This window comes from Falco peregrinus, chromosome 7 (genome assembly GCF_023634155.1).
Source record: "Falco peregrinus isolate bFalPer1 chromosome 7, bFalPer1.pri, whole genome shotgun sequence".
In the NCBI taxonomy this organism is placed as follows: Eukaryota; Metazoa; Chordata; class Aves; order Falconiformes; family Falconidae; genus Falco; species Falco peregrinus.
This window is the reverse complement of record NC_073727.1, coordinates 730,339-782,491: the sequence shown is the minus strand read 5'-3', so window position 1 is coordinate 782,491 and position 52,153 is coordinate 730,339. Positions and strand designations below refer to the sequence as shown.

The 52,153-nt window shown below is 43.8% G+C and overlaps 1 protein-coding gene across 1 annotated transcript; it reads right to left on the bottom strand.

Annotated features, from left to right (window-relative positions):
* Nucleotides 1–9,150: 9,150 nt before the first annotated feature.
* Nucleotides 9,151–36,539, bottom strand: HNRNPLL (heterogeneous nuclear ribonucleoprotein L like). The gene is made up of 13 exons (XM_055810148.1): nt 36,198–36,539; nt 27,971–28,089; nt 26,564–26,801; nt 22,100–22,185; nt 19,703–19,799; nt 19,542–19,614; nt 15,561–15,632; nt 13,692–13,909; nt 13,397–13,518; nt 12,774–12,975; nt 11,787–11,844; nt 11,572–11,670; nt 9,151–9,925 (listed from the first exon to the last, which is right to left on the bottom strand). The coding sequence occupies exons 1-13, from the start codon at nt 36,393–36,395 to the stop codon at nt 9,870–9,872; spliced, it is 1,638 nt and encodes a 545-aa protein (XP_055666123.1). The 5' UTR covers nt 36,396–36,539; the 3' UTR covers nt 9,151–9,869.
* Nucleotides 36,540–52,153: the final 15,614 nt, after the last annotated feature.

Genomic DNA, 52,153 nt, shown 5'->3' with positions numbered 1-52,153 from the left:
TCTCCTGCTCGCATGCCCCACATGGCAGCCGACGGAGGTGTCCCCAATCTTGGATGTGCAGAGGAACCCTGTGGACTCCGGCTGCCACAGACCGGGGCCGTTTCCTCCCACAGGCTGTTCTGTGCATCTGCCACCCACAGCCTGAGAGAGGCTTGAGCACAAGCCAAGAGACATCCCGGGGGGGACAATCTAGGTGCAACCCATGCAGTGAAAAGCCCCAAGGGCAAGCAGGAGAGGGCCCAGCATGCTGCAGCACCAGCCAAGGCGAGATGGGCACAAGAGTAGCAGAAGCCAAAAGAGGCATTTTATCTGCAATTCCTTGAGCAGCAGAGGCTGAGAAGACGCAGCACGTGCACAGCTAGGAAAGGACAGGGAGCAGGTAACACAGGACACACGTGGCCACTACAAGAGCAGTTTGAGCAAGGGACAGACAGCAACTTCAAAATTTCTGATCTGTTTCCAAGGGGTCCAAGGCAGGACTTGCTTGTATTTGCTCTGCAGGTTTTTCTAGGACAAAATGTCGCTTTTTACAACACCAGTAGGATATTCAGGGACAAGCAAAGTTTAACTCAATTTGGTGTTTCAAGGGGATGTGCCACTGGGCATCGCACCCCACTCATGTGCCTTTTCAGAGCTCACGTGGCCTGCATACAACTTAGCTTCCTTCAGTCTGGAATTACGCCCACAAAGGGGCTTGATTCATTTTCGCCAGCCCACTTTATAGCAGTGCTTTTACGTAGTTCGCATTAACCTCATGCTGTCCCCTGTGCAGAAGAGGTCCTGGTTAGCGCTGGTGTGAGCTGCAGCTACGCCAGCCTCCGTCGGGTGCGGTGCAGCAGGGAAGCACGCCGCCGGCAGCCAGGGAAGGCAAATGCACCCAATTCATTTGCCAAGCTTCCGAGGACAATCGGAGAGGGGAAATAATTCTGAGATGGTGTCCCAGTACCACCCAGGTGGATCCTCACAAAAGGACAGCTCCTCGCAGGCTGAAGCCGTTGCCCACTCTTTGCCTGATGATCTCCAGGTCGGGTTGTCTTCTTTTCAGTGATTTCCATCCCAAGAGCAGTCATTGCTGAAGCTCAAGCCCAGCTGAGCACATCCAAATGCGATGCTCTCTGTGCTCCAGCTGGCCTTCAGCGCCACATGCGCACTCAGCCACCTGCCCTGCAGCAGCAGCGGCCCACCTTTGCTGCCAGGCAGGCCCACAGGGCGCTTCCCCCCTGCCTGCTCAGCCCACCACGGGGAGAGGGAAGGCGAGAGCTGCAGGCACAGAGGAAATAAGAATTAGGAGGAAAAAAAAGAATAAAATCTATGCTTGCTACTTTGATAGTAGCTGCTTCAACTGACAATGCCCAAGTTGAGGAGCGCGTGCCAGGAAGCGTTTCAGACGATCAGGTGTCTGGTCCAGAGGGACAAATCAGTTAAAGTGCTGCAGAAGCAGCGCTGCGGGGCTTTTGTCCTGAACAGGACCCACTCAGGACCCCAACTGTACCTTCTTGGCAGCCTTTTGTATTTCAGATAAACAGGGCAACCCAGGATTCCATCAGCTGGGCTGTGCCTGGCACAAAGGGAGTTTGGGACTACACACCATCTGAAGCCATTTTTGCATCCTCTTTATTAAATACCGTATCATTCATTTACAGGCAGAACCACAGGCTCTGAAAGAAACCAGAAGAGGGAGAAATCTGTTGTGAAAAGTCTGTAGAGAAGTGGCTGACAAATGCCTTTGAAGCAATAGCTGCCCTATTCTTCACTGCCCTCACCTCCCCTCACCAGATTCCCGGCAGAAACCAGCACCTCCTGCCCCACGCAGCCCAGCAGGCAAAACCCATGCATGGGCAGGTTGTTTACGCAGCCTCGGCCCCACACAACGCAACCACCAGTCCAGTAACATTCCCCTGCAAAGTGCAGACTTGGGTGAGGACAAGGGCAGGCGTGCTGGCTGTGCCCCTGAGGACCAATGCAGTCCACAGGGTCCAGCAAGCAGCACGAGCACGCTCAGGGCGAGCGTGCCGTCTCACCACTGGTGAACCACGAAGAACCGGCAAGAAAACGACGAGGAAGTCAAAGATCTCGGACCTCATGCATTCATCAGGTGCACGCCAGGTGCGCAGCGCTACCTTGCACTGAGACCACAGCTATAAATAGCATAAAAAAATTCCATTTTACAGCAATCCGTCTACCAGACGCCCATCTGTAAACACTCAGCCAGCCCTACTCTGACAGCTCCCCTGCTCTACAGCCCAGCAGCACAGGCACCGGTGGCCACCGTACCGCTGGCACGACCAGGCGCCAGAGGCATGCTGGTGCTTCTCCTGCTCCTTTGGTCAGCTCTCTGCTGACAGTAAGAGCACCCCCCGGTGAGCACAGCACCCTCCCCTCCCCCCACCTTCTCCTCAGACCCCAGCAGGACACTTGGTCTGCAGGTGGAAGGGACACAGAGCGCCGGGCAGCAGCTGCCGGCCAGGCCTGTGCTGCAGCCCCAGCTACAAAGCTGATGCGGGGTTACTGGCAGCGAGCTTTGCAGCAGGTAGGCAGACTCCTCACCGAGCTGCAAGGGTAAGTGTGGGCAAGTTCCCGAGCTGCCGGTGAAACCAGGAGCTCTGGGCAGCTTGTTCCCGGAGCTTTGCTGTGCCGGGGAGGGCAGACCCCCACCGCCGTGGCTCAGGAGCCGAGCCCAGCTGGCAGACCTGAGCTCAGCCTGCACACACAACTCAAGACAGGCACAGAAGAGGATGACGCTGCTGGGAACGCTGATCTTCATGGTCTTTAACAGAGACCAGACCAATACAGGGCACAGGCAGTCCCGCAGTGACTGGGGAAACGGAACATCAGCACCTCAAGAGAAGTGCAAGATAGAAGCAGCGTAAGTGCTCGCACGATGGCTTCGGAGCAGCTTCACGCGGAAAGCTACTGCTGCTAAAGCAGCGTAAAGACTTGCCCCTCTCACACATCCATCAGCTACGAGCAGCTTATTGGAGGCAGGTCTCCTGCCAAGGCCGCTGGGATGGCAGCGCACTATCGAAGTGGCAGCCGCCCCTCAGCACGTGAAGCCCGACCCCACACACCCGCTGTGGCTGAACTCACGCCGTCAGGGTTCCCGAACCGCTCTGCCCTCGGTACGAAAGGAGGCTTATCCTTAGCTGGGCATTCTCTGCAAAGCAGAGCTGCCGGAAAACTGCTCTCAGCAGCAAGGAAAGGGAGGCTGCGCTGGCAGCCTCAGCGCTCTGTTGCCCCTGCATCCCCAAATACCCCGCTCTACTTCTTAGGAAGTTTCAAAAATGCAGAAACTTGCTCTGGAAGCTTTGTGAAATGAAAAGGAAGAGCTCCATTTCTGTTTTTGCAGTGACAAGATCATCGAAGATGCAGATACTGAAGGTGACAGCCGGGGCAGGTTGCAGCAACACTCAAACCAATGGTGTGTTACAGGACAAACCAAGAGCAGCAGGGTGACACTTGGCTGTGAACTTGGGGCCTGAAAGACATGGGGAAGTATTACCACCTCATTTCTCTTCATGGAGAGAAACTTGTTCTTTAGACTATTAGGGGAGGGGTGGTGGTGTTATTAGACAAAAGCTATAGCTGAAAAAAAGCCAGCCTAGAAAGCATGTTACTCTGAAATGCTCTGAAGTGAATAGCACAGTCCTAATCTGGAATCCTGCGGTTAGTTCTCATCACTTCACATTAGAAGGACACAAAAAGGAAGAGTTAGAGGCACAAAAAGGATCCTTAAAAAGGCACAGACAAGTCTTTGTCTATATAGCATCAAAAAGATGAAAAATCTCCACAGAATTACTGGGCAAGAGGAACATATTCAAGTATAACTAAAATATTCCAGTTTGAGGTCCATCCTTAGAATTTAGGCGTTTGGTTTCGGCTTAAAGCTCCCCTCCCCCCGCCCCAAAGACAAGTAATTGAGAATTAAAAGCTCAGTGAGTGGGACTCCCACCTTAAAATAGTGAAGTTTTAGGTTGCCATGTTTCAGACAGAAGCCGTGCAGTAACTTCAAAAAAGATTACCCAGGTCACTGTCTGACCAGGCTATTTCTTAGACACTCTTCCGAAGCTTTTCAACAGGATGCTTATCTAAAGCCCTCCGATTTAATCTGATTTAGGAGTTCCACTGCTGTGGTTAACAGAAGAGAAAATAGAAGCATAATCTATATTACATGAAAATCCCTGCATCTGTGCCATTAAGTTTAAAACGGCCAGAAGTTTACACTTAGACGACAGAGAAAGCATCAACTCATACAAACTGTGCTTCCTGAAATATCCGAAGTCTGCTGCACTAACAGCCTAAGTGACAGAAAGTTCAGGAGAGGAGAGTTTTAGTAAGCAAGTATTCCAACTAATAACTTCTGTGGGCTTATTTGACTACTACCCACTTAAAATTAAGTGAAGCACAAGCATCTCCAATTTAATTTTCTTATTGGCTTGAAGAAGGATGAGACCACAAATTGAAGGAAGAAGAGATGACAAGAGAAAAATAACCAAACAGGTAATGGCTGATACGAAGCTGAATAGTTACATCCTGTATTCTGCAGCAACTGCCGGCCTCAGCCATCCTCCATGCCATGAGCCCATTTCAGTGTTTTGTTCTGAATACTGCTATACTACTCCTGCCAGGACTAATTTGTATTCCTGGATCCTGGATGCTTTGGAAAAGAGGGTTAATTATCTTGCCTTTTTAATAGCTGCTGGCTCCCTCACCATTCCTCCCAGAGCACTCATTCCCTTGCATGAAGGCCCACTCAGTCTGCAGCTGCTCCATAAACCACCAGAGAAGGAAAAAATTAAATAAACCATGCCAGAAATTAAGACCTCGCATCAGCAGCTGCAACAGTCCAGAGGAAGAACAGGGAACCTGTCTGAATTAAATGTGTGCCTCTACCCAGGGAGCTGGCTGGGAAAGGCCAGAGCAGGAAGGCTTGGCACTGGCCAGATACCAAGGCTTTCTGAACACAAGAAAAGGGACCGAGGTTATTTCCTTTACAGGGATGTGGCCAAAGCACAGCACAAGCAATCTGGCCACATTAGGTTCCTCTGCATCCTGTGGGAAGTACAATCCTCAGAGAAAGAAGTCTTCTATTTTTAACGGGGAAAGAGTACTACGCAGTAGGAGGCTTAACAGAACACAAATATTTTATTCTTTTAACCTGATGATACGACTGTCTAGAAATGGAAGCTCTTCAGCCTTTATCAAAGGAGATGCTTTAGCAGTAGAATTTGGGGGTCTCACCATCCCAAACCCTGAACAGCTACTCCTTTCGGCTTATCGTCACCTCAGCCCGCGCCCCCGCCAGCCCCTCTAAAGACCCCAAGTGGCATGCTAGAAGCATCGCATTATTGCGTGAGCACACCTGATCGCCCCTCTCCGCTAGTGCCAGCCGTAATGGTGCAACTGAGAAGGTGGCGTCTTACCACTCCTCAGCGTGCAGGAGGTTTAACAGGTGAGGGGGAAAAAACTGGCATCCCGTGTTTTACGGAGAAAGAATGACACCAGGAGTTTCTCAGCTTAGACTTCCCTGGTGAATACCATTAACACTTTTCACATTCCAGTCCACTCCCAGAGCATTCCTTACGGGAGCAAGGGTATGCTGGGGAGAGCCTCGATTAATTGAAAACGTGTGGTCTTAACAGTTAAGAACAAAAATAGCACAAGCTGGAAGAGAGGACGTGAGCAACTCCTCTCTTCTAGGACAGGTGAGCTCCCATCTATCAGACCACTTTGCCCAGCTACAGTTCCGTGCACCTCTCGCGCGGCCGGCCCACAGCTGAGCGCCCCTGGCACGGGCCCTGCGCACCCCTCGCCCCTCGCTTAGACAGGAGTCTCCACTCACTCTTGAACGTCACAACAAGCCAGGTGTGACGAGGCACGGCCGACACGCCGGTGCCTTTCCTGGCGCCCCCGAGCAGGGCAGCCCGCGATGCGGGACACCGCCACAGCAGCACAGCACCGACACGCGGGGAACGCCGTGCAGCGCCAGCCTGCCTCTCTCTTACACGCCTCCCTTTCCTCGGGACCATCGCTACCCACATCAGCAAGGTCTGTCTCCTGAAGCTGACACATTTTTGCCACGTATTCAGAGGGCACCATCAGCCCCTCTGTGCCAGCGTGCCAAGGCACTGCTTGGCTCCAGCACCAAACGTGCGAACTGGCAGGTGCCACTGCTGCAAGGCAAGTTTTACGGCAGGAGCCTGAAGTTACCTTTTATACCCCAGGCATGTGAAGGTGGGTGGCTCTCAGCTGCAGCACAGCTGCATCTAATTTAAGGTCAAAATCAGAACAACGGTATTTTGTGCTTTAAGAGCTCTTCACTTGAAGCTGGGCCTGTAACAAGTGGGGTTTTTCCCACGCCTTCTTGCACACTATTTCTGGCCAAAGCCATGCCCATGCAAACAAGATTATTCCCACCTCTGTAACTGCCAGAAGGGAATAAAGCAATACACTGGGCAGACATAGAAACCTGAATGCATAAAAATAAAACCAACGCAACACTAGTAGCTACAGATGTGAGAATACAAGGTATTTTCAAAAGAGGACACAAAAAATACCGAAGATGTTTAAACGCATCCTAGAAGTGGGAAAAAGAAAAAAAAAAATTGAGCAAGCGTGTTCGTGTTGCCAGACTTCAATGTTATTATTTAACAGAAGAGACCGAATGTCTCCTGCTAAGCAATCATAACATTCAAACCAGTTCAAGCACTGTTCACAAGAAAACACACAGCAGGAAAAAGGAGCAAGTTGCATTTAATTACAACAAAGAGGGTTTCAGCCAGTTACAAGCCAGCTTACCCCAACATGATCCCTCACTAAACGACAGACTTAGTGACACCGCATTAAGTTGTATCATTCCTTTCATAAAGCAGGACACCCAAACACTTCCTGAATGGTTTCTTCCAAATCTTTCATCATCCTAGCGATACACTTTCTTGCTGTGGTGGTATAGAAAGTCAAAAAGCAGCTATTCCCACTTCTTAGATATAAGGAAAAATAAATATAAACAAGGATTAGAGTATCATGAGAAAAGACAAAAAGATCTCCACCTCAATATATATTATTTACCTCCAATGAAAAGTGATCAATTAGAAAAAATAAACTTTTTTTTTTTTAAAAAAAAACCAACAAACAAACAAACACTGGACATGAAGATACTACAGTGTGAATGCCAGCTGCTTACAAGCAGGGAATGTGCATAGCGATGTTCACTATTTTGCTTGTATGGCTTATGCAAGAGACAGAAAAAAAAATGGATTGAAAGTCCTTAATGGTTTCACTTCAATCTAGTAAGTATTGCTACCAAATTATAGACAAACTCCATTCCCCTCGGAGCAACTAACTCTTCACCTGCCCCACTGTTTTGGCTCTATTCTAAAGAGCAAGATTATAGGTGAACACAGACCTTGCGTGGAAGGAGAAGACCAACCTCATTCCTCCTTGACGACAAGCATCCGTCCTGGTAGGCCCAAGAGAAGAAATTCTTTTCTTTTTACAGCAAAACACCAAGAAGGAATCTTTCCTGTTGTCAACTTCTATGTGAAAATGATGATTATTTTAAGGAGAAAGAAGTGTGCACAATTTTCCGGTCTCCTCTCTTTTCTTCCCCATGTGTCACAGGCTACTCGTTTTGCATTTGGGACATCTAGCTGGTATCAAGCCTGTCCTCTGAGCTGGGCAGCCGCAGGAAAGACTCCTTTCACCTGAACATCTTAGGCACTGAACACTGTGATCCACTGAGGACACTGAAACATTAAAGTGCTGCTTTTTTAAAAAAAAAAACAAAAAAACCCTGAATGCTTTTAAGGGTCACTCATCCTACATCCCAAACTGGACCAACAGACAACATAATGTTTTTAATACTCAACCGCAAACAACGTAACTTCTGAAATTACATTAATACAAACAGCAATGCAAGTTACGGCAGAAGGAACAGGTTTCCACAGAACATTCAAGTTGATGGAAGAGAAATGAACGATTGGGAGAGACCTTTTACAGTAAACCGCTAGGCAGCACAGAACATTTCACTAGTACCCAGCATTTCCATTGGCAAGTAGCAAGACATGGCACATAACCTTCTACACCGGAGTCCTCTGGAAGCAACTTCTGGGGGAAAAGCACTGAGGCTTGGAAGAGTATTAGCAGTGCCCCTAAAATACAAGTCAGTCCGCCACCCACCAGACAGCAGGCCCGTTATTATTCCAAACCCTGTGCAGAAAGGGCTGCCAGAGAGCCTGTCCCTCAGTTGCCAGTTCAGACATCTCAGAAGCCCGATTTGAATACCTGAAATACTAATTACCTGAAGCATGAACAAAATAGAGGTAGACAGGGCAAAACTGAACCATTGTTGATGAGAAAACCTGAAGAACAGCTGACACATTTTCCCTCGTATGATAAGGTGTACTTGACTTGAAATTAAGAATGGGGAAAAGCCGGTCTGTATTCACAGACATGCGCAATGCCCGCAGTCAGTAAATGTACTGTCACATAACCTCTCAAGCACTAATAATCTTGCATAAAGGATGGATGTGGATAAAATCCATAAAGACAGAACAAAGAACTTGTATGATAAAACATAAAACACCTGATAAAATAACCTCTCTGATCACTAAAAGCAGAACTGAAAAAAGCCCTAAACACTTTGCTGCAAGTTCAGGAAGGGGAACAAACAGAGCGCCTAAGACCACAGCTCCCAGACCTCCCTGCTGGGACTCCCATTTCCAGGGGTCTAGCCCAAGTAAGATGCAACTCCAGTTCTAGAAGAGAGAACAGACATTTCCTGTTATTAATTCCACATCATGTAACTAGTTACATTATCTGAATCCCACCTAGATTACCTCAGTTTAAGCGAGAGGCTAGCCAGGTCTACCTATGAATTCTTTCATGGTCATAACAGATGTATAAAATAAGTCAGGCAAAAAAACCCCATCAAATTAACTGTCCAGGTACGACAGAGTATAGCGGGGCTTGCTTTTTGTTTTAACTATTTTTACCACCTTGGTTCCTATGGCGGTCGACCTTCTCATATATCCAACTGTTATCATTTAGTATGTCATAACCACTATTTAAAAAAAAAAAAAAAAAAGTCAAGAGGATATGTTAAATACTAAAGGTTTAAGTTCAAATTATGGAAAATGAGGATGAACACATTGATACAGGCTTGCAATTTTAATTTTTAAAAGGCCCCTACGGTGGGACTAGCTATAGATGGCATCATGCTAATGCAAATGGAAGAGAATTTTTTTTTTTAAAAAAAACAAAACCAAAACCACTTTAAGTAAGTATGAATTCACACCATACACGTGTACATACTTAATTTTCTAAGTTAGCTTTGTTTGAACTATAAATCAAGTCCATACTACTAAAAATTTGGTATGTGCAACATTAACCTGATTAAAGCATTTATAAATACAAGCTTTTTAGTATTGCAACATACTTCACTACTTAACATACTGAAAAACAAGTTCTACATTTAAAATTCTTATGTAATAGTTCTATCTGCCAATTAAGACTACAAATGGAAAAATACTTGCTAATCTTTAACATTATTGAAAATGCAAATATATTTCATTTTTGGAAGAAAACAATCTTGTTTATACTACTGGTGCTTCTTTAGACATTTGGAGATACTACACTAACAAAATACAAACTTTGTAGTAAGCTTACAACATGTACTTCTCAGAGGCAAAAAGAAAAAATCTGTTTTGTATTTATGAAGGAACAACCATTTATTATAAAACAAGATAAAAGATATTAGAATTAAGTTGAAACAAGGCAACATTAGAACAACCACTTTAGAGCTTTGTGAACGAAGTGTAGTTTTAAACTTGCAAATCAACGTGAATGTAGCTCTTAACATGCTGTCCTCTTCTCTATAAATGGGATGAAGTAGAGAAGCAAAGCTTCAAGGTGTAAGGGTTGGAGCCATCTGTCAGGAGACAACACAGAACATACTCAGGGCTTTCACTGAGCACAGCTCTCCTGTTATCAAGATCACTTTTCATAATCCGACAAGTTTACCAGTTGTGTTGATGTAAGGCTCTGCCCCCCGCGCCCACTGCCACCAGTTGCCCACAGACACCGCCCAGCCTCCCAGTGGGCCTTACCGAGAGCCTGCCAGCATCTCCCAGACACAAAAACAGAGTGTTTTCTGGTTGCAAAGGAATGTAGATTTGGAATTGCAAATGCTGTGCTATAAAGATTTTACCATTATTGCTGCCCCTCTTCCTAGCTGAACTATTTATAATAGTAGTATTTAACAGGCAACTTCGAGATATTTACAGAAGTCAGGACTGAGAATGTGGCATTTCTGCCAGGGACCATGCGGCACTGGGCAGGTTTGACACGTGTCTGGCAGAGCGGCAGGATGCCCAGCTTGCCCTTCAGGGCTCGCCCGAAGGCAGAGCACCCCCGGGCTGTAAGGGCGGCCAGGAGCCAGGGCGGGCAGCACACAGCGCTCCCGGCAATGGGGGACCTGTCCTGGCCAGCCAGCCTCCCACAGGCTGATTGCAGCAACTCAACCAGCAGTCCTCGGTCTAAAATGCTGCCTTTTCCTCTGAGCGCCAGATTGATTATGCATTAGGGTCTGCCTTTTCCATGCTGAAAGGCATCTGCTGTTACCACCTCTCCAAACTGAGATGAATCTGAAATCATGAACAGTCTGTTATCAACACCACCCTAAAAAATAGTCAGGCCCTGAAGTGATCTCAGCCCATCACTGAGAAGGGGTGGGGTGGGGGGGGGGTGGGGGGTGGCTGTGGGGGTGTGGGCATGTGTCTGTGTGCAGGAAAGATTTAAACTGTTAACACTTGACAGGGAGACAAATTCGTAAAAGTTTGGAGACATTAGTTTAAAATAATATTAGACACTGGACTGGACTCAAAGTTATGTCTGTGAACACCTGGAAAAATTCCATTGAATCCAGTAAACAATCTTAATAGTCCAGTGCAGATCTGGCCTATTGCGTACTTGTTTAGCAAGGGAACTCCCCCTCCGTTCTTACTGGTCTGGAGCTAAATTCAGCTTGGTCTCATCCTTTCTGATTTGAAAGGGAATCCACTACAGTTAATTTAGAGAAGTAAGCTGGGTACCTTAGAGAATCTTCTGCCCAAAGATACTGTATATTTCTCTGCATTTATTGTGAAAGATTTAAAAATCTTCTGTAAGACATTACCCATTAGGTTTGCTTTTGATGACAGTGTATTTTAATGCTTTTCCTGCCTTGCCTTCTTTTCCTCCCAAATCAATTTTTGGTTTTTTCCATCCTTCCGTAACTTCCAAGTTGCAGAGCATATTTTGAGTTCTATAGGTTGACTCAAAAACTAGAGTGCCATTTAGATAGAAACTAACAGAACGTAAACTAGAGGTTAAATACTGTAATATATAGTATTTGTATCTTGTAATATACTTAGTACAGTATGTGTGTGTATATACACTGGGTTTTTTATATCTATATCTATAAAATAAGAACAATGCAGTTTTTAGCTGCAAAGCCTCACCTTTTACAAAGGCAGTATCAACATGTAAGAAAACGAGAAAAAAATTATAGCCGTAAGATCAGTAAAACTGACTTACTTGGGACTCTTATCTGGTAGTGATTAAGTACAGTGAGAGCTTCCACTGCATCTGTCTTACATTCCCATTCCAACAGACCAGACAGTGTTTTGGCAGAAGCTGTCAAAATGAGAAAAAAAAAGGGAAGGAGGAGATTAGTAATGTCTCCTGACAGTGTATGCTCTTACCAAAACTGGAATACAAGTAAATCCCCAAACAGGTCAAAGTTTACTTACGTTTTGGATCAAACACTTTGTACTTAATAAAGCTGAGAACTTCGTGATCCTCACATAACTGTCACAAAAATAAAGAGGTAAAACTCCAGTAAAAATGCGTGTAAAAACATTTGCAAAAGTTCCAAGTTTATGGAAGAGACACAAAAAGGAAAATACTGACTCTTTAATAGAGCTTCCAAGAATTTATGGCCAATTATTATTTTTAAAATATGTTTAGATTGGTAACTCTTTAGAATACCATTCTATAGTACGCAAAACAAGGCTCCTGTGTATCTGTGCTGTCCCATGATAAATACGATTTTATAGGCAAAAAAATTGTTAGAGTACTGATATCACTACCTCAAGTAAAAACAAGTTCTTGTTGATATTTACACTTCAATACACTAGCTCTGAAGTCCTACATGCAAGCACACCACTCATGAACCAGTTAACTTTCAAACAAAACTTTAAAAACAAAACCAAAAACCGCAACAAAACTTTTATTGAACTGCAGAAGAACTCACAGAACTGTCATCAGTTTTACCACTGCCTCCACTTGAGAGGAGTTGTTTTGAGCATCCAGAGTTCATTTAGGACTTAGCTGTGCAGACTGTTCCAGGTGCACACTTCGCTCCATTTCAAAATATCCCAGCAGTCATTAGAGTAACCATCTCAGGGACTCAGTAAATCTTTTGTGAATTGTCACCCTAACTTTCCCTGTATTTGGATTTGTGTGTCTTTTCCCCTTCCTCCACAAAAAAACGTTATGTTCCTCAACTAGATGTCCAAGATCTTGTTCCTCATGTAATAAATAAATAAATAACAATGCTAGAACTGTGAAAATATAGCAGCTTCTATCTAGAGAGGCTACAAACCCATTTTATAAACCAGTTCTCCTCCAGTCACTATGCTGAAACTATCCCAGTTGTTTCTTTTTAAAAGTAGCACAGTGTAAAGCTAGGACAGAGCCCCAAAGCCCTCTACACCACAGTCATTTCAACTGCCTACCTTTACAAAGGTTTCTTCAGTTACACACAGGGGAACATTATAATAATGCAGCACACAAGAGGGTGGTTGGATGATGTTCTTCGATGCTTGGCCAGCACTGGTGAAGCGATTATTCTTACTCATTGCAAAATCCTTGTAACTACTTGTGCCATCCTCCAGTTCAAATATCTGGCTTGGAACTACTGAATGCTGCTTGGAAACACTGGGATTTAAGGATATATACACACATATGTATATATTTAGAGTTTCTTAAATAATTAAGACTTGTATACTTTGTACACGGATCATTGATCTAACCAGCACAGAGCTGAATTTCTTTACAATTTGAATTAGAAGAACAAGATGGGTTGGGTTTGACACCTTCCTTAAAAAAAATAATGTAGAAAGGATGGATAAGATATGTTAGGGAAAACAGTTTATTAACAGCCAATCCAAGTAACACCCATATGCTTTATTAATATAGATAAGTTAATACTAAATAAAATAATTAATAGCTAAAAATAAAAGTTGCAAATTGGAAATCATAACTCCAACAATGTTAAAGGAATAATGGAATATTGTCTGTTCACAACCTCACCCCATCTGCCCACTAGCAGACTATTAATATAATAAAACTTATTTACCAGACATTAAGTCTCTTTCCAAATAACTTGACATTGTTCAGATGTGTGACAGCTCTTTCCACAGCATACTCATCACCCATTTCAACCAGTGCTGTGCCTGGAATGGTCTTCATAAATTTCACCTAAGATAGATTTGGGAAAAAATGGCATTTGCAACAAACAGTTTTATACATTATACTTATACTGAGTTTTATACATTATTAGGAAATATTTTTAGAACATCTCACCCAGGGTTTTTCCAAAACAATTAAAATTATTATAGTAGTTTCCAAGTTTTTAATAAGTTATGCCTTACCTTCTCAATGTTTCCATACAAGCAGAACAAGTTGAAGACCCTTGAACAGTTCATCTTTAGCTGATGCAACCCACTAACCATGACAACCGACCCAGAAGGATTTCCACCATGCATGTAAGAGGAGGATGCCTGGGGCAACGGATAAGCAACAAGTTCTGGAGTGTCCCGAGATCCCATTCGGTACCGGCTTGGCAAGGGCAACAAAGGACCGTGTGACCCTAAGGAGACGAAAGGCCATGTTTTCATATTGTTTGAAACAAGTTTCACTACTTAGTCGTGCACTGAAGCCCACATACGTAATGCATACTTAAAGGAGGGGGGAAACATCATTACAGTAGTTTCCATTAATTCTTTTTCCAGTTAAGAAAACAAAAAACCCAAACCACCCTCTTCTATTCCCTTTAATGTTCCAAGTCTCTTCTTACATTACCAGACAAGAAGGAAGGAGCTGGTTTTTTACATACAAGTAATAAAAGGTATTTCAGTTATTATAAAAAAGTACTGCCTTCCCTGAACCATACAAAATATTTGAACATAAACTTGTCAGAAGTAGTATTTAAAATAAACCTTCAGGAATATTGCCATGTCTACTTACAAAGCTATATGTCACCAAGAAAGAATTTTACAAAGCAGGGAAAACAAACCAAAAGAAGTGAACTTTTAGCCAGAGATCAGGAGAGGAGAGGACACGGCTCTTTTTCCAGAGACAAGAGATTAAGTCCAAAGGCTACCCTTCTACAAACAGCTCATTTGGAGGAAACAGGAATACTTAAACCCCTGCATTAATTGAAACAAAGCTATCCTATTTTCTACTACAGGTGAAGTGACAATTTTCACTGATATAAGCAATTATTTTTTTTTTTAAATAAAGAGACATTACTCGTATGCAATACTTCCGTTTACAGAAAATATCAGACAAAGGAGAGGATACCTGTTCTTCTGATACAAAAGTAATGTGAAGTTCACATAAGCCAAGTGTAAAAGAAACCTTTTGTCCTTTTTTCCCCAGCAAAAAGCAGTAATGAGAGGGAGACAGTAGTATAGGAGGGAACAGCCACATTACTTAACGTAGAAGGTTGTATCAGAAGAATGAAAAAAGAACATCAGCGAATACAAGGTAGAACTTGGAAATTCTGGAGATTTGAAGAGCCTTTGGAAAGAGTATGTAGAAGGTCAACCTACATCGTAAAATACCATAAATATCTTTGCAAAGAAAGTGGCAAGACAAATCACATTGCATCTGACAGTTAAGAGAGTCAATAACTAGAAAAGTCACATCTAACTGGGAACATTCGTTTCTCAACACTGAGGTCTTGGTCCAACGCACAAAAGTGACAGCAGGTTGTCATTTACAGATAGCACTGGTAACAACTGCAGCACTTTATTGCACTAATTCCAAAACATCATTCTTACACAGTTGCATAGCTATACCTTTTCAGAATTAGCTAAATCAGAATAAATGCAAAGCCCACAATTCACAGCGCGCATGCCAGAATATCAAAGAGCTCTGTGTTGCACCAAACCGTTGATCAAGCTGTGTTGCCATTTTCTATAAGAAAACTGCTTTCCCAGTACAAATGTCATTTTCCATCCACTGCTAGAGTGATGGCAAATGAAAGGAAACATTCATCCAAGGAATAAATTTGTACAGCTGGATGCTCTCCATGAAAGGAAGAGGTATGGCAATAAATGCACATAGAACTCAGTGAATCGCTACCGTTTTCAGAATGTGGACTGACAGCACCGCACGCACAGGACAAAAGTGAACTATTCATGCTGTAGGGGTCCACAGTTAAGCATTGACTGAATATTTAGAATTCCACATAACATGTAAAGAATTCGTAACCATCTGTCATCTGTGTTACTTACCATAACCATCATGTCTAAATGATGATGGGTGCTCTCCCAAAATAGCTTGCCTCTGGCGGCCCTTCCCTCTGTCTAACATGTGGGAAGGGAAAGAAAACAGTTTAGTATGCACAACTATGCACTTGATTTCTCCAGTTAAGACACAAATCTTCTACTTAAGAAGTGAAAAAGTTAATTTGAGTCCTTGTTAATTTTATAAACTATTTCTCATTCATTATATGTATAAAACCACAAGCTGCAGCCCTGGGACACCAAATTAAAAGACTGCCATTGTATAACAAATTGCACTTAAGCTGATTGGGGGCAGCGGCCAATGTGGAGATTCAGACGTTTAAAGTTTATGGAAATACCCAATAGTTTTCCTAAACAGACACCACACATTAGTATAGATAACACCATACAGCAGGATTTACCTATGCGTCTCTTAAAACAAATTTGAAATGCAGTACTTTTGAAAGACAGTACCTGAATCACAATATTAGCTTCAACAGCAACACATTTTCAAAGTGGGCTTCTTTCAAGAAGTTTCAGCATAAGCCAACAACAACCTGTATTACATGGTTTCATAATCAGTAAACAGAGAGCATTACAAATGTGTACATATATATTTACAGAACACCTACTGATTTATGGGCGTGCTGAAAGGATTGTACATTATTGCATTATCAGCAGCACACAACAGTTTAATTGAAGAAAAACATCACTGAATAATGCACGTAAACAACAGTCAATCCTTTAAGAAAACCCAGTTCTCTAGGATATAAAGTTAAGCAAGGGGTCTACATTACTGGAGGCAAGCTGTGCATCACAGCCAAAGATGTATTTTTCTAACCAAATCCATGCTGCATGATAAAGAAAATTAACTTCCAGATTTCTTTGTTGTAAGCCACAACTGATTTCTCACAATTAAAAAAGCCACATTTAAAAGATGGGGCAAGACTTCTATCAGTTTACAACAGTTCCCAGGAAATTCAGGTATGAATGCTGAAAATGGCGATTCCAGCCCAATGCAGCTGGAGGTATTTGCCCTGAAAAACAGGGAATTACTTGCATTAAACAACACAACAGTGGGAGATGAAAACACATGGGCCCTTTCTCCTCAGGACTTTGAGGACAGGTTCCAAGTCAGCTATTTACTTTGGCAATAAAGCCTGAAGACAGAACAGTGCTGAATGCCTTCAAATACATAGAAGAAAGATTACTTTTGTTCAGTTTTGTTTTTCCATTTCCTTTTCAGGGTAACAGCTCTGGTTCTTGGCTCTAGAAAGCAAATGAGCAGTCATATCAAGTATTTTGCACATTTAAACTGTATGCAGTAATCACCTTTCAGTAAAATCAAGCTTGTAATTCCAGATTGTGGAGCTAAATCCTTTGAAACTGCACACAGTAACATAGTAAAGAACCATATTCTTCAAATAAGGAGTTTTAGGAGAACAGTTTGATAAATACTTCCTCCTCCTGACGGCGTAGTCCACTGCTCTCTCCTTGCCCCATACTTGTTCCTTCCTTAAACAAAGTCCCTTGATTGCGCCAGCACAAACACTTGCACAAACAGGCACTGAAGCATGACAACTGATCTGTGTTTAAAATAATTCTGAAAGGAAATATTATTTATAATACAGTTTAAGTTTGGGGGTTGTTGTTTTTTGATTTTGTTTTTAAATCGGGTCCTTGAGCCACCGTGTATGAAATGCTCCGAACTACAGTTTGAACCTTCTAGTTAAAAGCAAGAATAATACTAATAGTCAGGTGGGTTTTTTCTGTTCAGTCTAATGCAGTAGACACTTGTTAGGAAGTTTATTTAAGTGGAGAAATACTATGGAGAAGTCTGCAATTTGTTACCATTAAGAACTAACAAACAGTTCTTTAGAAACAAAAATAAGGCCTTAGCAAAATGCATTTCCTTCCTAAGACCTGAGGCAGGGGAGGCGTGTGAAATTCTGAAAGGACGTGTTAGCAAGCCCCCCCTCAGAATGAAATTCCTCTGGGCTAAGATCTTCTTTGCTGCAGTCAGGTCCCTGCAGTCACACATTAAGTTCAAAAGCCAAACAATGCTGCTACAAGAGTAAATTGATGCACAAATAATTAAAAAAAACCCAAAAATTCTGGATTACTTTATGGGCAAAACTGCTCTAGATGCCTGCTTTCTCAAGTACATTTCAGTGTTCATTCAATAATATATATTCCTGTTTTCTAGATAGATGAATGTGGGCCACAGTAAATGAAAAATCATGCTATATACAATATAGCATGATATATATAATGTAAGACTAATTATTTTCCTCTTGGGTGTAATAGAGTGATGTATAGAAAAAATAAGAGACAGGCTGTCAAAAGTAACAAAAGGAAAGCAAGAGAGTAGATTGAGAGTTCTTGAGAAAAAGCAACTCATACCTATCCTAGGTTTTTCATTTTCCACTGTTTTCTGCAGCTTAGGCAACATTTAGCTCAATCAGCCGTATCTATCTGCAGACCAATAACATAATGTAACTAGATGCACAATGTTACAAGTCAGCCTCCAAACACCGTAATGATGAAAACACACAAGGGTCGAGTTAATCTTTCAGATTTTTCAAATTCAAACCTTCACATTTTTTTCTTGCCCATGAGTTTCTTCAAAATCCTTTTTTAACTCAGGAATTCGAGGGGAAAAAAATTGAATCCTGATATAGTCATAATCTACAAGCTGCAACCAATACTGTAGCTCCCTTGTTAACTTTTTACAAGAACTTCATTTTGAAAATTCAAGCCCTAAGTTTTTAGTTGTACAACAGTTTCACAAGCCCAGCGTCTCTGCAGAATTACTTTGAAAGTGCATATCACTTGAGACGGCCAAAGCCCTGGTTCTCATATAGCCTCTGAGAAGCAGATACTCTATCTTGGACACATTGTCTTCACTCTTCTAACTTTACATTGCACACATGATTGTACATAAGTTACTGAACACTGCACTCAATAATTACAGATATTTATTTTTTTAAAAAATAAACACTTTACAGGAGTTAGGCTACACAGCAGTTTGTCTTTACATATATAGTCATAGTTTCTATTGACATGAGTTAAGCTCTGGTAATTTTTACAGCTGAGTACTTAAGAGACAGTATGCCTGTACCCATTATGGATATCCCTATTTTAATACTTAAATAACTGAGGGGGCCTATCCGATATTGCACTGCTCAGTTCCAACTATCTACAGATAAGGATTAAACTTCCCTACTACTAGACAATACACTGTTAAGACTGAATGCAACTCTCACATACAGCAAGTAATAAAAAGATTACAACGTTAATGATATCAACAAGAGAGGTTCTTAATTTTGGAGGTTCTCTGTTTTTCAGTTGTAATTTTAAGGGAAATAAGACCAGCATACATACAAACTTGAACAGAATGGGTACAGTCTATCATGTTATTCATCCCATACAAATCTGAAGTACTGAAAAGTGTCCTCCTTTAAAAACTTGTGGTGGTGGTGCATGCAGTATGCAGACAAGGTGAATTGCAAGTCTGAGTTTTTTCAGAGGGTTTTTTTTTGTTTGTTTGTTTGGTTTTTTGCTGATGCCGATGTGGTGCATGATGAAGTGTAGAGTCAGCCTGCTGAAGTCCTCTATCCTTCTTAATGCCTCGTCCAACATAGGGGAAAAGAGTCCTTTCGAAGGAGAAGCAGTGTGCAAGTTTGTAGTTTGTAAGGAATAGTCTGTACCAGGTTTCCTCTCCTCCAAAGAGAGAGAGCTGCTTGGAGAAATGCAAGTCCTTGAGAACTGCGAAGGTGCTTGCAGGTGTGGGCTCCTTGTTGCACTAAGTGGCTCACGCACACGGCAGTAGGGGGCACTAGGGCTCGGGGTTAATGTCCTGGCTGGTGAGCACAGCCTTCAGCAGCACTGCCTTGCTTTGGAATGACTACTGCGATACAGCCTGACCACGTATAAAGGATTGTCATTAGTACAGTCAAACATCTACAGCAATAACGTATGAAAACCTACCTCGTCGGCCCAGATACGGTTTAGTGTAGTCCCAACTATCGTTGTCGTTTCTAATGACATTAAGTCGAGTTGGCTGTTCAAATAAAGTAAAAGTGAAAAAGGTTACATCTTGACTATACCTATTTTTCCAGCAAAATGAAAAGAGAAGGTCCAAGCATTACCCTTGCATATTCAATTTTTAGTGTGCAGCATCCTGCATAGATATCTGCTCCATTGAGCGCAGCCTTCGCCTTCTGGGCACAAAACACCGACTCAAACATACACACCACGTTAAGGATTTTTTCCCCCAGGTGTCTCATTCATGTCCCTTTCTCCTGATACATCTTTATTTCCATAGCCTGCAGATATTTCACTATTATATACCCTACAACAACTCTATACAGACTTAAATATAAAACTGTCAACACGTATGTACGGGTTCGACTTATGTCAAGCATCTGTTTTTGAGATGTAGCACATGATGAGACCATTCATAAATTCGTAAACCCTACAGTGCGGACTCTATAGACTCAAACTTTGTTTATGCTCTGATGTTACATCATTTGGAAGGAAGGGGATGTTCTGGTGGATTTGGTAAGTCTCATCAGAGGACACAGAAAATTCCCAGCAAGCCTAGAGAATATTTGAAAGGAAGGTCTGAAAGGGAAGTCCAAGCTGCATGACTTGTGAAGGGATCACAGCTCAGGGGCAGGAAGATGTGACTGAAGACAACGCAGCCCTTCTCACAGCATTAGCTAGAGGCTTGTGGGTAGAGAGAACATGAACTCAGTAGCTGCTCTACAGCAAGAAGAACTAAAAAAGAATATGCTCTTTTAAGCTTGCTAGCCAAATAAAACCACAGAATTAAGAGATACTTTGAATGAACAAAATCATCTTGCATCAAGAAATACAAGAAGAAGATTGCTTTAAATCCACCGCTCAAGGCTGATGTATGTACCAGGCTCCAACATACAGGTTTTTTCATATCCTCTACACAAGCCAAAGCTTGGTTCTATGACTAGGAGAAAAACATACTTGAGCCTCAGCGCACAGCGATCCATGTTCTCATACATACTCAACAGCAAACGGTGTCAAAAAGCCTGAACCTTGCAGTAGGCCAGACATTTTGCACCACTCTTTGATATAATGTTATATCAAATGTTATATAAAAATATTCAATATAATGAAAAATGATATTTTGGAAGAAGTCTGTATCAATAGCATATCCCTTGTGTTTTACCGCATTCCTGTAGCCCAACTTCTTCAAAGGTGATGTGGGTTCATTATGGAATTTAAGAATGAGAAAAGTTAAGCTTCCCAGACCTCCAAGAAGTTGTTTGACACTGGCTAGAACTGTGGGAGCACATCTGCAATCAGCATTGAAATTGGAGTAAATTTTTTAACTTTTCAGACAAGGTTTGCCTTGAAGCTCACTTCTTCCCCCTCCCCCCAAACTGTTTACCTACACTGTTGCATTACTTTGCTCGCACATTTGTGAGTTTTCTTTCAGTTGCTGGTTGGTTTTGTTTTTAATAGAAGGAATGTTGTAGAATTTAATTCAAAGGACAGAACTATGGTAGTTTCAGTCTGTGCAGGATCCTCACCACAGCTTCCCTAATCTTTCCTGTGATGCAGAAGAACCCCCAACCATAAAAGTCATCTGATCCAGACAACAGCATTTACACAACTTGACACATTATCGTAGTAAGTTAAACTACTGTCTGTTAGGACACAGTTTAAGTCTTTTAATAGATAAGCAGCAATTAGTTTGCTTTTATGGAAGTTAGGGTAATTCTTTTTGCCTGGCAAATCACCAATGCAACCACCGGTTAATTCCTATGTTACAGAAGAGACCCACTAACAAAGCCTGCAACATCAGTAGCATCTGAAATCATAAAATAATTTCTGAGATTTCGGTACAATTTTGTCTGGATAACAGCTCAGAAACAGATGGTAAGCAGTCTCTATGAAGAGGGTTATCAGAATTTTACAAACTAAGGCATAATCATAGCAGACTTTGGACTTTGCAAACTGCAGTAACGCATTAAGAACTCTACAAACTTTCATCCTATGTACAACTTAATGCTGCAAGGGAGTTTCCTCAACACGTGATAAACAGGTCAAGGAGGCCTAAGTTGGTCTCATGCTTTGTTAAAAGTCACAACAGCAAGATAAGCAGGATATATTCAAACCATCTTAAAAGACCAAAGAAGTCAAATTGCACCTCTGCAATCCCTTACCCACTTCTTGAGTAAAAACACACACAGAAGCCATGAAGCTTTTGTGTATAATGTGTTGTCAAACCTATGACATATTACATGTCTGCAATTACTAGCCTTAGGGCTACCTATAAACATGGTTATCAAGACTATTGTTGACAGTGTCATTCTCCTATAAAGATGAAATTTCTCAGTGCTATTTTGTCTTTTAGAGATATAGAAATTAGGATGCCTTAAATAGAAATTAAAAAATAATTTGGTCTCAAAATTACACAGTATTTTTCTGACATTCTCATGTTAAATTCTATCTGCAGTCAAGAGCCTACGGGGGGGCAGGGGAATCACACTCAAAAAGGATATTCAACCATAGCTTGTATTCCATTTCTCTTGAATATAACAATGCGCTGAACTTTTCCAACAGGGTTGCACACAGTATACAAGACATCCTAAGGAAGAAGAAAAAAAAATTTTAGTCAGATGTGACATTTCAAACACTTTAGGTTGACAAAACATTTTCTTGCATTGACATTTAAATGCCAGAGAGCAAAGAAAAAGCATGTTAATTTTTCAATTATCATTTTCCCTATACAATTTATATACTCATGATTAGCATTTTAATGGATTAACATAGTACAGGCACTCAAATCTGAAAAAAACCAGGAAAAACCTACTATAAGAAGTACTCATGCAAACATTAGCTCAACACAGTTGAAGATATGTGTTAAAAGCCCATAGTTGCATCGATGTCTCAGACTATGCTCCCTGTTAAACATGCACTCAGTAGTTTTACCAAGGCAAAGACAGACAAAGTGACCCAGTAGTTACAGCACATTGGATTTCATAAGGCTCTAGCAGCTGAGGGTTTTTTTTTTTATCATTGATGGTCATTTTCAGAAGAGTAACTGCGGGTAGCCCATGATGTAAGCTTAGGTAGCTTATCAAATGTATTTCAACCGTATTCACCTGAATTAAAGGCACTGCAAGTGGTTGCTGTGCTTCTTCAGTTAAGGCAGAGAAAACTTCTGACAGGAAACACTCCGTTCATACAAACTCACTGTTAACACTCTGCTTTCACCAGCATTTGTCTATATTACTAGGAACAAATAAAATTCAAGACCATCTTCAGTGCTGCAGGGGAACCAAACAGTAAGGAGAAAAGCTCTCCTTACTGCACATCAGGCCAGGCTTAGGTGCTAGGAGGACCTCAAACAACACTTGATTACACCTAACAATCCAGACATTATGGTACCAGAAACTAGTCTCCAGCGTGAATCTGTCCAAGAACAGCAAGTTTATTTTAGAGTGATTACACACCCATACTCAGAATTCCCAGGACTTAGGCTTGAGAACCTGAACAAACAGGAACCATGATTTCTTGAAACAACTCACCTGTTAGATCATGTTCAAACAGCTGAAAGCACCTAAGTGTTACCAGTCAGTCAGTCTCACAGCTAAACTTAGCAGGCACAGGCACTGACTTCTCAGTGAAACACTCTACCACAATCTATTTTTCCCTTCCTTTCTTTATATCTAAACCAAATAATTCCAAAATGCTCATTCCAAGATCTTTGTATACATCCTCAGGTTTACTTGGGGGATGAGAGAGAAGGGGGAAAGGAACTAGGTATAGTATTTCTTATTGTGTTCTGCAGAATAGTGAGCAACTGGAAGGCAAAGTGGTCAGGGTGCATGCTGGAATTCTTAGAAATAAACCAAACACCCCCCCATATACTCACCTATCCCCTGCCAACAAGAAACTAGAAAAAGAGGATGTCTTATTGCTGGCGTCAGATGCAGCGGTGTAACATCTGGCTTATATAAAGTACTGTAAGGTTTAATATATGGGCATATTACCACTAAAAAACACAAACAAAAAAACCCACAACAAACCAAAAACATTGTTCATCCTCAGGCGCCTTGCTCCAGACACTCCAGTGAGTGCTCTGCATAGCTACATGAAGCAAGCACAGGAGACTGTCAATCTTAAGATTTCCAGAAGATGGACAGACATTTTTAGAAATTATTCAAGTAGCCTGAACCCCTAAAAAATAAGATTTATGAGATCATTTACTGGTGTATTTTCTATGCACGCTCAATAGCACAAGCAGCTGCCTTCCATCTCCTCTTGTTGGGGAGGAGAGTCCTGAAAACTTTCCAGCCAGGTGACATTAATTTTCAGGCATATTATTTTCTTTTACAATTTGTCTTTCAAAAGATTCCCTCACAGCCACTTAATTAAAAAGTAGTCTTTCAAAATGTAAGCTCTACTCAAAATGCCATCAGTGTCATTAGCCAGCAGGCAGACACACAGAGCTGAATTTATTAAATTTGTTTTTTATTTAAAGTCAGCTACCACATCAATCAAGTGATTCACAAGATACGGTAACATGGGATATGTTAAATAAAAAAATTAACACTAACACTATATATATACTAGGATGTCATAAAAAAGGAGGTGCAACAATCTAACCTCAGAGGCAGCTGGCAGTGAAGTTTATAACATGTCAGTTGCCAAGGCAAACCACCCCTTCCTTGTGCATGTACGGAAGGTTTAGAAGGTAAGTGAGAACCAAGAGACACCAGCAGAGCTGTAACTGAACAGGCAGTAAGGACTGCAGCAGCAGGGGTCACTTTGAAAAGCTCTGTTTCAACAGACAAATATGTTTGTTCTTACAGACAAATCCCTGATGAAGTTCTGCCCATAGATGAGGAAACTGGAAAACAGAACTTCGAACGCCTGCATACGACACATTAGGCAAAACTTTTTCAAAACACCAAACATCCCCCCCCCATCACAAATGGGTGGGAAGTAATTAGGCATTAAATGCAGTTAACTTGCCCTTCTTGCCCTTCACTGCCACACCCCTCTAGAAAGAAAATAAGCAGGTCACAATTGTAATGGAAGAAATAAGCTGTAGCAAAATTTTAAAATAATTTGGCTTCTTCTACAAGATGGCCTTGAGCAGGCCAATTTCTCTGCAACAACTGTAGCTTGTTTTGAAAGAAAAGCTCTTAAGAATTATAGAACAGTCTATTGCAGTTATTCAGACAGACCTGTCACTTAATCTCATTGCAATTTTTCATCTATTTTGTTTAACTGTAGTTCAAATTTAAGGAGACAAAAAGTGTTGAAGAGAGAGAGCTGGTGTTGGGTCTTGTGTGTTTTTTGGGGAGGTTTTTTGGTGGTGTCTTGTGGTGTGTTGTGGGTGTTTTTGTTTTTTTAATAAGGCAGACTTTTAAGTTAACTGTTTCTTTAACCCATTGGCCAAGTGCAAAATTTTTATTTTTCTCATCACATTCCTAGCTGTTACAGGTTCAACTCTCTTTCCAGTTGCCATAACTCTACTGGTCTACATTATCTCCAATGAGCTCTGATGCTTGCAAGTAATTTTCACAATCTGTTTGCTTCTACTGCTCATTAGTATATGCCTGACAAACAGTTGGGGGCAGCGGGAGGAATAAGGGGAGGGTGGTGGGGTGGTGTTTGTTTTCACAAAGCAAGCTACTGTGCTAGAGGCTTCATCCTCAGAATTTCCATGGAACTCTCCTAGCCCAGAATGATGCTTCTGCTACCAGTTTCCTCAAGCATCTACACTCAGCTGCTTATACAAGCCAAATTTAAAATGAATGAATGAAACAGTTCCAAAATTTGTATTACAGTCACATGCAAAGAATAGTTTAACTTAGTGGGTTTTCTCACACAGCTCAAAGCAAGTCTATTTTTAAACACTGATGAAAAAGCAACTCATACCTTGCCATGCTTTTCTATAAAGGAAACTGACAGGAGAAAGAAAATTCATCATCCACTAATGAATCAACAGGCAAAAACCTATTGGTATTCACAATACAGTGAAGCAACAAGCATGACATGGAACTGACTGCTTTAAGTAATTTCAGGAATACTAAGTTTCAATTAATTTGTTAACATAATATACGGCACATTAAACAAAAGTTGACAATTGCATTAAATTATGTGGTTCCACACAACACAAACACTGACTGATCCATATTTCCCTAAGAACAAGTAACTTATGCTTGTATCGCAGTAATCTAAGTTTGCTTAAAGCAGACTTTTAAATTTTTTTTCTGAAATATTTCCGTGCAATTCAACATGTATTATAAAGCCTCTGTAAAAATATAAGCATTCAATGCATGAGAAAACATGCATTCTTAAATACTAGCAAAAAACAACTGTATCATTTAAAAAACATGCACATGTGCCATAAATAGATCGCAATAAATTAGTATGCAACTATATGTATAGTATAACTTGAAATACTGAAAAGTAAAAGGTATTGGCCCAAATAAAAGTGAGGAAGATTCCATCAAACTAGAGCTGATCATCAACAGATGAATTTTTCAACTTCCCACAAAGGAAATACTTAAGAATGAAGGACTGCAATAAAATAACCCCTCCTACTGGAAAAGTTACTTGCTATTTAAACATACACCACTCGAAGCCTAAAAGCTAAATGACATTCCTGATGTAGTGGCAACACATTTGGACATATTACAGAAGCATGTAGCAGTTTAAACATTTCAAAATCCTGACCATTGAAGTCTTAAAATGTATTGGAAAATATCTGCACGACAAGACTGACTGATCTCGGAAAACGTTTTTTCCCAGAACATGCATGTTACTTATGTGAAGATGGTGTAAAGCTTTGGTAGGTGAATTTAATTCCTGACTCAAATTAACAGTGTACAATGTATTTCCAATGTGCACTATTTGTTAATGTAACAGATTGTTGCTCCCTGCCTTCTTTTATTTTATTAAAAGATGAAAAAAAGAAAAAGAAAACAGAAGAAACAGAAGAAACATACCACTGTAATTGGGTAGAGAGGATTCTGAATTGACAACAGGAGAACTTTATTTCCACCAGATGGGTCATCAGTGTTCCCTGGCCGAGTAATCCTCTTACTTGTTGAATAGTTGAAAAAGGCTTGCTGTCCAGCAATGTATACAGGTTCATCTGCTGCAAATGTTACACATTTCTTCGCACTTTCTACATTTTCAAACTCCACCAGAGCCTGGCGCTTAAATGGCATCATCATGACATAGCTGGTGAGAGAAACATTAAAGTTTTCCTACATGCTTACTCAAAACTACTCCAAAGTCCCAAACTGTCACGTATGATACCTTTTTTCTAAACTGTTGCTAGCAACAGCATAAAAGGCAGGTCTCCCTGCTCACGCTTCCCACACCTGGACAGTGCATTTCTAAAGCATTTGCACAAAACACAGAAATGCAGATGTAAGATAAATAACTATTAAGCTGTTGTTTTCCTGAAAAAGTTCGATGGATAAAACCATTCAACCAACAATCGATTATTCACGAACTTACTAGAACTACAATTAATATTAAAAAAATTAAAGCCATTTATGAGGTATTTAAAATACTATTTTTGACACAAAACTACTTTAGAGGAAATAAACAGAAGTATTCTAGTTAACCAAATTCAGATACAGACAAACTCCAGAAGCTTTGTCAGCTGATTTAAGTTTTCAAAAAGTAAAGCTCTCAGGCTAAAATGTACCTATTTGTACTCCTGAACAAACCTGTGCTCACTTCATTTTTTTTTTTAAGATACTGGTACAAGTATAATTCAATTATTTGACTATTAAGGCAGTGAAAAATATTGTACTATTTACAACACCCTATTTGACTTCAATACATACATTTACTTGAAAAGAAATGCAAATTTCCAAAAAGAAGCCCTCAAAACTCAGAATAGCTGGTGCTACCCATTTGCCTTTACTATTTTGTTCACAGATGAAAAGTCTTTATGACATATAACCTCTGAAGGGGCTTTCTCTCAATAACCATCTCATTCTGAAGGTCTTACCATATCACAAGCACTCCTCCCAGATGAAATGATAGGGAAAAGCATCGCCTGCTCTGCGGCCCATCATTTTTGGTATATTCACTTGTATTGACACAACGACCCTTGTGCTGTTCCACAATGCAGTTTAGCTACAGCTCACATTAAGGCCAGGAGCAGCGGTGCTGCTGAAGGCTGACAGCAGACACCAGGGCGTGCAGACAGCGTGAGCCCACTCCACCAGACTTCCCACGTGCCAACAGAGCACAGCCAGAAAACCTTCATGCTTCACTATTAACTAAGTTCAGGATTTCAAATGGCTATCATAATATATTTAAAGAGGTCCAAGAGACTGTTAAATAACGCTCCTAACTCGTCCAGAGATGTGACTCTATACTGCTTGACATACCATATGGTTCCGAACTTTTCAAGAGCTTCCACAAGATCTGCTTCCACAACTGATTCACACAGCCCTCGGACATGGACGACAGGAGAAACAGAGACTTTGTGATGACTTCCCCCGGCATCCTAGCAACAAAATGACATTTTAAAATTCAACACAGAACAACGAATACTGCTATCATTAACTAAAATTAAATATCTGGCAGACACTACACTGGGTCCAGAAGTACCCATCTAAATGTACAATCCAAGCATGGTTTAAATAATTTAACTTTTCTTTCCAAACAGATTGCCAAGTTCAGTTGCCGAAATCTACTTGAAATAAAAAGCTTTGCAGATTTCATTAATGTGTTTGCACAATCAAGATTTTTCCAATACAAAAAGAGCCTACTTAACACTTGGCTGAATAGCAAGAGGTCTTCCACCCTATTTGTTAAAAGCATAAAAAAATAATAAATACTTGGACATGCACAATAGCTAAAATATTTCCATCACTCTTCCTGTTTATTTATGCCAATATTTGTTTGAGGCAGGCTGGGGGGATAAAAAAAGCAAGAACAAACAAGGGCCATCAGTAAACTGAATGAAAATTGATTATTTTTCTAATGTACAAAGAGCTGTGCCCCACAATGCAAGAAAACGCCAGCTCCGTACTATACTTGAAATAAATCCAACCTCCCTTCTAATTCTGAACACTCTTCACACGTTTTCAAAAACTCACAAGTTCTGTACCTATGGGCACACTCTCTCTTTTCACCCCGACGGTGGCTATCATTAACAGATTGAGCCGTTGTACATTAGCACACACAGTTCCCACTACGCGCAATTTCCAGAGCTATCGCTATGACTTCAGTGTCAGTTCTGTGTTACTGAAGAATTCAGGTTGGAATCAGCTCATTTTTCCATGCAAAGCCTGAAGAGGGATGAAATTTATCTTATATATTCTAAGACATGGTGGTTAAAAAAAAAAAAAAAGATATTATGTAAGCCAATAATGAGAGATAAAGAAAGATTAGAGATAATAAAGGGCACACTAAATATAACTACCAGCACCCAAATTTCATACAGTGTAACAGCAGTGTAAAGTTGCTGTATTCAAATTTAGCAACTACATCAATGTGTTTGATCTAACAGATCAAGTCTTGTTGGATTTTCACTTTTTCACAAGTAGTAGTATAGCATCTTCTGGAACTAGAGAGAGATTCTCATTCATAGCACAAAGAAGCATTCAGCTCCAGTAATTAAGTAACCACAGTGATTGCTAGTAACGGCTACACACATTCCTCTCCCCCCTATCTGTCTGAACTACAGATTAAAGGAAAAACATTCCAGATAAACACACAGAAGACTAAATTTGTTGGTAATTCCTGTGTTCCATACACAGCTTTCCCAAAACAATTATGTATTTTCTCTTTAAACTGAGAATTTGACCACTCCACTTGAACCAAAAGGCAGCACTTCAGACTTTGTCAGATGTCAGAACAATCTGGTGTGTAATTTTTTTAAGCTTAGCTTACATTCTATTCACTTGCAGTATGAAAGCATTTTAAGTAGCAACGCATTTCTTTGAGTAAGAGCTGTGACAATCATGGGAAAACACCACTACTGATATCTGTGTAAGATATTATATATCCTGATTAATTAGCTGAGGTCTACAGCAGTAGCAGTGATCAAAGCAGTCATAAAGGGTCAATACTTTGAACTGCAAATCTTAGGCACCTGCAGAAGGAACAGAACTACATGGAGGCTTTTCTTTTCAGCTTCTATGTTCTTTACCCGCATACACGTTTCAAAGCTGAAAGAGTACCTAAGGAAACCTTCAAAAGAAAACTAACAATAAATACCAGCTTTTTCTGCAAAGTCTATTACTCTAAGGTGTTAAGATAGCAGGCACCTTTATTTTCAGTCTACAGAACAATCAGAAGTTATTAAATCAACTATTCATCGCCCTGCATACTTGTTACTATGTTAAGATCCTAGTTAATGCTAGAGGCATGCATTTTCTTTTGTTTCCTTTTCTTTAACACATTCAAGAAAACTCACCAAAAAATACTTCTGTTTAATCAGATGGCAAATATAAGCGATGATTTTCCTCTGTGAAGCAAAGATTCACTACAAAGAGCTACCTTACTTAATTAGCACCCCCATACATCAAGTCAAGCTTTCCAGAGTGGATCATAACAGAATGATGCATCTCTCTCCCTCCCCTGCCCAGTCTTCTGTTAGTTTCAGTTCATGTTTCTTTATCACAGATATCCATTTGTATTTTTCTTTATTAACACTGAATTTACGCTTGCCTACTAAAGATACAAATCTTTCTAACAGTTAAAACTCTCTCAAAAATTAAGACTTTTATACTTGCATCTTTAAATCCATTATATAAATTACACACACATATACAGGTGTCTGCACTTCTGCAACTGGAATCATTCCATCAGCAAATACAAATTTTGCTTTCTTTTGTAGTAAAAGCAACATTTGGCTTTCCAAGCCAAATTTCCTTCTCCCATAACACCAAATACATCCCTTAGTAGAGTGTAGTATAGTAGGAGATTTAGCAAGAATCAAAAATTGTAGCACTGCTGCTATTGTAGTAACTTCCGCAAAAGCTCAGGAGGCATGGAATAAAAAAATAAAATAAAAAACCAAACCAAAACCCACAGAACAGTGAAATCTCAGTCACTTGCCATTAAATTAAGGATTTACCTACACAGCATTTCAGAAACTAATTTATACAGATAAAACCACTGAATTTATAAATGGCAAAATCAGAGGGCCTCTGCTTTACTCAAAAGAGCTTCCAAGTAGCAGCAGTAAACAGCAGCACAAGAATCGAGTGCAAGTCAGTCCTGAGCCAGGAAGCCGCAAACTAACATTCACAGAGCATATTGGTGAAAGACATGAACATGTGCCACAGGCATATGTTTGAGTGCAAGAAAGTCTTCACAAAGAGCAGACATACGTATTATTGTCAAACAAGTTTTGCAGCTACCATTCAGGAATCCAGAATGATACCTGATTTCCTTTAAAAGAAGGAGAAATAAAGTCACATGAAAAACCGAATGTGTAAGCATAAAGTATCTCCACAGCTAAGGTCCAAATGTACATTCGACTCATCCAACTGCTGCCATCATTTCTTCCTGGAGATGAGAAATGCAGGATTTTTAACCAAGATCTCATGGCCACTGTATCCTGAAAACTACACGTGCTGTAGCTGTCACACAGACAAAGGTTTCACCAAAGCATCTGCTCACATACAGATTAACCACCACCAGTATTTCTCTGCTTACAAAGGAGCCTTCCAGTAACTCCAGCTCCCACAATGGCAAAAAAGTCCCATGCAAAACTCTAACACTTATACTCCACCAAAGCCAGAAGAACCGTTGCTCTTCTGATGTTACTGCTGTACCCATTAATATAGATGGCTTAAGGGTTTCTGAAAGCTCAGTAACAATTTCTTGAAGAATCATTAGCTGGACAGAAACCGCAATTATTAAATAGATAATGGAAACAGACTTCCTTTCTAAGTGCTCAAGACCAGGAACAGGAACAGAGAAAGTTTCCCTCAAGAAAGAAGCAAGGAAGATAAAAACACTTAACGTTGAAACCAAGCTTCTGTAGAAAGCCAAGGCATGAAGGGAAGTGCTGACATAACCAAGCAGATGAAGCACAAACAAGTTACTTCGCATACGTAAGACTGCAACAGAAGCAGCTTCAAAGCATGGCCATAGCACTTTAACACCTGTTCTTTGGTGACCCTACATGGTTCTAGACAATTTTTTAAATAAGACACTGGTTTCTTGCTAACAAATTACGATTTGCCATTCCAAAAGGGAAGGAAGTCATCATGGGCTCTAGGATGATGTCTCTCTTGCTCACCAATTCCAGATTAGAGAATTTTTTACCACCTGTTTCCACATAAATGCATCCTTTATCCTCTTTCCAGATACTTTCCAGTCAGCACGTTCACCTTAGTTCTGTTAGTCTGTACTGCCTTTTTTGGGCCATCTGCTCCTTTACTCTTCCTCTGCTTACCTCCACCATCTCTCTTTTTCTCCTTACTACAAAAGGATTGCACTCCTCCTTCGTATTATCTCCATCAGGTACCTAAACATACTGTTATTTTATTTCTCACCATTCAGATTATCTTATTCACTCTCAACTTTTTCCTCTCGCTGCATCCCTCTTAAATGCTCTGAAATTGCTCTTATAAACACGACAGAACTGGGCAGCGGGGAGAAGCGCTGAAAGGTTGCTTATTAGGTATGTAATTAGGTAAGCACCAAAAACCTTATTAATGCCTAACTATGGACTGATCTGCATCCAGCTGCCTTGCAGCATGTCAAGGGTAGCTAAAATTACCACACTATAAAGACAAGGTCAAGGTACACAACACATTCCCCTAATAATCTCAGCTCTGCCCACTCGGGATGGTCTGATGAGAAATGGCTTTCATAAGCAGATATGCAGCATTTTGTGTACACTCTTCCACCACCAGCTGTACGACACGACGGTGGCATTACTTAAAGCTGTTTGCCCTGTTGTACATCATCCCTGCTGACCACACCAGCCTGACTCGAGCAGATCTGTCTCTTCCCTACAAAGATACAGGAGACACCCCCCCTCTCTGCCACCTGGAATTCCTGTAGCTTTGCAGTGGCAACATAATTCCAGTACACAGTGAAGTAAGACAGTGTCCTAGAACAACCAAGCAAACAAAGCAAAGGTTCCATGGCAGTAGAAGTACCAGTTCTGCATATCCTGGATATTTATTTTTTTTTGGTGTTGGCTGGTTGGCTTGTTTTGGGGGTTGGGAGGAGGCTAGGCAGGAGAAGGGGGTTAATCACACCCCATAATCCCGAAGGCTACCTAGCAATTTAGTTTTGTTTCAGAAGTGGAGTTTGGTGTATCATTTCTTTTGTTTAATGCATTCCTCTTCCTAGCACTCTCTACCACTGTGTCCTTTCAATGACTACAACTGCCACAAGACAGAATACCTGCACTCTGGCTCCTTCTGCTAATTCTGAATCTGCCCCGAGGTGGCCAGGCCATTGGACTAGATGATCACTGTAGATCCCTTCCAGCTGAAATATTCTATTCTATTTTCCATTCTGGTCAAAACAATCTGAATATCCCTTTAAAAACAACAAGCTACACCCCAAAACAAAACCCCACACAATACGCAGCATCATCAGGAGATTCAACAGTTACTTATTTTAATAGAGGACAAAGAAGAAGATTAACACTACTTCATAACCAATTTCTAGGATGTACTTCATTTAAGGAATGGATATATGAACAAATTGCTGCAAAATAGGTCAAGAGCTGAACTCCCTGCCAGCGAGCTACCATTACCGAAAACGCCTGTGATAGACACAAAGCAACTGAGTTGCAAAGTGAGCCGCTTTCCATTTACCGCAAAGCAAGAACGCTGCATGCAGGACATCACAGCAGAGTAGCTGAGAAGCTGCAAGTTCACTTCCCTATCTTACCTTGTGGTAGCTTGTAGCCACATTTGTGAGTATTTAATTGCCATATCTCATGTCCCCAACTGTAAGACTATGGATAATAGATCTTCCTTACTTCACAGAAACATTTGAGAATAGCTATGTCAGACAGTGAGGCAAGTGGATGCTACAGAAAATACAGGCTGTCTAAATACAACATTAATCAATGAAACTGAAATTTAAGGAAGAGGGGACAAAGCTGAAAGGCCCTCCAAACGCCCTCAAACGCAGCTCTTAATCCACATTCTCCCAGTGTCCTTGACCCCCTGTTACACTGTGATGACTCTGACTCCTCTGCCAAGGCTTCACCACCACCCAACATTGCCTCTGTAAATGTCATTCTTCCAAATCATACTCTCATCAACAGAATACTTCTGCAAGACCACTTCCTACTCCTCCCATGGTCAACATTCTGCTCTGTTCCAGGCTCTCCATGCTCCTCAGCCTTCAGATGAGCCATGAGGAGGGTACACCTCTGGGCTATGAGAAGCATCCACATGAGTGGGAAACACAGGAAAAAGAACAGCAAAATACATTTTGGTTTTCTCTATCATAGAGATGGAGCATACAGACTTCTAGGCACCTACTCGGGGGGTGGGACTACACCCCAAAACCTACAACCATGAAGAGTTTGTTCAACCCAACAAAACAATCCCAGAGGAACAGGAAAGTGGCACAATAATAAACAGAGACCAGCAGGCAGACTCCACCAGCCCACTAGCAGGGGTCCTACCACAAACCTGCTTTTGTGCAAAGACAGCATATAATCCATATGAACGTACAGTTCACCATATTCTAGGACACGTTAAAAAAAAGTGAGGCTAACTGACTCCTACCACTCTTTTTACCCCAGTCATCCATTTTCCCATTCCTCCTTCTAACTCCCCATTCTATTCAGTTCCTCGTACTCCATCTTCACTAATTCCTTTTTCTGCTCTTCTCTGAGCAACACAGGATACTGACACTTCTTCCTTCCTCTCAGCCAACCTTCATCTTATACGTCTTTGCCCTGAATGACATACAACTTTTATAAGCTAAGAACATTTCCCTGGAGAGAAATGAAAAACACATGTCACAGAATAAATAAGTTTCCTGCACAAATTTTTAATCTATTAGAGGAAAAAAAAAACAACCTAAAATTCACATTAACTCTAATGAACAGATGCTGGCATTTTGCTATTAAAAGCCCCACATAAAAAAGCTCTCAGTCATTCATTTTTCATATATCTACTTGACATTATAGCTTATCCTTAAGAAACTAGTTTGATCTTTTATTAACGAGGCAATTCTGCCTCTCCAACAGTGGACTTGTGCATGCAGCTTTGCCAATAAATCACTGTGTGGCCACGTACCTCCTTGAGGCACACTGCAACTGACACAACAACCTACCTAAAAATCCTCATGTTCTTCGTTTGCTACACATTTTCAGTTTCTTTACTCATGAGACTCAGCACATACCATTCTTGAAATCCCAAATGTAAAGTTACAAACATACCCCATGCTCCCATTACCTGAAGGGGCAGGGCAGTGTCCCCTGCACATTAACTGGGATAAATTGAGATATCGAGTTCAAGATGAAGATAATCTGAGCCAGAACCCAGAATGGAAGGGGGGCGGGGGGAATAGAACAAAAGTAAGAACTACCTGATTTCATAAAATACTTCAGAAAAGGGGAAAGGCAAGAGCAGTATCTTGTTCCTACTTGCAACACTGCATCCTGTCCAGCCCTCCGGCATGACAAAATCCCAAGATAACTTAAGCAAGCACATGAACTTCACTCAGAACTGGTCTTTAAGACAAACACGTTGCTAAGCCTCGACTGCGAGAGAGACGGTGCTCTGTCGCAATAAACTACAGAATTAAAACCGTTCTCTTCAGAGCTGTATCTTTGTTGCAGTTTACCAAGGAACCTTTGCACTGATGTAGCAGGTATCTCATCGTTGAGAGGTGCAGCCGTTGGAGAGACGGTAACAGCAAAGGCTCTCACTAACTCACCCCAGCGATAAGCGGGTCCGTTCTAACAAATCACAACACAGAAGCACTCTAAATGTCAAGGTCTGCCATTAAATCAGTGTCTTCTTGATCGTGCTTTCACCGGTCAGAAACAGAGAGCCATCAAGAAGAAACATGGCTACGATCTGCCAGACAATTAAGTTAGCTAAGACATAACGCCGTGGGCACAAGAGTACCATTAGCCCAAATTCACGGGTCAGGAACTACACTCGGGTGGGAATCCACTAAGCCGAAAACGCGAGCGGCAAAACCCGCAGCGAGGCGGCGTAGCACGGGGGGGGGGGAAGGCCGAAAGCAGACACGCCGCCCGCCAGACACAAAGATGGCACAGGAGGACGGGAGCAGCCCCCGGCCGCCTCTCTACAGCCCCCCCGGCAACCGGGCAGGCCCGCAGCCCGCGGCGGCACAGCCCGAGAGGCAGCGAGCTGCCCACGGCCCGCCCGCCGCCCTGCAGCCGCCCGGGCCCCGCCGCGGCGGGAACCGCCGGCCCGAGCGCCCGCCCGGCCCCTCCCGTCCCCCGCCCGCGGCGGCGACGCGCCCCCCGCCGGAAGCGCCTCCGTGCCCGGGGAGCGGCCCCGGGAAGGCCGCTTGGCCGGCGCTGCCCTGTCGCCCCCGCGGGAAGCCCGCCGCCGGGAGAGCGCCCCCCACCCCCGGGCAGAGCGGCGGGGGGCGGCCCGCAGGCCCCCCCGCCCCGGCAGCCGCCGCGGCCCTCACCCCGCCCGAGAAGCCCCCTCCGCGCGGTGGGGGCGGCTTGTCCCGCCGGCTCTCGCTCTCCTCCGCGCCGCTGTACTCGATCTCGCCTTCCTCCGCAGCGGCGCTGGGCTTCAGCCGCTTGGCCTGGCTCTCGTAGGCGCCGTCCTCCTCCTCCTCCTCCTCCTCCTCGTACCGCTCTCCAGACGACGGCGACGACATAGCCGCGAGAGAGAGGGAGGGGACGGGACGACGGGGCTGCGCGGCGGGAGGCGAGACGACAGCGGGGACGCGATCGGGGTGGGAGCCCAGCGGCGGCGGCGAGCCCCAAAGATGCTGTGCGCTCCGTCCCCCCGCACACACCCCTCCCCGCGCCGGCAGCGGGTCACGCCTCCCCGCCGGCTGCCGACGCCGCGATTGGCTCCGAGCCGGGGAGGGGGCGGAGACGCCGAGGCGATAGGTCAGCGGGCCTGCCCATCGGGCACTGTCGGCACGTCGACTGGCCGGCCGGCGTGCCCGTCACCGCGCCAGGAGACCGCACCGCCCCCTCCTTCCCCGCCCTCGCGCTTTGATGCCCGGGAGGGGGCGGTGCGGCGGCCTGAGGGCCCGCGTCCCGCACGGGGGGCTCGGCCGCCGCCGCCTGCTCCTACCGGCTATTGTCTCTCACCCAGCGCTGCGGGTCCCGGCTGGGCGGCGCGCCCCGTGTCCCGGTGGTGAGCCCCGGCGGGCCGCGCCGCGGCCCTGAGCCGCCAAGGTCACGGGGCCCTCAGGGGGCCGCGGCCGGGGCGCCCCGTCCGCAGCAGCCCTGTGGCCGGCTCGGGGGGGCAGCTCGGTGCCTGTCGGCGTGGGCCCGCGGCGCCCGCCGGGTGAGGACGGCACGGCGCCGAGCGGGCCCCGCAGGCGCGGTGGGCGCGGGGTCTGGCAGCCTGGGCCGCCCCCGTCGGCGCTGCGTATGGGCCTGTGTGGCAGCGCCAGCGCCGGGTGGGTCGGCTGGGGGTTCCCTGCTGCTGAAGGTGGCGCCGGGAGCCCCTGCCGCTCTGCGGAGTCAGAACCATCGGATGGCCCAGGCTGGGAGGGAGCTGGTAGCATCATCTGGTCCAGCCCTTCGTGGCAGGGAGCCTAGGTGAGGTTATTCAGCGCGCTGCCCAGCGGCATGGTGAAAACCTCCAGTGACGGGGACTCTGCCATGTGCCTGGGTTCCAGCCTTTGGTTGTTTTCACAGTAAAAAAAAAAAAATCGGGTTGCCCCTCGTCTTCTCCATATGGCTCCTTGTGAAGAGCTTCCATCCTCTTTGTAGCCGCTCCTGAAGTACTGGAATACTGCAATGAGGCCCCCACCAAGCCTTCTCTCCTCCAGGGACATGAGACCTAGCTCCTTCAGTCTTTCCTCACAGGCCAGGTTGCCTTGCCTTTTTATCTTCTTTGTGGCCCTCCTTCAGACCCTCTCCAGTCTGTCCATGTTTTTCTTGAAATATGGGGATCAGAACTGGACACAGTACCCCAGGCATGGTCTGATTAGCACTGAAGAGAGTGGGAAGATCACATCTCTATCTGTGCTAGTAATACCCCTGTAGATGCAGCCCAGGAGCTGACCTGCCCTCCTTGCTCCAGCAGCACACTGCTGATTCATATTTGGCTTGTTGTCCACCAGGACCCCCAGGTGCCTTTCAGCAAGGGTGCTACCCAGCCACACACAGCTCCCAGCCTGTACTGGGCTCTTCATTTACGTCAGCCCACGTGCAGGACTTTGCACTTGTTTTCCTAGCCCTGTCAAGGTCTTCTGTATGGTAGCTCTCCCTTCTCATGTGTCCACCTCACTACTCAGTTTAGTGCCGTTAGCAGGCTTGGTGGAGGTGCTTTCTTCCAAGCCCATCATCCAGATCATTTGTGAAGATAAACAGCGTGGGGTGCAGTGCCAATCCCTGGGGGACCCCACTTGGGACAGGCTGCCAGCCTGAGTAAGTAATATTGATCACCACCCTCTGAATGCAGCCCGCTAGCCAATTTTCTACCCATCTTGCAGACCACCTATCCAGTCTGTACCTTGCCAGTTTGTCGGGGAGAAGGCTTCCTCGTGGATGGAGGCACAGAAAGAAGACTCAACGCTGTAAGTGGCCTGCAGGATTTTCTAGCTGAATTAGTTTCTGCTGCTGTGGCTGCCAAACCCAGGTGGATGTGGAGTGGAACCCTGATGAAAGCAGGTCAATGGAGAATGGGTATAGGATTGTGTGGGTAATTGCTTTTACAGTTGGGCAACCAAATGAGAGGGAGGGAAATTATTCAGAAGGCAATCAAAATAAATGTTATTCTTTTCATCTTGTTTTGGTGAGGGGAAAAAAACCCCAAACGCACGCTTGTCATGTTGTTCAACCTGCAATGGTACTTGTAAGCTAGAAAAGAAAGTGAACGGTTTGCTCTTTAAACATTTTCTGTTATCCTGAAACCCAGTGGTAAAGGCACTCCTCCAAGAAGTGGGAGGAGATTCTGCCTGACAAGATGCGAATTTACATCTCTCAGGTAGCTCATCTAATCATCTTATCTACATATACATATGTTTGATTTAACTTGCTGTGTTTCTCACCTTTTTGTTTTCTTTTCGGTCTTTGTTTCTTAATTTAATAAATGAAATAAATGTTTTTATTTCAGTGTTTCTTATACTTCTACCTGTTTTTCATTTTTAACAAAAGTTCATTACAACTTTGAGGCCATACAATCTATAGGGCTGAAGCTGTACATACATCTGTTGTAGGTTCAAATAGTCAATGAGGAACATGCTGTCTCTGAACATTAAACTCACTTTTCTTGGCACTTATTTCTAAATGCAGTACCAATATTTCTGCTACGGGCATAAATGCTTACTTGCCAGATGAAGTTCTAGTAAATTAGTTTTATGTGCTAGAGCTCTGGGATTTTAGCAGACATTTACACCATACTGTTGCAAAAAGTAACTGCCTGAGAAATCACAGAACATACCAGAGTTATAGTCAGAAAATGGCATTGAAATGCTGCCACGATTAGATTTTTTGCAATAATTACATTTTCTTTCCCACCATGTCTTTAAAATAACTTTTCCGAAAATGAGGAAATGACTTACTGTTTGACCAAATTCTGATTTACTGAGTGTTCCAAGAAACAGAAAAGTTTCAGCATGCTTCTGTGCAATGTATGGACTCCCTTGTCACTTGGTAGCAGGCCCTGCTTTGCTGACTGAATGTGGTATTTAATTATTCCACAGTGGAGATGTCAAGATATTTTTCATATTTAAGTTGCAACATTGAGGCTTCCACACTAAGCTACTGTGAGCAGCCTTGGAGCAGTCATTTGTTCTGTCTGTGCTTCATGCATATGAAAGCAGGGAGAGAATATGGAAATACAACCCAGTTATGTAAGTCTGAGCATCTGACTCAGCAGAAGGAGTTCACTGTTATGTTGCTTGTCAGACCTGCCTCTTCTGTACAAAAGAGAGAGAGGGAGATGAAAGGTGCTAATGCTGCCTGAAATAGTTCTTTTCATACAATTTTTATTACCTGGAGCTGATAAACATAAGTCATGGTTGCAGTCCACTGCCCTCCAATAAGAAAAGCAATTGGTGTTATTTGCTTACCACTGTGCAGTCAAGTACAACCACATAATTACATAAGGAGCGGAACAACGACATGAAAAAAAATCCCCAAACCCGGTAGAAATTTAAACCACCTAATTAGGCACATAGTTTGGAAGTGCATGTTGTTACCAGTACAGTTTTCTCTCCTCTTCCTTTCTTGCCTTGCGTTTCTGACATCCTTTACTGTAGTTTATATTCCATTAAGCTATTAGCTCATTGTAGCAAGGAATGTTTCTTACCATGCACATTACACTTCCAGTGCTAAGATCAGTGTATTTAGATACATTGGGAATGCGAGTAACAGAATGGAAACAGGAAAAGGTTTTAGTTCACTTGGCCACAAAGGAAAAATAATTAGCATGAGTTGATCTAGTAATGACATTCATAGTGTGATGGTTAACACAAAGGTGACACCTAAAAATGCTTTGGATAAGACTTTCAAATGGGAAGTAAAACTTGTCCCGTGGCCATCCCACATCACTGTGTTGTGTTAGGGGTGATATTACATTAAGACCTGATCTACCCTTTTCAGCAGAGTTAGCAAGAGGTGACACAAAAATGGGTCAGACCAAAGACACCAAAGCATCTCATACTGGAGAGATGCCAGCAGCAGGGTACATCTAGCAACATCTGAAATATGAAATGCACGGAGTGAGCGTTCCCGGGTATACTTTCCAGTTTCTGGCCATCAGCAGTTTAAGGGTCTTCTAAGTCAGAAGCCACTTCCATACCTTTCTATTTAATAGTCCTAAACTGGCACTTGCCTAGTCTTCCTCCTCCCTCCCCGCCCCCCCCCCTGATGACCCCCCCCCCCCCCAGCTTTATACTTTTTGCTTCTATAAACGTTCTCCTATAGCAATCAGTTCTCTGATGTCAATGTCATTGTGGCTCACCCCCAGGCTGCATGTTTTCACACGCATGTTTGATGGAAACCAATGCCGTGGACTTCCCTGGAGCTTGAGGAGAATCACAAGTAGATATGCAGCTTGTGGGGGAAATGTCAGCACATTTCTCAACACATCGACATGAGGGGTGTTAGTCACGGTTCTCCCCCTCTGGCATGTTGTGTCTGCTGCTGACACAAGCTGTTGCAGCTGAGGGCATCCAACTGCAGAAGCCTCAGTCAAAGACTGAAACCAAGAAAATGCCATTCTGAAGGAAAAGTAATTTCACCACAGGGCTAGATCAGTGTGGACGGGGAGAGTTCTGCCAAGCTTTGCTGCCACAGCACAGTGCAGAAGGCATGCGCCGGGGGTGGGTGTGGGTGGGTGTGGGTGGGTGTGGGTGGGGGGTGGGGGGGAGGTGGGGGGGTGGATGCCAGCAGGACAGGGTGGGAGGAGCAGGAGCTCCTGAGCCCTACCAGTAAGGGTGCCTCATGGCTCATGTAAGTGCATATTGGTGGCGAGTGAGGCTCTGCTGCTGCAGTTTCATTCTACAGTTCTTGCTCAGCCAAAACTCAGCCAAAACTCAGCCATTCTGACCAAGGATGGGTCTTGACTTGGAGGGGATGGCGACAGCTCTTGGTAAGTTTTGCGCTGCTGGAGTTTGCATGTTCAAGGCTTAAGTCCTCCCTTCCAACAGTGCTAATTAGCTTGGCTTTCCCGCATTAATAATTTTGACTTATCCCTTTTTACCAAAAACTCAGGAGCCCACCGACAGTTGGTAGAATAACAAAGTTATATGCGCGCATATCATGCAGGTTGAATGGCAAGTCTGGCATGTAGCAATGTGAAGGAAGGTTACACTGGTGTACATTATCTGCAGCTGAGGCATGAACATGCAGGGGTTTTGTTCCTTTTTTAAATTTAGTCTCAACAGCTTAAGAAATTAGTGCTCTGACCACCCTCCTGCTGGAAGTTACCACTACCTCAGCTGCAGAGTGATGGTGAAAACACCAATATACTCAGCCAAACTGAACAGGAAAATTTTTCTCAGTTCTTATTTTTTATTATTTTGATTTGGATTTATCCATGTTCTCCTCAGGCTGGACAGAAATTACAGCTCCTTGCTCTTGCTACCCTCTTCAATCCACCAGCAGTTTATAGACCCCTACGTTTAGGTACTTGTTCTACCCAGAAGTACTAAGCATGCAATACAGTAGTTGTTGTCAAGAGAAACTACGACTTCTCAGCATGTTTGACACTGGCTTGAATACCTAAATTAGTTTGCACTTGGGTCTATAAACAGCTGCGGTAGAGGTCAGATACACTGAGCAGTAAGGGCTTAAAAGCATTGCCTTACACAGCAGAATTACCAAGCCTCGCCCTGTTACCAGCACTTTCAAAAGGATCACAAATATTGTGACTTTTATCGTTTCTTAAAGCATCAAATTCCAGGTAACTCCTAGTTTAATTCTAAGTAAACTTGGAAAAGTTTACCTCTGTCTAGTCAGTACTTCTGGAAAAATATTTTAGTTCCTTTGATTGCAACTGAAAAACATGATTCCTAAATGCTTCCATGCCAGGGGCAACACAACTGTAGTCATGCAGGTCAAACACATGATCCATAAAATCTCACAAGCAAATCTCAGCTTTTCTTTTGGGTGTCCTGACACAAAGTTTTCAAGCACTTGAGTTTATTACCACTGCTCTTCTGTACGTAGAGTCAGTGCGCGCGCGCACACACAGCGTTTAAAAGCAATGACACCACTTTCTTTCTCCTCAGACTGATGTAATACTGCGCAAGTCACTTAAACCAGTTGCTTACAGTTGCTCAGTGTTTTGTCCTCATTTTTTATACCTGAGCTGACAACCTCAGAAGTAATTTTCAGAACTGAGCATGAAATAAAATCGCATTATCTGTGCATTCAGGCCTTACTCATTTCAAATGGTCCCTTGGAAAGTATTAAGAACAGACCTGGCCAAACAGCTGTCCCCCTCAGGCCTCTACCTCTGCAGCAGGCTGCAGCGCCTGCTCACCTCGCATGGCAGCGGCACACTTCTCTGCAGTAGTGACAAATACTGAGCAGAAAACAAGTCATTCTTTTAGCAGAGGAAGAGCTGAGGAGCATGATCCAGGCACAGCCCGGGCTCCCTGCGCGCAAAGGCTGGCGCTCGCTGCCTGGGCACAGCCTGTCCCGCACACCACGCCAAGCGAAGGCCCCATGAGCAAATGAATCAATGTCTGTAAAGTTAAAATCCTTATCACAACAAGTTAGGCATTAGGGGAAAAGATCAGCCTGCATTTGCAACTTTCATCTTGGCATTTTCCATTATGTATGTTTTTGCCTTTGCATGCTTAATTCTTTTTCTTTGTAAGCTACAGCATGTGTGATTTTCCTCTATGAAAAAGCTAATGAGGCAACCTGATGGGTCATCCTGTGGTACTTTTCAGACCTGAGCACAGCAGAGGTACCACAGCAGATCAGAGCTGCTACACCCGTTTGCGCCAGCGCAGCCACAGCAGAGGCAGAAGCCCCAGTGTTACAGCTGTCACCCAGGTATGGGGCCCTCAGGGTGGGTGGTGGTGGTGATGTTTGGGTTTTTACCTTTATTGTTTGGTTGGCTACCAGCATTCTTTCTTGGATGGACAGCGTAACATACCCACCTAGTCAATACTTCCCCCCCCGCTGGTTCAGATCACCTTTCTCTGCATAAATAGTAGACGCCATTTATTCTTCAAGACACTGTAGTGGCACTTTCACATCCCCATCCAGGGCTAGTTTTGCTTCTTCTGGGCTGTAGCATTAAATAGCTGCAGTTCTGAAACTTACTCCTTTTGCTGGCAGGTTGCTGATCTGTTGCCAAGTCCAAAAGAGGTGGGTAACTCCAGTGCCATATAGATGTGCCACAGAGAGCTGCTTTGTTTGTGACTCAAAGCAGCCATTCCACACCCCCTCTTGGCAGCAGGGCTAGCTGATCTCTCCGGGGCTCTGCTGTAGGTGAAATAAGCAGCAGAGGCATAGGTGCCTTGCTGTCCTAGAAAAAACGCCTTTGCCTATGCCTAAAGTCAGTCCTGCAGCTGCTACACACATCCCTGGTCCCATGAAATCAAAGACTTTGCACTGTACCCACAGTTCATTTGCAAACATGTTGGCTGTGCCCTGCACATAGCAAAGTGCTCTGAAAGAAACCCAGGCAGCTTCCTTGTCCTGCCTGGCTCAGGAAATGCGGACACAGAACCACAGAGCAGTGAGCAGGACACTGGGGTGTCCTAGCGTGCAGAGAGAAAAGAGGGCTGACCAGCATGGTCTGCCAGGGTAAGAGGCCCTTGCCTACCTGTCACTATAATGCTGCCAGGGCTGCTCACACAAAATAATCCTGGGGTGGCTTCTCCTGCTGACGAGGCAGACAGCTTTCCCGTCCCACTGACACAAATCATGCCCTTAGCCAGCTGCGACTTCTGCTTACAACCTGAACTGCCATCTGTGGGCACAGTTATCCAGACACCAGACTGTACTCCCTCTCTGCAGCTCCATTTTAAAGTCAGATTTTGGAAGCGTTTTTCATTCCGGGTGTTGCATTCCCCAGGGAGGAATGGGACACAATTCTGAGTTTATATTAGCCAAGAGTTCCTAAGAATGAGTAGCGATCAATTTGTGAAGCAGGGGTTATTTCCCAGAATCACCATTTGGTAAGTACCTGTAAAGAAGAGCTACCAGAAAGGGCATGCATTTCTAAAATAGACGTTAAATTGGTGTTCTGTGCTTTGTGTCTTGCTCTTTGATGGTGGAAAATTAACTGGAGCATAAGGCTCAGTGTCTAAGTGAGAGAATGTCTTGAGAGCTAGGTGCTTTCCTAGAAGTTACTGTATTTTATTTCTACTCTTGATATCCTTTGTCTCTCTCCATCCCAGATAGAGAGCACCACTGGACTAGTTTGCTTGCTGTGGCATCCGTGCAACTTGGTGATGAATTTTGAACTGACTGGTAAGCAAGAAGGTCCACAGGGAGAGACTGGGTGCCGTGCAGAGGCTTCCCCACTCTCATGCTGGCTGGAGATGCTTCCTCCTCAGAGCACTCACCAACATCTTACAGATATCTCTGCTTGGGCTCCCAGAGTGATTTCATGTACCTTGTACAGCACAAATACTTCGTAAGCTCAAAGCAGTTCTACTTACTAACATCCTTGTGCTGTATGCTGAATGCGGTGCATGAGGATTAGTTTTATAGATTATCATTACAATGTTATCTCCACTTATTTTTGCCCATTGCAAAGAATGTTCTGCTAGCCAAAGGCAAATAAAACATTTTGTACCGTTTCACTTAGTTAGCCTTGACATAAATCCTTTGCGATTTGCCTGTAACACAACTTTTGCCACTTTCCCAGACTCCCCAAGCAAGGCACTAACTAGCACAAGGATTTTGACTGCAACCAAGGGGTTGAGTTCCCAAGTATTGATTCAATTGTCTTCACAAAGAGGAAAAAGAAAAAGAAAAAAACCCCAAGAAATCCCACTTTCACTTCGCCCTAACTGACAGCATCTAAACCTGTGTCAATTACACGGCTGCTGCTGCTGCTGCTGCCAGCCAAAGATGACAATATTGTGATGGGGCTGGAGGGATCAGGCTCAGTGAAGGCATGGTAGGTATCTTTATGCAGACAGCTTTCTCTTACACAATTGCAGTACAGCTCACCACCTGAGCTACTCCACGACTACTCCTTCAGCTTGCACACCCTGCCTGAGGAAATGCTGTTGATACAAATAAGGTCTGTGGAGCATTGTTGGCTGACTCTTGAAGAGCTCTAGTGACTTGGCTAGGATGTTGCACTTGATGAAGCATGTCCTTTGGGTCTCCTTAATACACTTTCGCAGGTGATGCACTTCATCTTTCCGCACTCCACTTCACAGGAGCATTCATGCATTGTCCAGCTGAGCCACACGTTTAGACAGGCTACTCGCCACATAAGAGAAGTCATCTTAGTGGCATGTGTGAGCAAACTTTCAAGGTTCTTTTTTTGTCTTATGATGTCTGCACTGAAGAAAAGTTGCTGCTGAGAATAAATCATAATTATACCAGCAAGAATACTTACCTAGTACAAACTACTCCACCAGAGGAAGGTTTTTGCAGCCTTCCCCAAGTTTTTAACATAGCTGCCATTTTTGCTTTTAATACAACAAGGCTTTGTAAAGTGCATGTTCTGTGTCATTAGCAGCTCATTACAAATGCCAAATAGCAAATAATGACAAAATTTACTCCCAGTTTAACTCGAAGAAAAATCTAGTAGTCCAGGAATACTCTCATTAATCATTCTTTAGACCAGTACTGCCCATCCTAGAAATCAAGTCATGAATTAGGCCTGTCCTGCTGCCTCCACACCCTGGCTTAAAAATCAGAAGTAATGGGTTTTGTGGTTAAAACAGTCGGAGCTATTTTCTTTGCCTAGTGGTAACTTGAGACTGTTTCTCATACTTGGATCATGTTTTTAGTTTGATTTTAAGTCCTCGTGATGGCTGCAGATTTCCTGTTTAAGGTAAGCCAAGATTCTCCCACACCTGACTGTTTTGGGTAAAGAAAGAGATTTTGTTACTCTGCTAAAACTGCAGGTGTTGGTCACAGTAAACACAGGTGGTGTGTTTCAAAGACAGATGATAATCTATAGAATCAGGTAATACATTGGATTGATTGTAAAATTTTATCTTCGTATGCCTTTCAATTTACTTTATTGTTTCACAAATCTTGCCAGAGAAATACTTTTCCCCCCTTGTGTTTAGTATTTTGTATTTTAAATGCTGTTTCTACTGGAGTGCTTCAGTGACAATTTTAAGATTTTGGTACACCACAATCCACCAGGGCTAAAAAGGCAGCCAAATTTTCTGATACAACAGCAGAAACCTTAGGTCAAGAGCTTTATAAAAAGGCCATAGGAAATTCTCAGATTAAAAAAATTGAAACATCACAAGTTTAACACACAACAGACACTTTAAATGTTAGATTTAAATGTGAATGTTTACATATAGCTGAAACCTGCACAGACTTATGTATTAAAAGTTTGGCTCTCTAATAATTTAAAAAAAAAATAAAAAAAAAGAAAATAAAGAGCCACGAGTCCTTGCAGTGAAGCATTTCGAGATTTCCAGCATCATTATTTTCAGGGGGTTCCTTGACAAAGTCTATCATCCTGTCTTACCCTGGGATTTCCATGATCTTTGAGCATTATCCTTAGAGGCACTACACAAGTAATCTTGGTGCCCTTCACACTGTGAGAGGAACAGGGCCTGAGAACCCCAAAATTATGTCCTCTTGACTTGCAACCAGCCTGGTGTCAGCTGCGGGCTGGGTGCGGTGTGTCTGCCCCGGGCTGGAGGGGCAGGGGACCAGGCTGGGCCCCCCTGTGCCCAGCACCCACGGGCTCTCCCTGCTTCCACAGGGCTCCACAGCTTGCTGCAAGCACAGAGGCTGTGGCTCGGTCCTCGCAGCAGTCCTGGCCTGCCACCCACTGCAAGGCAGCATCACCTTTGGCTTTCCAGGACTATCCCTCCACAAAAAGCCACCTGGCTTTAGTTGTACCAGTGCCCTTAGATACAAGCCTTGTGTAGAAACGTGTGGGCATGCCAAAGCCATGGGCTTTATCCAGCATTGCCTGGGGAGAAGGGGTTGCTCATACAACTCCCTGGTAAGCTGCTTTACCTCTGCGGTAAAGCATTACACTTCAGCAGCAAAACTGTAGGCACAAAACCTGTGTGTATGCTAAGCCTAAATTTAGCGGGGGGGCATGGGGGGAATCTGCACCTCCATATGTGTGAACTAAGTTCTTATCACCTGCTGCCTGCAAGCCAAGCACACCCCCATCACATCCGAAGGCCTAGTTTTGTCCTGTGGTTTCCCCAAATACCCTCCCTCCCTGCACCTTTGCACGCCGCTGTTGCTCGCACAGGAACTGTTGGTGTTCGCAGCCTCTAGCAGATGATGCAGCTCTTTTATCTCCCTTTGGCATCTCCCAGCCAGTTGCTAACACGGTGGAGTACACATCTAAGAGCGAATTTTCTAGGACATCATGTGAGGCAAAATGCTTTCCCTGTTTTTTCCCTCTCTCCTCTCATCCTAGCTCCTCCGGCCCCCTTCTCCGAGCCGTTTTTCATACCCTCCTCCCCTTTTGCTGGTCTCCGCAAAACCAAACTGATACTCATCGCTGGTGCTGGGACCCTATGTAGGTCAACCCCTGTGACTCATGAATCGGAGCTGCAGCGGCTCTGCAGCTGCTGCCTGATGCGGGAGGGCCACCACTCTGACCGCTGGTGGTGCCGCTTGCCCTGGCCCCCCTCCGCGCCCCAGGCGGGCAGCAGGAGCCCATGCCATGCCAGCTGGCCGGCTGTGAGCTGCACAGCACCCCGCCTCGCCGGGCTGGGGCCCAGGACGACTTCCAGGCCTTTCTGTTCGGTGCCCCCTCCGTGGCCATGTGGAGCCAGGAGCACGGTGCTTGTCCTGCTGCCGGGAAGTGCTTCTGCACTGTGCTCTCTCAAACAACAGCCCACAGCGCACAGGACGGCAGTTTAGTGTGGCAGTCAGAAAAGTTCTGTGCCTGCAGATGGGGGGGCTGGCATCTGCCAGCTGTGGGATCGCTCTGAAAGGCTGTTTTGTCCACAGCGAGACCCCTTACCCTCCCCAGAGCTGCAGCTCCATGCAACAGTTACTGCACCGTTGCTGTCACCTGTGGAAAAAATGTTGAACGATGCAGAGCCGTCCTCCTTGTCACGTTCCTGCTTTGACCTGCTTAGGCGCTTTTGAAACTCCTGTGATTCCCCACCGGCCCCCCTTGCTTTGTAGGGCCCTCAGCACTGAAAACCGGTTGCAGCACAACCCTCAGTACCTTTCCTACCAGTTTTCAGTAACATAAATGGAAACCAAGTCCAAATCGTCACCCCCATCAGCCACAAGGCTGTTCTACCATTTCGTATGGCACTTATATTTTTGTACCTTTAGACCTGTGACACATCCTCTTCAAAGGTTAATTCAAAATTAGCTGTGTGACCATAGAAAGGAAAGTCTGTCTCTGTCTCTCAGTGTACATTATAGTCCCCAGCCCCCTTCAAAACAAAATAGAAATGTCTCTGGTTCAAGGCAGCTTACACAACAGCGAGCTGCCAGAGCCGTAAGCTATTATTTTAGCTCCCAAGGAAAGTAATTACTATAGCAACCAACACATCCGAATGGCTTTTTGGTTGCTGCTGAGACACAAACAACTTGCACACAAAGGCACATCTGAAACGTGCTGCGGAAAGTGTTCTCAGGTAGCTGTGTTTTCTGAAGAGCTTTGTAAAATGCGCATAACTGGCTCCTGGTAAATGACTGCCAGAATAACAACAGGCAATTGTACCATGCCACGATCCTAAAATAACCTAATCAATGGCTCAGTATATTTGCCCTTGAAGAGATGAAGCAAAAAAAGTGCAGGCTCATTTTAGCCCTGCGTGCTGGGAAATACCCGGCAGAGCTGAAAGTACATTCAATAAACAGACAATAATGTGGTGGGGGGAACGTCTCCCCTTTTGTTCTGTGTACTGATGCAAACTCCCTGCCGGCTTTAGTGCCAGCTTACCCCCTCGGGCTTACATAGAGTTGCTGGAAAAAGGGGACTTAATTATAGCCTTGTAGTGCTGGAGAGTGTAACAAGTGACGTCTGTGTTCCTGCCTGTGCCTGTGCAGCAACCAGCCCCAGCAGACCCCATCTCCAGCTGCAGCGCTGGGCACGCCGCTGCTGCTGTCAGTGAGTAAGGAAGCTTCTTGGGCAACAGCAAACTAATTACTGGCTATTGCTGAAGTATTACAGCATTTGGAGTGTCTCTGTCACCTTCAAATCAAAATGCTGCTGGTGTAGCAGCAGCTTGATCGTTTCTGGGCTCTGCATGCAGAACTGCACCACTTCATGGTGCTGAGACACATGGTCCCCAAAACGGGAGATCTGGTCCCAGCAGCCTGGCCCAGGAGTACTGTGCAAAGATTCCCCACAGGGCAGATGCAGACATGTCCTCTATCTCAGGGATGGTGAGTGGCATTAATGTCACACTCCTGCTCCATTACACAAGGCTGTTCTGCTGAAGATGGGGGCAATGGACCTGGGTAACTCAGAACAGAGCTGCAGCTTTTAAGTGAGCACAACATGTCCCTTCACAAACCTGAATGGCCTTTTAAGATATTTTTGTCATCAGTTGAGTCTCAAAGTCTTGCTCTAGGTCCAGAATAAAGGGAAGATCACAGCTGGCTTTAAAATAAAGACAGAACTAAGGAAGGAAGTGTGGTGATGTAATTTATTACAAAAGTGCATTAGGACCAGCCAAAAAAGGGATCTTGTAATAGCAGGTACTGCATGACAGAGTATTGGTTTGCTGTAGCCTTGTAAGTGAAGTCACTTTATTTTGGATTAAAGAAAAACATCTGAAAAAGCCCCACAAAAATAATATACCCATAAGAAATAGCACAGACACGTGTAAAATCTGATGCCTCACTTCTGCCTTGCAAAACTGTAGCTGCCCCGCAGGCACCTGAAATTTCCAAGCTGCTGATCCCAGGGAAATAAATTCTCCTCTGTAATTTTTCTTGTAAGTTTATTTTCTGACAGTAGTTGACAGTGCATTAAATAGCTCCCTTTCAAAAACAAAACAAAACGTTTGTTTGCACAGTGTGTCTTTTATTAGCTTTTTGGTGGGGGAAAGACAGGACCATTCGCTCACGGACAGACTCCCCAGTTTGTCTTTGCTACTAAACAGAGATCTCTTCGCCTGGTTTAGAGGAGCTGGCACCAGGCTTCTGGGCAGCATGACACCTGCCTTCGTGCCATGCCTCTGCTCTACCTGCAGGGTCACTAGCTGTGATAGAGCAGATAAATCCTTGTTCCCCACAACCATTTTGGGTTTTGTGTTGCAAAAGGCTGCTGCACTACCTCCTCAGTGAGAGGAAGGGGAGGCACGAGAAGAGAGCTAGAGCACTGCCAGCTACTTGTGCAGAGCCGCAAGACAGAGAAGTGAAACCTAAGTCCTGGAGATGAGCAGCAAGCTTTTCCAAACACCTGCCAGCAGTGGAAGTGCCCTGTTGCCAACATCAGGCATGTTCAGGCCCCATACTGCGGTTTTCTTCTGGAAAGACAAAAGAGAAAAAGGTAAGCAGCTTGCATTTGAGCCTCGCTGTATGCAAAACTCAGTGCCACAGTGAATAAGGCCTGAAACAATCTCTCTTAAAAATGGGAATGACCAAAAAGAACATCCAGTGTAGTGAGATGCTGAACACAACTGGCTTGTATCCTGCCTCTTCCCCTTTGTCTGCCTTCCCCACTTGCCAGGGGCAGACAGGTAGGATGCACACAAAGGCAAGTGATGAGAAATCCTCTAGGTAACAAAGCAGGACTCCTGAAGTACCTTGCTCAAACCCTGTCGAGCTGACATTGCTCCACTGCCTTTGCTGTTTTGTGCAGGATTCAGTCTTGTGCAAGCTGGTGTCTTTTCCGGTTTACCTGTCAGCTTGAAAATTGTGAGGATGGTTCATGAACAGATTTGTTTGTGGTATTGGTTTTGCACCTGCATGGTCCTAGATGTCACTAGGGCTTGAGTGATCTTGCATCTGTGAAGGAATGTGAGAAAAGGAAAGCCTGTGCATAACTATTACATCGGACAAAGGGCTGGATCTGGATCTTCTATTGCGTGAACCAGAGAAGCAAATCAAAATGGCAGCTGCTGTTGTGTTACAAAAGCACACCTTAACAAAAACCTGCCTTTGCGAAGCAGAAAATGCCTCCCATGTCTGGAGAAGCACGTTAAGAGAGAGGTGGAAGGAGCCAAAGTGCTACGGCACGAGCTTCTGGGAATGCTTTGCACATGAAAACACTTCATGAATCAGTTATGACTGTGACTGTCCTCTCTTGTGCCTACGGAGCCTTCCTTGCTCCACAGCCCGTGCTCCTCCCTGGGCCGTTTCAAACAGGACGTGGTATCGATGAGCAGTGAGAAGTATGTTGGCTTGCGATGTTATTCTCCGACCGAGCACTGGTTGTGAAGGTGCAGAAGAAAACAGAGGAACCGCCATTTGCGTTACACTGCAAACACGAGGCCATCGTTAACGAAGAAGCGCAGGTTTCTAAACCACCTCTGTTCAGCCCCTGGTGGGAGGTTTTGTTTCTGTGTCAGCTTGGAATCTGTAGTTTGTCTTGTCTAAAGGTGACTGCTATGTTGGAAATGAATATTCAGCAACCACTGGTTGACCGTTTTTGGTGGCAGTTCTTGGAATTACTGGTTCTTTGAACACATTCTGAAAATGGTCCCTCATGAAAATGTAACAGTATCCAGTTGTAGTGGAGTTGTTCTGCCTTGCAAAGGAGCCCTGCTGACAGATGTCAAAAATGTGCACAGGCATTACTTAAATTAAATTAAATGTTGCTAGGGTTTTCCTTCAGATGGGAATTGCCTGTGAAGGCCTGAGACAGACAGGAAAAGTCAGTATTTAAAAA

Coding starts and splice junctions, on each gene's coding strand:
- HNRNPLL (XM_055810148.1), bottom strand. CDS start 36,395: ATGTCGTCGCCGTCGTCTGGAGAGCGGTACGAGGAGGAGGAGGAGGAG. Junction 12,976..13,396: donor GGAAAGAGACTTAATGTCTG/GTAAATAAGTTT, acceptor CTTAAATCCCAG/TGTTTCCAAGCAGCATTCAG. Junction 11,845..12,773: donor CTGAAGAAACCTTTGTAAAG/GTAGGCAGTTGA, acceptor TTTTTGTGACAG/TTATGTGAGGATCACGAAGT.